The sequence below is a fragment of the Triticum aestivum genome, chromosome 5D (genome assembly GCF_018294505.1).
Source record: "Triticum aestivum cultivar Chinese Spring chromosome 5D, IWGSC CS RefSeq v2.1, whole genome shotgun sequence".
In the NCBI taxonomy this organism is placed as follows: domain Eukaryota; kingdom Viridiplantae; phylum Streptophyta; class Magnoliopsida; order Poales; family Poaceae; genus Triticum; species Triticum aestivum.
In genome coordinates, this window is record NC_057808.1 from 283,132,928 (window position 1) to 283,205,016 (window position 72,089).

A 72,089-nucleotide genomic window follows, 5' to 3' on the forward strand; every position below is an offset into this window, starting at 1 on the left:
ATGAGGATGGTGATGATGAAGGTGATGTTGATGAAGACGCTCACCGCGGCGATGATTCCCCCGATGGCATTCCAGTGCCACCAAGAGAGAGGGGGAGTGGTTCTCCCCTTTGTGCTTCCTCCTCCATGGCCTCCCCCTTAGATGCGGAAAGGTTCTTCCTCTGGTTCTTGGCCTCCATGGCGATGGTGACCCCTCCGGCTTCCTCCTCCATGGCCTCCGGTGATGTTGGCCCCCTCCGGCAGGATGCCAGAGAGGGGATTGATTGGTTTTTCGTGGCTACAGAGGCTTACTGAGGCGGAACTCCTGATCTAGGTTTCTTTTCAGGGGTTTCTGTATTTATAGGAACTTTTAGCGTTGGTTTCACGTCAAGGGGGTCCATGAGGCGCCGACAAGGTCGGAGCACCCTCCCGGGGGGGTAGGGCGCGCCCCCGACCTTTTGGAGGACTCGTGGCTCTTTTGGCCCAACTCTTTTGCTTCAGGGGCTTCTTCTGGTCCATAAAAATCACCGTAAATTTTCAGGTCATTTGGACTCCGTTTGATATTCCTTTTCTATAAAACTCAAAAACAAGGAAAAAACAGAAACTGGCACTGGGCTCTAGGTTAATAGGTTAGTCCCAAAAATCATATAAAATAGCATATAAATGCATATAAAACATCCAAGATAGATAATATAATAGCATGAATACTTCATAAATTATAGATACGTTGGAGACGTATCAGATTCCGCTTAGAATGAAGACTCAGTCTAGCCGCACCTGCCCACTATCTCCCCACAACTCCCACCTCCTCTAATCTTCAGGTAGCATGTACGGCTTGTATATATATGCATGTACTCTCTAATTCAGATGTACTGCAATCACAATCCCAAGTTATCGGGTATCTTGGAGACCACCATGGAGGCATGGACGACCTCGTTTCTAGCACATCCGACCTGCAGTCACCCTCCACGGCCAGCAGCCGACCACGGAGCACGCCATGACGATCCTCTCGATGGACATCACCAATCAGCAGGCCTACCTGGAGGGCTTCTTGATGTAGGGTGGAACCCTAGATGGAGATCTTTCATGAATTGGAGGGGAAATCCCCAAGAACACGAAGAACACAAGAGAGGGAAAACACTCAAATTGACTAGATCCAATCACACAAAGAGAGATACAATGATTCAAAGACAACAAAGGAAAGATACAAGGTACTAGTTCATCCCAATCCTATGAGGAATGAGGTCTTGAAGGGGGCCACCCATGAGGGGGTCTTGAGGTTGGTCACTCCAAGAGGAGGTCTTGATCTCCTAGTGGAGTGGATCCATGGAGCAAAGCTCACATATGTCTATCATATACTTTGCTATCCCCTCTAATGAGCTAGGGAGGTGTTTATATAGTCTAGGGACGAAGTTGGAGGGGGAGAGGGTTACAAGGGCAAAAGCCCCAACTTGCACGCAGGCAATCTGATGGGTCCGGGCACCCGGGGTAAAGGGGCCCGGGCACCCGGAGGTGGTGCGGTGGTAGGTGGCCGGGCACCCGGGCCGGTCAGGGAGCCTTGGTCGGGGCGCTGTAGAGGGCCGGGCACCCGGGGGTTGAGAGCCCGGGCACCCGGTGGGGGGGCTGGGCCGTGACCAAGAGGAGGCCGGGCACCCGGAGTGGGGCTGGCAGGGGCCGGGCACCCGGGGGTGGCGACCCGGGCACCCGGGGTGGGCAGTTCTAGCGGGCAGGGCCGGGCACCCGGGGTGGCCAGGGCCTTGGCCAACCGGCGGCAGGTGGCCGGGCACCCGGGAGTGTTGGTGCCCGGGCACCCGGGAGGGTCCGAGGCCTCCGTAGCCTCGCGCTCTTCTCCCTCTCCATGGTTGCTTGTGTCTCCGTTCTCGCCACTTCACGGTCTTCTTGTTGATACCTACGAGTGCGTAGAGTTTCCATATGAGGTAGAATCTGACTCGTGTGTGAAACCGAATGAAACTCGAAGAGGAAAGAGTTCACCTTGGTTTCGATGATGCGTGCGCGAGCTCTTGTCGTAAGTCCTCTCCGTGCTTGCAGAGGCGGTGTCACGTCCATGGTGATGGTCGAAGGATGCTCCGCATCATCTCCCCCCCTTGGGAGAGATCCGTCCGCGGATCGTGATCTTCATCACCATGGCAAAGAGAGGGCGTCGCCGTGTAGAAGTGGATGTCCACCAAGTACTTGTCATGTGGAAGCTCGAAATGGGCACTCTCCGATGTCGCACCGTCTTGTGAGTCCTTCAAAAGCAGCAAGTACAACAAACACTTGGAAAAACAAATGTGGTTAGCGTTAGAGCAAAACCAAGCATTCGAGAGGTGATTAACCCAACAAGTGTTGTCCTCAAGCATAGCATATGGTTTGACAAAGAAGAGTGGCATGGCATTTAAGCATCTAAATTGAGCACATGGAAAAGTATCATGGAAACAATCATGCAAAGGTGAGGAAAAGGTGCTAATATGTTGGACATGAGAATAAGCATCTACCTCAAGCCCATAGCAAGCATGCATAAGACTCTTGATGAACGGTCTATGGTAGGCATAAGAGTCATCCACAACACCAAGAGAAATGAAATGTCTAAACACATGGGGCAAGTGCAAGACAATCCAAGCATAATGTGCATATGGTGTGGTGAAGAAAGTGAGGCACTCAACACAAATGATATAGCAATTTTGCAACATGTGCGAGGCAATCAAGTCATGAGAGCAAATAGTAGGCATAGGCATATGTGAAGTAATGACATTGTTGCAACCAAACATGTGATAGTAGCAAGTAATCCAAGAATTGGATGCAGCATGAGAAAGCATAGCAATCAAGTCGTGCAAACTAGTGGAGCGAAGATGCAACACATTAGAGGAAATCATGGCAATCATGTCATGTGAGCAAATAATAGATATAGGAAATGCACATGACATATCGCGAGCACGAGCACAATGCAAGATCATAGTATCATCGTAGGAATGTGGCATAGAAGGAACATGGCAATAACAAGCAATATCTCCACCAAGCTTGCAAATGCACATACAAGTAGTAGAATCAATCATCATATGTAATGCAAAGCATGGGTCACAAATGCATGGCAAAGGCATAGGAATGAGCATATCATGCAAAGTGAACATGGGTACCTACACAAAAGAGACACAAACCAAAGAAATTCTGTTCGTGGTAAATGTACACATCATCCATCATGATGTGTATGTGCATGTGTGAGTTAGCACAAGATAAGCATCGGTCAAAGAAATTTGATGCATGGTATAAGAACATGTCATCCATCATGAAAGAATAGTTGTTATGTATGACACGACGGGGACACAAATTGAGAATGCAAGTATATGGCACATCACTAGCATGTTTATTCATGGGGAGCATATGGTGCACACAAGTAGTGGGATCATGCAATGGATAGGATGAATCAAAATCTCCTATATGTGGAAACTATGGGGGCCTCCTCATGAGCAATAGTGGAAACATCATATGGAGAATATGAACAACATCCAAAACAATGCATATCCGAAGCTAGGTGGTCATGGCGTGGCATATGAGATAAATGATGCAAAGGGAGCATATGAATATCATCACAAGAGAAACAAAAGCCAATGACCATCATCTCGTCATCTATGCCATAAGTGCAAATGGGATTTATTTTAATGGGGCATGTATAGTTACTATGTTGAGATTGAAATGATGCAATATGGGAGATCTCACTCATAGCATAGGACAAGTTCAATGGATTGTCAAACATGATGTGACCAAAAGAATTTTCACATGATATCCTATGTAACATGGCATCACGACTAATAGACTCCACATGGCAATCATCAAACTCATCATAAATGGGTAAATCATCGCGTGGGGAAGTCGAACTAGCATGAAGCATGTCAATAGGTGGATCAACATCATGCAAGCAATCAATGTCGAGAATGTCCACTAGTGGGACTAGAGCATCACCTTCACCTATATTACCTTGTTCATTCCACTCAAGTGGTGTAGGTGAGGTGGCAAAGACCAAATGGTGGTCATCATCTTCATCTTGATGGAACCATGTGGGGGGTGCATCATATTCCACCATGGCCATCGTCTTGTCCATAGGAAGGACGAAGTCGTCGCGGATCGGCGCATCATCATGTATGGGACCTAGCACCAAATGATAAGACACAATATAGGTAGAGGTCAAGTTGTTAGAAATGCAAATGGCCTCACGTGCCCTATCAACTTCCTCACTCTCTCTATGTGGTGGTGGCTCACTCACTCCCTCAAGGTAGGTGCACTCAATGTCACATATGGTGGAGTCACTCATCTCACTCAAGTGGTGGGGGTTGTGACTCTCCTCACATGGGAATTGTGGCAACTCATCATATATGGGGCTAGTGGTGAAGTCACTCTCACTCTCCATATGGTGGCACAAGTCACTCAAGTCATCATACATCGCCGTGGTCGAAGGGAAAATCCCATGCTCAACCATCTCGTCGTCGTCGCCGTGGATGAAGGCCGAAGATGGCACATCATCGCTCTCCTCCATGACCGAAGGGAAAATCCCATGCTCGATCATCTCATCACCGTCGCCGTGGAGGAAGGCCGATGTAGGCGTACTCGTCGGAGGTAGGCGAAGATGCCATACGTCCAAAGGCGAAGATGCCCTGATGACACTTGGCGAAGATGCCGAAGTGGTCGTAGTAGTCGTAGCTTCATCTTGGTGGTGCTTGTCTCGCGGTCTTCTCTTGTGCTCATGATGTCTGGCCGTAGCTTGATGTAGAGCTTTTTGGGACTTGTAGGTGTACGCATCGCGAGCATCTTCATCTTGATGGTGTTGTAGTGCTTGAGCTCGATGACGTTCCGAAGATTGGCCACTTGAGCGTCGTCACCTTGAAGATGATGAAGGGGAAGAAGACTTGTAGTTGGCCACCATGTCTCGTACTTGATCCCTTTGTTCGGCCAACTTGGTGTCGAGGTAGTCCCTTATCCTTGCTTTGTTTTGGCGAATGTCGATGGCGAGTCGCTCAATGCCTTGCATTGCTCGTTGTAGTCCGAAGATGGACGTTTTGGTGATGTAGTTGTTCGCGTTGTCGTTGTCGTGGAAGACCGGAGATGAAATTCCTTGCCTATCCATCACAAGACTCGAGCGAATGTGAGTGGAAGAAATGAAAGAGCTAGACCAATGTACCTTATCCAATGTTGAAGATGGATCAATGATCCCTCAATAATGTAACAAGGAAATAGCACAATTGGTACTGAATCTTGTCAATTCTCACACCTACACAAGTAAGGCTTATGGTGGAGCTCGGTGAGGATAGTGGCACAAAAATTTGATGCAAAATGTTAGCAAGAGTCAATAATGTTGGAAAAGATTCACAAATTCGCAAGTGAAACAAGTAGACCAATAGCAATATGTGGCACACGGAAACACGCACACGGATAGATAAATGGGGTCGTGCAACCAAGGAATGAGCACAACATGTGGAATCCACGGAAAACGCTCGTGTTGCACAACTCAAGAGAGACGCTAGCACGATTGCTCAATAGGCGGATATGACACTTGTGCACAACCTAGAAGATGCAAAATGTATCAACTTTCTATCCCAAGTATGCTATGTGTATGATGTTCTGGTGTTTCGCACACGATGATCCAAGATGATCAATATGGTAGTATGATATGCAATGTGGCGATGCTATGGCTCTTGCTTACAAGCTCTTTGCCCTCTTTTCCTTTTTGCTTAAAAGCTTATTCTTTCTCTCTCTTTTTTGATATGTCCACTATGCGAAATGCACAAACCAAGATAGCAATTTTGTATATGCGGGAACAATCTTGTGACACAAGTGATGATATTATGATACCAATATGATACCAATATGGTATGTATGCAATGGAAGGTACGGATCACTAATGTGCACAAGTAACGTTGCCGACAATACTCAAATGGCTAGTCTCGATAGGCAAGTGACGCAAAATGGGCTAAGGGGTTAACAATGTAAAGGCAAGAATGTACAATGATGGGATACCACGATACCAAGATGATATAGAGGTTACCGTTCTTGCTTACGGTTAGGGTGTCAAAATGGTGAAGTGGTCGATGTCGAAGACGACCTCGTGGCGATGATGAGTGGCGGTGTTCTTGATGTAGATACCAAGATGATGTAGACCCATCCCTAAGTAGCCGAAACACCTTAGGAAACGGTAAAAACCGCAAACTCAAAATCTCCAAAGACAAATGTCAAATGGTGGTAGCGGAATGCGTTGGTGGTTCCGGAGTTAGCAATGCGGAAGTGGTGGTGGTGGTTGATGACTAAGCGACCGTCCCTAAGTAGCCGAAACACCTTAGGAGACTCAAGTCACCCCTCAAGTAACCACAAATGCTATATGGATCAAAATGGGTTAGGTTGCGGAAAGCTATGGTGGTTTTGCGGATGATATGGTGGATGGCCTAGGCAAAGATACCAAAATGCCGAAATTTTGATGGATTCAAATGATGTTGGAACCTATCTAGATGGATGGGGGATGTCAATAGCTACTCAACGAGCTAAAGAACGTCAAAATCGGACTCCGGGAGCGCAAGTTATGGCCGAAATGGTGAATGTTGGTGGGCTGATTCGGTGAGGTGCGGGTGCCCGGGGTTTGGGGGTGCGGGTGCCCGGGGTTTGGGGTGCGGGCACCCGGGGTGGTGAGCGGGGGTGGGCGGGGGGGGGGGGGGGGTCCGGGTGCCCGGGGATTGAGGTCCGGGTGCCCGGTGGTGTCGGATTTGGGCGGAAATTCATGGGAAAGTGGAAGAAATTGGTGGATTTCGTGGAGGAAAAGGTGGAGATGGATGGGGGGAAGGCTAGATCCACTTGAAACCAAGCAAATCCATGGATCAAATCCAACAAAACCTCATCAAACCAACAAATCACAAAAAAATTGAGGCTATTTTTGGTGGGGAATTTTCGAATTTGGGGAAGAACACAACAAAATTAGGCTAGAGAACAAGAAGGGGGGCTCCAATTTCATGAGAAACCATGGCTCATGATACCAAGATGATGTAGGGTGGAACCCTAGATGGAGATCTTTCACGAATTGGAGGGGAAATCCCCAAGAACACGAAGAACACAAGAGAGGGAAAACACTCAAATTGACTAGATCCAATCACACATATGCTAGACCCAATCACACAAAGAGAGATACAATGATTCAAAGACAACAAAGGAAAGATACAAGGTACTAGTTCATCCCAATCCTATGAGGAATGATGTCTTGAAGGGGGCCACCCATGAGGGGGTCTTGAGGTTGGTCACTCCAAGAGGAGGTCTTGACCTCCTAGTGGAGTGGATCCATGGAGAAAAGCTCGCATATGTCTATCATATACTTTGCTATCCCCTCTAATGAGCTAGGGGAGGTGTTTATATAGTCTAGGGACGAAGTTTGAGGGGGAGAGGGTTACAAGGCAAAAGCCCCAACTTGCACGCAGGCAATCTGATGGGTCCGGGCACCCGGGGTAAAGGGGCCCGGGCACCCGGAGGTGGTGCGGTGGTAGGTGGCCGGGCACCCGGGCCGGTCAGGGAGCCTTGGCCGGGGCGCTGTAGAGGGCCGGGCACCCGGTGGGGGGGCTGGGCCGCGCCAAAGAGGAGGCCGGGCACCCAGAGTGGGGCTGGCAGGGGCCGGGCACCCGGGGGTGGCGACCCGGAACCCGGGGTGGGCAGTTCCAGCGCCCAGGCGGGCAGGGCCGGGCACCCGGGGTGGCCAGGGCCTTGGCCAACCGGCGGCAGGTGGCCGGGCACCCGGGGGTGTTGGTGTCCGGGCACCCGGGAGGGTCCGAGGCCTCCGTAGCCTCGCGCTCTTCTCCCTCTCCATGGTTGCTTGTGTCTCCGTTCTCGCCACTTCACGGTCTTCTTGTTGATACATACGAGTGCGTAGAGTTTCCATATGAGGTAGAATCTGACTCGTGTGTGAAACCGAATGAAACTCGAAGAGGAAAGAGTTCACCTTGGTTTCGATGATGCGTGCGCGAGCTCTCGTCATAGGTCCTCTCCGTGCTTGCGGAGGCGGTGTCACGTCCATGGTGATGGTCGAAGGATGCTCCGCATCACTTCTTGTACCAGATGGACGGTGAGGTGCGTCGCCGCCGGCCACTACATGGAGCCTAACATCTGCCACATCTCATGGATGGTCGGCAACTCGCTTGCTCTGGCCAAGAAGCTACCAGCTACGTACACCTTGCGGCGTGGTGCCAGGAGGAAGTAGCAGGGGGTGTGGCGGCGGAAGTTTGATCAACGGTGGTGGTAGGAACAAGTTGCAGCGACAGCATGATCGGCAACGGCGATGGGCTCACGCTGCGGCACCCACTCTATTCCTTTTTTTTCAGAAATCACCAAGCTTTATTCATCATAAACCATAGAAAGTGGGATACAAGTAGGGTTATGAGGTTGTCCAAACCAAACGTGGCGCCCTGGCCCTAGCGAAAGAGAGTGCTTGGCTAGCTTATGAGCTTCTACATTAACCTTACAACTTTCATAAGAAAAGCTACAATGAGATAATCTGGAATAAGCATTGATTTCACTAATAATTGCTCCATTGGCCCCCTCAGACCTGTTGTTTATATCTTCCACGACTTGCCTTGCGTCCGAGGCGATAATAACGGTTGGGAAACGTAGCATGCAATTTCAAAATTTTCCTACGCTCACGCAAGACCTATCTAGGAGATGCATAGCAACGAGAGGGGGAGAGTGTGTCTACGTACCCTCGTAGACCGAAAGCGAAAGCGTTTGACAACGTGGTTGATGTAGTCGAACTTCTTCTCGTTCCGACCGATCAAGCACCGAACGTACGACACCTTCGAGTTCTGCACATGTTCAGCTCGATGACGTCCCTCGAACTCTTGATCCAGCAAAGTGTCGAGGAAGAAGATGAGTTCCCTCAGCACGACGGCGTGGTGAAGTGATCCGCGCAGGGCTTCGCCTAAGCACTACGAAGATATGATCGGAGGCGTAAACTGTGGAGGGGGGCGCCGTACACGGCTACAATTGTTGGTGTGTTCTAGCGGTGCCCCCCGACACATATAGGTGGGAGAGGGAGGGGAGCAGCAAGGGGTGCCCCAAGTAGGAGGAATCCTACTTGGGGGCCTTGTCCAATTCGCTCCCCCCCTTACCATATCAACCGGAGGGGGAAGGAAAGAGGAGGGAGGAGGGAAGGAAGGGGGAGGCCGAATCCCTCCCCTTCCTTCTTTCTCCCCCTTTTTCCTTTCCCTCAAGTGTGGCCCATATGGGGGGCGCAGCAGCCCCTGCTGGCTGCTGCGTTTCCTGTCTTGGCCCATTAGGCCCATATAGTTTGCCGGGGGGTGCCCGGAACCCCTTCCGGTGACCCGATATGTACCCGGTACCCCCGAACACTTCCGGTGTCCGAATACTATCGTCCTATATATCAATCTTTACCTCTCGTCCATTTCGAGACTCCTTGTCATGTCCGTGATCTCATCCAGGACTCTGAACAACATTCGGTCACAAAATCACATAACTCATATAATATAAAATCATCATCGAACGTTAAGCGTGCGGACCCAACGGGTTCGAGAACTATGTAGACATGACCGAGACACCTCTCCGGTCAATAACCAATAGCGGAACCTGGATGCTCATATTGGCTCCTACATATTCTACGAAGATCTTTACCAGTCGAACCGTAATGACAACATACGTTATTCCCTTTGTCATCGGTATGTTACTTGCCCGAGATTCGATCGTCGGTATCTTCATACCTAGTTCAATCTCGTTACTGGCAAGTCTCTTTACTCGTTCCGTAATACATCATCCCGCAACTAACACATTAGTCACTTTGCTTGCAAGGCTTCTTATGATGTGTATTACCGAGAGGGCCCAGAGATACCTCTCCGATACTCGGAGTGACAAATCTTAATCTCGATTTATGCCAACCCAACAAACACCTTCGGAGATACCTGTAGAGCATCTTTATAATCACCCAGTTACGTTGTGACGTTTGATAGCACACAAGGTATTCCTTTGGTCCGGGAGTTGCATAATCTCATAGTCAAAGGAATATGTATATGACATGAAGAAAGCTATAGCAATAAAGCTGAACGATCAATATGCTAAGCTAACAGATGGGTCTTGTCCATCACATCATTCTCCTAATGATGTGATCCCGTTCATCAAATGACAACACATGTCTATGGTTAGGAAACTTAACCATCTTTGATTAGCGAGCTAGTCTAGTAGAGGCTTACTAGGGACACGGTGTTTTGTCTATGTATCCACACATGTATCAAGTTTTCGGTTAATACAATTCTAGCATGAATAATAAACATTTATCATGAATAAGGAAATATAAAACAATAACTTTATTATTGCCTCTAGGGCATATTTCCTTCAATAACATGTTGCAACTGAAGATCCTGCGCCAAAGCAAGGGCCTCTCTGCAATCAATAGTTTCCAAGGACACTGGGTCATCAATTCCTCCAATCACTAGTGAAGAGCTGCCGAGATAATTTCGTTGTCTGTCCCTACAGATCGCTGCCACAGCTCCTCCTCGCCCCCTTAGCACACCTGCATCAACATGTATCTTTGCGCAGCCATCCGGTGGCACCTTAGGGCGGTGCAAGTGAGGCCCATTAGAACCAGTAGCGCAAGCCTTCGGAGGTCCTTTTTTCTTTACCATATCTAACTCACCGATGAACCTAGCGACAAACGCATTTATGGAGTGGGGATTCTGGAAAACCCCTTCATGTATGGCTTTCCGTCTCGCCGACCGCAGTGCCCATAGGGTAACGGACAGTAGAACGAATTGGTCATGGGACAGTTCTTCCATGAGTGTGAACAACCATCATTTTGCACTAGATTCGTTGGTTCCTCCATGAGTGAGAACGAATTGATCATGCCCGCTCTATTCCTTAGTGCAGGAGAAACTATCAGAATTGGCTAGCTAATAGGACAGGGTGGACTCTCAATGGGCTAAGTGGGATAGCCCGATTAATATTTTTTCTATCCAATACCTCACTAGAGCGATTTAAGTGGGATGGGCTAATTAGTCCCACTTAAATCCACTCCCACCTGCAGCCTGAAATCCGGAGAAAAAGATATGAACATGAGATTAGCAGATTTTTTTTTTTTGAGAGAAGAGATTAGCAGAAGTTGAGAACCTGACAGGCAAAGAGAACACGGGGCAGGGAAAATCAAAAATGTTCCCCGGCGACGGGAATCGAAAGTGAGGTAACCTTACCGGCCCCGAAACGCTCGCCCCCACATGCCACCACGGCCCGCACTGCACGCGCCTCCTCCCTCCTCCCCCTCCTAACCCTAGAATCTTCCAGAATCAGCGGGAAGCAGGGAGGGCGAGGCGCGCGCCGCGCTTCCGGAAGCTTCTAGAAGCTCTAGGGGGGAAGGAGCCGAGATGGGGACGTCGGATCTGGACCGGCAGATCGAGCAGCTCAAGCGGTGCGAGCCGCTGGCGGAGGCGGAGGTCAAGGCGCTCTGCCTCAAGGCCATGGAGATCCTCGTCGAGGAGAGCAACGTCCAGCGCGTCGACGCCCCCGTCACGGTACGTGCTTGCGCGCAGCTCCCTCTCCTTATCGATTGGAAGCGGTCTGGGTGTGGTTCAATGGGGGAAATGGCGCTCTCTCGAAGCGAGTCGGCGTCGCTCCTCGAGGTCCCGGTGAAGATTGCGGGTGCTCAGGAGATGTACTGATGTGCGGGAAGGCTTCGATTCCGTTCGTTTGGGCAACCAAATTTCACTGCGTTCTGGTTGAGATTTACTAGTGTTTGCATTAGGGCTCTAGGGTTTCGTTGGTGAGGTGATGCTAGAATTCCTCTGTCATTATCTTCTGGAGATGGTCTGGGGAAAATATTTCTCATTCCTGTCATGTCTTTTTCAAGGAAAATGATGTAATGTGTATATTCATTGGTTGTGCTTTTGTCTGACTGATATATCTACACGTGTTCAAATAATTGTGATTTAAGAAACTAATATTTGCTTCTTGCATTCAGATATGTGGAGACATTCATGGACAGTTCTACGACATGAAAGAACTTTTCAAAGTTGGAGGTGACTGCCCAAAGACAAACTACCTGTTCCTTGGGGATTTTGTCGACCGAGGATTTTATTCTGTTGAAACATTTTTGCTTCTTTTGGCCTTAAAGGTATGCTGTTGATAAGTAACACTAATATGTTTTGTACGCATATCTATTAATGCTGTATTTTTTAATGTTTATTGATGCCTATGTTTCAAAAACGGTAATGGCCATTTCCTCAGTCAACTGACCCAGTAGTGACTCTGCCTACACTGACTTACCAGACTATTTTACTTGTACTGGGAAGGCCCTGCTCCTTATATACAGACTGGTATATGGTATAGTAGACCTGTTTGTACAGCAGTGGTCAAAGGCTGGCGCTCAGCTTGCGGCCCTGATGTGCACATGAAAGCCAATAGTGTGAAGCCTGTATGACACTAGACTGCGTAATAACGTGAACTAGTAGTTCAAATGAATGGTGTCTAATTACCTTTTTTTGTTGCTGGAATGGTCACACATGTGTATCTATAACTCTCAGTTTTGCAATAATTCCTAGCTAGAATTGGAAGCTATTTCTAACTTATTTTGATTGTGTCAACTTTGAAACCAAATGTAGCCTTTTATGAACATGGTCTGGTAAGACAAAATCAATACTACCTGCTGCCCCGTAAAATGCTCATAAGGAATCTGGCATCCAAGTTGTAGTCCAGGGAGAAGAAGAATAGGGTGATTGCAGAGACAGTAAGGAATTAAAGTGAACTGCTTAGTAGACAATTGAGGAGAATTAGGAAGTTGATTTTGAAGCTAGTTTGGAAGTATTGGAATTGGAGTCCAGAAAGGACACAACACATCCTCCATTTAAGGATGTATTGTCTCTATGACTTTTCTCTGTTTTAGAAAGAAGATTAATGATTTAGTTTTTTCTTATAGAAGTTCTTGCCTAGCTATTCCTCTCCTTAAGATCTCATTCAATCCATGCCTTCTGGCCACCCCCTAGGTTCATATCATAGTGACCGAAATGATTGAATGGACTAGAACTATAGCAAGTCTTGTAGAAGGAGCTGCTTTCTTCCCGCGCCTCTCATGAAAAGGTGCAATGTGGGAAGTGTGGCATGAAACAGGGTTCTGCATGTCGACAGAAATGTAATCTGGTCTGGCATGCTCGCACTTAAGGAAAGTGCTAGGTGTTAATTGTGCGTTTTGCCACCGCCTTGCGCTTTTCTTACCAAAGCGCACGCTTAAGCGCAATTATGCGCACATTAAGCGCTAGGCATTTTGCTATCGCCTAGGGCCTAGGCGCACCTTTTTGAACTATGGGTATGCTACATCTCAAGTTATCAGCCAAATGACCCTGGAGATTCTTAGGTATATACACATACTCTTGTCATGTATTGATGATGTATAGCTTCAGAGAGTAAGGGTGTGTTTGGTCTGCGCCCAATTTTGCCCTACCAAAAATTTGGCAAGTCAAAATTTTGGTCAAGGTTTTGCTTGCCCCTGATTCTAGTAAACACTGGCTAAAAAATGAACCAGAGTAGGTAAACGGGTATTAGCTTGCCAAAAAATTGGCAACTGTCCAAATAAAGACCAAACTTTTGGTCATAGCCAAAAAATTGGTAAGGTATATTACCAAACAGAATCTAAATTCTGATGCCTAACTTACTTCAAAGAGTAACTGTTGTTTGGCTGCTAAGTGCCTGACCTGTTTCATAACTGAGGATGCCATATAAGATATGCTGTAAAAAGGCCACCTAAAGTCAGCATAACTCTGCACCTCACTGAATGGCTGAAAGATTTATCTTATGGCTGTTGTAAAATACGGGAATTCTGCATGCTTGCTTTGATTTTTTGGAGAGGCCTTATGCTCATTTATGATTTATCTTGGTTCCTCACATTCAAATTCCCTAATCCAAATTCAGTAGTTAAACACTTCGAGTTGTTCGATTTCAAGTTACATTCTGTGCCATTTAATTTCCTGTCCTAACCTTTACTATCAAATTGTCTCCAGGTTAGGTACCCAGATCGTATAACTTTAATACGAGGAAATCATGAGAGCAGGCAGATCACACAAGTGAGAGACCTTTTCCAAGTTGGATATTCTGTATTGATGTTACGGTAGCTGCCATTTATTCTTCGAACTCGTGCATCGCTGCAGGTTTATGGCTTCTATGATGAGTGTCTTCGTAAATATGGCTCGGTGAATGTCTGGAGATATTGCACAGAAATATTTGACTATTTAAGGTAATATTTCAATGTTGCTTTTATATTGCATGTGGTAATGCTATGAGGCTGCTATGTGCTTCTTTGAATTAAAATCATAATCTACAAGAGCTGACATGTTTGTTATTTTCAGTTTGTCTGCACTTATTGAGAACAAAATCTTCAGTGTCCATGGAGGCCTTTCCCCTTCTATTACGACACTGGATCAGGTATATAATTCTCCAGTGTTATATTTTGTAGGTCATGCATTCGATTTCTATTATTTTATTATCATGTGCCCCCAACAGATCAGAGTAATAGATCGCAAGCAAGAAGTGCCTCATGATGGTGCCATGTGTGACCTTCTTTGGTCTGATCCAGAGGATGCTGTAGACGGCTGGGGATTAAGTCCTCGAGGTGCAGGGTTCCTCTTTGGTGGAAACGTTGTCTCTTCATTTAACCACTCAAACAACATAGATTATATTTGCCGTGCTCATCAACTAGTCATGGAAGGATTCAAGTGGATGTTCAATAACAAGATTGTTACTGTATGGTCTGCTCCTAACTATTGCTACAGGTACTTGAAAATCCAGCTTCTGTCATAATGTTCCTTTTGAAGTATAATGATGAATTCTGTAGAGTTTAGCTGTTGACAGTATTGAATATGATTGTGTCTGGAAAATAAGAGAATGAAAGTGGGTGTGGGGTTTATATCAAAGGCATAAAAGATTGCTGACATAACATGTTCTATATTGTCCCACCTGTTCAAAGCTTTTGATTTTCTGTTGCCGTGATGCCGCTTTGTATAAATTATGTTCAGGCTACTGCGTACCCTACAGTTTGAGTACATGTGAATATGGGATGAAACTTAGAATTTGATATTTTTTAACTCGTACCATTTGCAGAGGTTTAGCAATTGTACTGCAATTATTTTAGTTGCTATATAAGAAAACTTACTGCAATTGTTTGGATTTTGAGAGTTATGTAAGACTTAAGAGGAATATGTTACACAGTCTGAATTTTTCTGGCGGCCTTTTTATTAGCGTGCTGTGATCTCTGATCGGTATGCTGTATTTGTTATAGTACCTAATAAAATGCTTACCTCTTTCGAAATTATCTGACTTGCAGGTGTGGCAATGTTGCTGCAATCCTAGAGCTTGATGAGAACTTGAATAAGCAGTTCCGTGTATTTGAAGCTGCTCCACATGTTCGTGCTCATGACTTGTACCATTACCTTTGTAATGTGTTGCACGCACCTGGCATCTAATTTGTCTGCCTACCTCTGTAGGAATCAAGAGGTGTTCCTGCCAAGAGGCCTGCCCCAGATTACTTTCTTTGAGACTGCACACATGGCATGTGACACGCTGTCTTTTCATGCCCTTGAGCACCAGCGGGCCGATAGGGGGTATTGAAGGCGTGCCATGTTGGCAGATGGGCGCGTGCTTTGCAAGAGATTAGCCAGGAGGTGCTTTCGGGATGTATAAATCGATTGTTCTGTGTCCGTCCAGGTCTATTGTTTGTAACAAAGTTGATGTCGGTATCCACTTCTCCCCAAAATAGCTCCAATTTGAGCTTTGAGAAAATGCCTCCGAGAAGGGAGTGGTGTAGATGAAGCCACTCTGGGCCCATGATGTAAAATTTTGATGCCAGTCCCTTCCTCCCCTGGGAATCCGTACATTTTCTAGAATGTAGAATGGTATGCAAATGTGTGCCTTGAGTTTACCTTTTAGTTGCATTGCAGGCAGCTGTAGGAAATCTTGTAGTTTTGATGTTTTGCATGGAAGTATTCTGAGGAAGCACACATCAGTATTGCTGCCGGTACATTGGAACCGGAACGTGTTGCCGTTTTATGATTGCTACGGAAGTTTCTTCTAGTAGTCGAGATTGGTTCTTCTGCGTTCCCAACCTGTTGTGGTTTTGCTCAGGCACTCCTCGCCGTCCCAGGTGCACCTCGCCGCCCCATCTTCTCGTCCAGATCATTTGCAACTGATTCAAACAATCGACTGATCAACCAGCAAAGGAGTAGTAGACCAACCAGCAAACACTACAGCAAAGGAGGAGCAGATCAACTAGCAAACTGAGGGAGTGCAGCAGAGGAGGAGCAGATCATCCGCAAATCAATGTCTACTACATCAATATCTGTTCATATCAGCAGAGCAAAAGGAGTGCTGCTGATCAATATCAGTTCAATTGATCATCTGCTGCAACAAATCAACTATCATCTACTCCCTCCGTTCCAAAATATAAGTCTTTTTAGATATTTCAAATGGACTACAACATACGGATGTATGTAGACATATTTTAGAGTGTAAATTCACTCATTTTGCTTCGTATGTAGTCACCTATTGGAATCTCTAGAAAGACTTATATTTTGGAACGGAGGAAGTACAACAAATCAGCAAATTCTTTTTTTGAGTGTAGAGGAGTACAACTGATCCAAACCGAGGGTTATACTGAGTAGTAGCAGCAGGACAACACCATCAAGAAATACAATACTCGTTTTAATTTACTCCAACAGATCAAGAGGAGCAGAGAAAAGTATACGTGGAGTACTTGGAGTAGATGATCACAATAGAGTTTACCTGAGCTGATCACAGGTTCAGTATCAGCAGCAGCAGCTAAGCCTGCGCACTTGGTTAATATCAGCAAGTATCAGCCGTCGGAGTTAAATCCGGCACATCCCCACTGATAGGGTATCCTAGCTAGGCAACTTGGCACGATGGTAACAGGAGGCAAGGTTTACCTAGGTTCGGACTCCCAAAGAGGAAATAATACCCTACATCTTGTTTTTGAGTGTGTACAGAGTACATGTCAAGTATCAAGGGATTGAATATGATCTATGTCGGTGGAGGTAGAATCCTCCACGGCTCTAGTATCTTCGGACTGTACTCCAAGTCTTCCGGAATCTTCATATAAACCGTCATTGCCCGAAGTGGCCCAAGACGGAACCAACATTAGGGGTCCTTAGCTCGGCCCACCAGGCCGGAAACTGGCAGGGTGTGAGGCCCCTTAGCTGGGACACCGTCAGTAGCCCCTGAACCGCTCTTCAAGCTTGGCTGCACCTCGGTAGCCCCGACGTGCATGTACTCTTCGGTCACTGGGCTTGAAACAAGTTCAAATGAAGCATCCCCTAAACACTGTCATCCTGCACCTGACCTCCCGTCGAACTGCCTCCGAGGTGACGTAGACCACCTTGGTCTTTGAAATTCTGGAGGTGGTCAACCTGCGCACAAGAAAAGTTTTCCCGCGCAGCTAGTCGGGCGGGGAGCCAAGTTCCCGCGTTGTGTAATCAAAGGTCACCCGGCTAGCTCTAACAAGCCAGACCGGTCTCATCAGGAGGCCCCACAAGACCGCATGTCATCCCTAACCTGACGGTCAAGGTGGCACGAGGGAGTGGGCTAGGGGCCCACTCACGTCACGTCCCATCGTGCGCTCTGACCCCCTCCCCCAAATTAATGTCATCATGGGGTGATACGAAGAGATTATGTGCCACGCGGTAGAGATAGCCTGCCGCCATTTCATTCCCTCAACCCCTATATAAGGATGGAGATAGAGCAGGGGAGAACTTTACACCTTTCTCCTCACCTACCTTCTTCTTCCTCACGCCCAAGCACTTTCCCCTGCACACCGTAGAGCTCCACCACCGCAAGAACTATGGACGGAAATCGTCGCCTACGGAAGGCCAACCAGACGGTGAACACCAGCAAGGCCTCCGTCGTGGAGCCGACAAAGGAGAAGGTTGCTTCCCTGGTCAAAGAGAAGCAAAGCACCATGGCGCGCACACAACTGGATCGGCTCTCCGAGGTAGGATGCATGCCCGCGCCAAAGGTGCCCTTTGCCCATGCTCTGCTCATCTTCAAGGATGGCGAGGCTTGGTCCGAAACGGCGCCCAAGCCCAATCTATAGGACAATGAACAAGTATGCTTCGTCCCTTTCTTGCTGCAAGGGTTAGGGTTTCCCATCCATCCCTTCTTTAGGGGTCTCCTCCTTTTTTACTGTCTGCAACTTCACCACCTCCCTCGAATCTCGATTCTCCACATAGCGTGCTTCATCATGATATGTGAAGCTTTTCTCTACTGCGAGCCATACCTCGGCTTCCGGAAAAAAATCCGCATCAAGCTACAAACAAACGTCAGCGAGACGTGCGAACGCGGTGGTGCCGCCATCATAAGGGTCGATTGCTCCAAGTACTATCCCAGGGAATTCATGGGGACGATCAAAAGGTGGTACAAGGAGTGATTCTACATCCCGGATGTAGAGCTGCTAGACCCATCTCGCGCTAGCATTGTCACACCATTCACCCTGACCCGTCGAGTAGGCGCACTCTGGACCCCAGGGAACAATCCAAAGGAGTTTGCGACAGTCCAAAATCTATCGCGCAAGATAGTTGAGCTGCACGACAAGGGGCCGACACTTGAGAAGGCCATGCACGTGGCCCTCAGTGCAGGAATCTAGCCACTGCAAGCTCGGGCCCACCCAATATCGCGAGAATCACCCAACCTGGGTCTTCGAGGTAAATTCTTCGAGGCGAAGTCCATGCAGGAGATGTCCCTCATGTTCAAAAGGCAAGGTAACAGACTTCCCCAACGACGTGTCCGGCGCTAGCTTCAACGCCCAAGTGCGAACAATCGAGGTAAGCACTTGCTCCTATTGCTTTAGTCTTTGTCAATTTCTGCAAACTTGACTTGACTCTTCTCTTGTTGCAACAGCCATGGTGCACATAGGCAGCCGACCTCCGTTCGCTGTCCCCACAACCCGATGCCCTCCCAACAATAAGGACTGGACTGGCTTGGGCCATGGGCACCACCAAAACCCGATGTGTCAAATGCAGCACGGAGCCCGTGATGGAACTCGACGGTCACGCCGATGAAGTCATGGAGGAGTCTAGAAGTGAGACCAACAAGGTAGAGCTGAGCGGCTACGAGCTCCACAAGCGATCTACGGATGCGGGGACCTCGGCCGCAGGCGTCGCCAGGGAAGACCCGCCCAAGGACTTAGGGTGGGAAAAGCGTCAGAAGGTGCGCCAAGACAGGCGACCGGTTCGGCCGCCCTGTCTTCCTCCCAGGAAGCAACCCCGCCAACCAAGGCTGGCAAACTACTTGCGGACATCCAAAAACCTCAGAACAAGCCGACAACCACCTTGTAAGTAACTCTCAATAACTCCTCAAATAATTGCACATAAAACTCTTTAGGGTGAACTTGACTTTGGTTGTCCGATGGACCTCGCGCAAGTTTTCCACCATGCTGCCCGCTGCCCCGACGACACCTCCTAAGAGCCTCACACAACAATTATTGAAGATCGATTCGAAGGTGTGGAGCTTGAAGATTGACGGAATCATCACGGGCGCCTCACTATCGATCGGAAGATCGTCTCCCACTGAGAGAATAACCGGCACTAGTGAGACATCAAAGCGTCAAACTTGAGTTTTATCTTGGATGGGTTGTGGTATCGCTGCCCTCCTAAGAGCAACTCCAACAACTCCCTTAAAAAACTTCCCATAAAACTGATTTTTTGGGATGACCATTAAATACAGGGAAAGTTGTCCGAGAGCTACTTTTGTCAGTTCCCGTAAACTTATGCCCCTAGATAATGGCCTAGGACCCGCCAGTCAATCACACATGTGACGATCGTCGGCGTGGGGCGGCGCAAGGCGGTGCGGTGGCCGTCGGCGTGAGGCGGTGTAGTGGCCCAACTTCCCGTAAACAATGGTTATTTTAGAGATAGGGGAGTTGTCGGGGTTGTGATTACTTCCTTTGATGACCTGAAAATAGACCAAAACGGATTCTCGCCTTTTTTCTCAGAGTCGAGCCTGAGTTATTGAACCCATGGGAGAATGATCCTCTTGAAGCTAGGGTTTCAAGCAAGCTTTTGTTAAAGAGACAATTCTAACTTTTGACCGGATCAAAATCAAACAAAGATATGATCTTAATTTGTGCGCTGAAAGTCACCCATCAAGATGTGTTTGTTAAGAACCAAAGTGGGGTATGTGTCCAAATTACGTCTTGACCGGCACGTCCCGCATCAAGAGTCGGTTTTCCAGCCAAAGGCCCTATCCGTCTTGTGTGGTTGCCTCGATAATTAAGATTGCAATAATTAGACAAAAACATTGGGTGTTTAATTACTGCACCTCTTGAACCCCCATGGATAGGATCCGTGTTAGTGTACTAAATTTTTTCTGTCACAAGTGTTCAGAATAGCACTTCATGTTCTCCTTGCCCTTAGCCTCCTTGTGTCTCGTTCCTCATGATCCTGGGTACCTACAGAGATGAGGACGCGAAAGAGACAAGAGACATCTATAGAACAATTTTATTTCACACATATGGGATGTTAATTCAAAGCACCTTCATTGACCCCTTCAACAAGTACATCAGGTTGCAAGGCCCTTGCCTCAACCCATACCTTACCGAACTACTCACAGATGAAGAACTCATCATAGAACACATCATGAAGGTAGATTGATTGATAACATGTCTTACAATGGATGTCGTGTGTGATACACGATTACAAGTATGATCTAGTGGAGGAAGAACTACGCTAGAGATGGAGATGGTGGCTATGGAGATGGGAAATGGCGGCGGCTCGGGTTGGTGAAGATGACTCTGTTCTGCCTCCGTTCACGGCTCTTCTGTTAACATTTTGGCCTCGACCCCTTTATAAAAGTTGTTCAGGTGGACGAGGAGACTCGGTTTCCCTGCCATACGAGCGGTTGCGATCGTATGGTACACCGTATTTTGCTCTGGTTTAGCTGGTGCGCCTCCTCTTGATTTCTTCTATCTCCTCCTTTACTCCTTCTCAACGTTCTCACTTAATTTCGTCCATACTTAGCCCATTTCCCGTCGATACATAATAAAGAGAGGATTTGTTCTGCATCCAATAGTCATTAGTGGCAATATTGGAGCGAATATCTTGGTTTTAATGAACTATATCGTTTTAAACTAAGGGTAGAGAAGTGTAAAAATAACACTCATCAGGTTGCCCTAACCATTCAATCATTGGTTGGTTATCTTTATTCATGTATTAATCAAACATCCAGTTCCGCAGATTACTTATTCCTGTGAATCAAACATCCAATTATGCAGTGCGTTTTCATAATTCTATGTTTTGCACATGTGGTTCTTATCATATTTCTACATTTTTATTCATGCTTATTTAAGGGGAAACACTCAGCATCAACCGGCTCAAAAGAGACACCGCGTCCACCGTGTCCCTATGGACCGACACACGTCTTCACCTTTCCTGATTCCCGAAACAACACCCCAACAGCAACATCGTCCCCTTGATTCTTCTCTTCCTCTCGCGTCTCTCCTCCCCTCTGCAAATTAGATGAGGCGCCGACAGTCGGCCGCCCCGCCACACACATTGGTGTTGCACACCTATTTCCCCTTGCATCTAGATCGGGATCGCCGACTGACGTCGGCGGTTATGCACGACATTCGTGTGGCCCGGTCGTAGCTTGAGTGGCGCACAACGTCTTTGTTGGCATTGTCGACGCCTAGGGAGCCCTTCCTGCTGATTTGGCAACCTGTGTGCAAGCACCACCCATTGATGGCAAGAAGGGGCCGCCCCAAGCTTGAGCTTGTCCATGGCCATGGTAGCTGGAGGATAATTTATTTGCAACAAGGGTGTTGTTGGTTTTTTGTTTTTGCAACGGTGTTGCTAAAGACAGACGGTGCACAATGACGATAGCTTAGACAAGCTTTTGCAAAATCATCTATATTACAAAAAAATCTGCAATAAGACCTATGTTATATAAAAAAAATCTACAACAAGATTTGTGTTTTTTTAGGATAACAAGATTTGTGTTGTCATGATGAAGACGTGCTCGCCCGCTTGATGTGTCAGATTTTCCTAGTCGATCTTTTTAAAAAGACCAGCCGGCGAATTCGTAGCACGCTGGTTTGTTAAAACAACAAATCATAAGATGCCCTAAACTAGCATTGTCTATACCCCTATATAGTGTGCGAATAATTTTGAAAGCTGGTCGTTGGATAAAGCCAATCCAACGGTACAGAGATGGCAAATTCGAGCACTACTGGCCGTTGGATATCATCTACATTCCACTAGATTCTGCCACATGTACAATCTAGAAGACTCCATGGTTGAACTTAAGCATAATGCACGAACCTAAAAAACAAGCACTTCTCCTTTGTTCTCTAGAATCTTCCATATATTAATTTCTCAAACTTTTTTTAAATGAATTTTCACTTTTTGTTTTTACTTTATGCTTTACAATGCACAATTCCATGAATCTTAAAATAGATTATTTTTATAAAACTAATTGATTTTGGATGAGATGAACTATAAGAATTAAACGAACATCTACATTATGCATATATGACTTAAAGCTTACATGCTATAGTGTGGTATTTTTTCATAATTTGGTTACCAAATCTCGTGCGTGCGATCCACGTGTACACTCCTTAGAAGAGAGGGAGAAGAAACAAAATACTAGCCTCTGCAAACTTCGAGAGTTCGCATCGTCCACAAAGGTGGAAGGAACACCGAAGCCCTCCCCTGCACCCTACTCCCTACCCACCTCGCCGGAGGAGAACCGAAGCCGCCGCTGCCGCCGCCCGCCCCCGTGAAATGGACACGGTGGGCGCCCGGCTGAGCCGCTCCTCCACGCGCTATGGCCCCGTCGGCAGCAGCAACGCCTCCTTCAGTGGGCCCGTCAGGAAGTGGCGCAAGGCGTGGGCCCCTCTCGCCGGCGGCGGCGCGGGGTCCGCCTCCGCCGGTATGGGTCCCATTGGGTGCCCAAGGGGTAACAAGGTGGTGCTGCTCAAGTGGGCACCGGTGAGCGGTGCCGGCGACGGTAACGGCAAGGAGGTCGCCGCGGCGGCCACCAGACGGCGATACGTTCCGGTGAGGCTTCTTGGCTTCAAAGATTAGGTCTTGCGATTGTTCAGTTGCTTTATTGCGCTCTGGTGGGTTCGATCTGCTTCGGAGGTCGGACATTTGGCCGTTCTTGCCTTCTTGGCTTCTCCCGGGTCATAGTTTTAGGCACAATGTAGGAGGGGATAGGAGACCACACGGGTTCTTCTTGGATGATTTTGGCGCTAGCGTCAGCAACTAGGGTCTGGACGCCGGAAATGTAGGATTTGGGGGTTGGCCTTCTACTTCAGCTTGGGTTGTGCTAGGGTTTTGTAGCGTAATCAGTGTATGGTGGGAATTTCAGACTCAGTTGATGAGGGTAGTAGGCTATTTCCGGGCAAAAATGGGCAATAGCAGGCCTTGCAATTCTTCAGTACAACTCGTTCAAGGCGAGCGTGCTGGTTCAACAATTGTGGAGATTTCTGAGTGATTGTTTGGGCGGTTGTGCCTCTGCTTCTGCCTCAAGGCTCAAGATTTAGCCTTGTGGTTAGAATTTGACTATTGGTGACACTCCTAAATTAGTCAATTTAGTGGTTGCACTGATGGTTAAAAACCGAATATGGGGTCATTGATTGATTACCTAGTGTTCTTTATTGTCATTCGTCACCTGTATTCAGATATGCTTTTGAAATAAAGTCCATCTGAATCCTGAACTATTGTGCTTGGTCTGATTTGAGCCCTAAAGGGTTAAACTATGATACCGTACCATCTATATTAAACCCTGAACTTTCAAAAACCATCTATTTTAAACTCTGAATTTCTTAACATTTCCTACTTCTACAAAAGAAGAACAATTTCTGTGAAGACCCTGAAATGCACAACCATTATCCAAAACCGAGGTAGGTTTCAAGTGAATGGTTTTAGAAAGTTCAGGGTTTAATATGGACAGTTTCATAATTCAGGGTTTAACACCAAGTCTAGGGTTTAAAATGGACTTGTATGTTTACAATTGTTGTGTACATATATGATAGCCTCTTGTGGATGCAACTATTTCTTGCATAGGTCTTGGTGCTCTTTTACTTTGTTCCTACAGTCGACAGTGATGTTGAGCTTCAGGTTTGCTTTACAGAGAGACTTAGAACTGGTGGATGCAATCAATTTGTGTAGAAGTATGTGTGCACCGAAAATATTGCCAGTAGTGACTGTCTATTTGAATCTAGTTACGGCACTTCTAACAATGTAACTTCCAGTTCGAGGATAAGGCTAATGATACAGATTCGTCATCTGATGGTAAACAAATGGTATAAGGAAATTTCACCCGACAGAGCCAAAATAATGGAGAAGTTCAGTTTCATGTATTTTGGATTTGCTGGGCTTTCATTTGGGAAATGGATATAGCTGAATAAACAGAATTGATACATCAAGTACAAGTAGTAGTTTTTCAATCATTTTATTTGTAAAGTTCAGCGATATGTTTGCGTTCATTTGTTGCATCTATTGTGCTAAGCTCATTTTCCCTTGTGCCAAGTAACTGGGAAAGGACCCCATTAATTTTTTTATACTCCTGGTTGTCAGTACAACATTTTCCTTGCCAGAGAGATAACACAGCATTCTGCATATCACAGTGATAAAACTTATACGTGTCTCTGTACCCTCTTTCAGGTTTCGGGTGTGCCACAGAACCCTACCAGAAAAGGCGGCAGCACCGAGCTGAACTTGAACCTTGGTTTGGAGGACCCGGATGATGACAGCGACGCTGATTTGAGCCCAGACGAACAGCGTGACATGGGCAGCACCCCGCGTTCGGAGAACCGACTGAAGAGGAAAGTGTTTTAACCGTCGACCTTATACTAGTAGAACCTAAGCAGCAGCAGCTCCATGTTCCACATGAGTTATGCACCATCTTTGCGATGCGAGGTCCCTGGAGTAGCCTTATAATTATTAGTATGTAGCTTGTATCTGCTGTGCTTCCGTGTTTCAGTAGATGAATTGATGTTGTTTCATGCCAATTGGGAGGCTTATTGCCTTGTTATTGTTGTATTAATGTCATGAACTTGTGAGGAAACTGGTAGTGTACTGTGTACCAGCACGTTGTTCTATGGAATCCTTTTCAGTCGTGAGAGGTGATCGGCGCCCTCAATGTCCATCGTTCGTGGATGCTAGAACACGGAACGGGACCCACAGTTTCCTTTTTTCCTTTCTCTTTTATTGAGAGCAACCTACATTTCTTTTGAAAGCAACAGATTTTATTCCTCAGATAATAGACCATATTGTTTACAGTATAGTGAGAAATAAAATCAGGGATTATCCCAAAACATAGAAGATTTTTCACTAAATGTGTTCTTCGCTAGGTTGTGAGCCACTTCATTTGCTTCATGGCGACACTGTATATGGGGCACTCACAAAGTCCAGCCCTAAATGTTTGCATTCAAGTACCGTTGCAACATCTGAGCCCACATACGTTTCTGGTTGTTGCACTGCTTCCACCACAAAGCTACAATGTGACTCAATGATCACTTTATTACATCTGATCCTCCATGCTAGATATAAACCATTCCGGATCGCTGAGCCCACATACGTTTCTGGTTGCTGCGCTGCTTCCACCACAAAACTACAATCCGACTCAATGATCATTTTGTTACATCCGATCCTCCCTGCTAGATATAATCCATCCCGGATCATTGTCATCTCTGCTGAGTCAACGCTGGTCACATGAGGAACGAATCATGTTGCCTCAACAATGAAGTTCCCTCTTCCATCACGGGCAATAGAGCCTGTTGTACCCGAGAGTTTCAACTCGGAAAGCAACATCAACATTGATTTTGACCACATCCCTAGTCGGCCTCTTCCACATATGAGCATGGCTTCTTGTAGGATGATCCGTCATATTATTTCGAGTATAATTTGTTGTTAGAACTTTTATTGAAATCACGGCTCTTTCGGGGTTCTGAATTGGCCCGCCTTTGGTATGTTGGCGACGTTGCCGCCATAGGTACCAGGCTGCTACCATCATATGTTCTACGGTCGGCAGTCCATCCGTGACTGAGTTTATCCTGCTCGGGATCTCAACAGTAATAGAGCCTGACCGGTCCTGCCTTACCGCTTCTGCGACAATGCTCTGCACCCATAAAGTTGTCCAAACTTCCTTTGCCCTCTTACATGTAAAGAGACAATGTTGGATGTCTTCAACTCCAGTCGCACAGAACAGGCATTAAGGGACCAGTGGTATGTGTCTATTTGCAAGAATTCCATAGCAAGGAAGTGATCCATTTAGGGCCTTCCACGCAAAAAGTTTGATCTTACCTGGGATTTTGAGGTTCCAAATTTCCTTCCAAATTGTATTAGTGTTTATGTTTCCTTGTCCATCTGTTCAAACAAGGCATTGGCCAAACTGGTGTTCAAACTCTCTGTGGTAGGCCGATCGGACCGAGAAGGACCCCGGCCGCATATAATTCCAAGCTATAAAATCTTCCACAAGCTGAACATTTAAAGGGATTTGGAGGATCCTATAAGCATCCACCGGAGAAAAAACATCTCTAATCAACACTTCATCCCACGTGCCATTGTGTGAATCTATGAGTTCCTCCACATATCTGAGCATAGTTGCACCTCTACGGGTAATTACCTTCTGTGAAGGGCTTGATGGAATTTATGGGTTTTGCCTAATATCAATTTGTGCTCCCAATCCCACACGCCAGATACAACCCCATTGAAAAGTTTGGATGCCCACAACAATGCTTTGCCAAGTGTATGAAGAACCCTTCTTTGGTCCAGCCTTAAAAATGTTACCATCTGGATAATATTTGGCACTTAAAACACATGCACATAAGGAGTCCGGATTCTGGATTAGTTGCCAACACTGTTTTGCTAACATAGCAAGGTTAAAAACTGTGACGGTCTCTAAAACCCAAGCCCCCTTTCTTATTCGGTACACACAATTTCAACCATGCAAGCCAATGCATCTTCTCCTCCTCATTATCACCCCACCAAAATCCAGCCATCCCATCAGTGATTGTTTTGCAGATTCCTTTGGGCAGTTTAAATACTGACATTGCATACGAAGGTATTGCTTGAGCTATTGATTTCAGCAAAATTTCCCTACCCTACAATGAGAGAATTTTCTCCTTCCATCCTTTGAGGCGCTGGCATACACGGTTAATAAGTTGTTGGAGACAATCGCTTCTATCCACCCCTACCATAGTATGGAGCCCCCAAATATTTGTCTAACAGGGCTTCCGTGACAATATGTAGTTCCCCACACACCTCCTCCCGTACACCAACCGGAGTATTAGGACGCAAGAAAATTTTGGAATTCGCATTACTCACCATCAGTCCTGAGCTACTACAATAAGTGTCCAAGATCCTCTTCAAGGTGTTTGCACATTGCATGTTTGCCTTCATAGGAATTAGGGAGTCATCTGCAAAGAGGAGATGTGAAATAGTAGGCGCACTCCTGCAAACTTTAATACCTTCAAGGTTCCCAATCTCCTCCTCATGAGCAAGCTGTGACGCCCCCGATTCAATCGTACACTAATCATGCACGCAAACGTGTACGATCAAGATCAGGGACTCACAGGAAGATATCACAACACAACTCTAAAACATAAAATAAGTCATACAAGCATCATAATACAAGCCAGGGGCCTCGAGGCTCGAATACAAGTGCTCGATCATAGACGAGTCAGCGGAAGCAACAATATCTGAGTACAGACATAAGTTAAACAAGTTTGCCTTAAGAAGGCTAGCACAAACTGGGATACATATTGAAAGAGGCGCAGGCCTCCTGCCTGGGATCCTCCTAAACTACTCCTGGTCGTCGTCAGCGGCCTGCACGTAGTAGTAGGCACCTCCGGTGTAGTAGGAGTCGTCATCGACGATGGCGTCTGGCTCCTGGGCTCCAGCATCTGGTTGCGACAACCAGGTAGAAGGGAAAGGGGGAAAAGAGGGAGAAAAGCAACCGTGAGTACTCATCCAAAGTACTCGCAAGCAAGGATCTACACTACATATGCATGGGTATATGTGTAAAGGGGCCATATCGATGGACTGAACTGCAGAATGCCAGAATAAGAGGGGGATAGCTAGTCCTGTCGAAGACTACAATTCTGGCAGCCTCCATCTTGCAGCATGTAGAAGAGAGTAGAAGGTAAGTTCACCAAGTAGCATCGTATAGCATAATCCTACCCGGCGATCCCCTCCTCGTCGCCCTGTTAGAGAGCGATCACCGGGTTGTATCTAACACTTGGAAGGGTGTGTTTTATTAAGTATCCGGTTCTAGTTGTCATAAGGTCAAGGTACAACTCCGGGTCGTCCTTTTATCGAGGGACACGGCTATTCGAATAGATAAACTTCCCTGCAGGGGTGCACCACATAACCCAACACGCTCGATCCCATTGGGCCGGACACACTTTCCTGGGTCATGCCCGGCCTCGGAAGATCAACACGTCGCAGCCCTACCTAGGCACAATAGAGAGGTCAGCACGCCGGTCTAAATCCTATGGCGCAGGGGTCTGGGCCCATCGCCCATTGCACACCTGCACGTTGCGAGGGCGGCCGGAAGCAAAACTAGCCCCCTTAATACAAGAGCAGGCTTACTTTCCAATCCGGCACGCGCCGCTCAGTCGCTGACGTCACGAAGGCTTCGGCTGATACCACGACGTCGAGTGCCCATAACTGTTCCCGCGTAGTTGGTTAGTGCGTATAGGCCAGTGGCCAGACTCAGATCAAATACCAAGATCTCGTTAAGCGTGTTAAGTATCCGCGGATGCCGACCAGGGTCAGGCCCACCTCTCTCCTAGGTGGTCTCAACCTGCCCTGTCGCTCCGCCACAAAGTAACAGTCGGGGGCCTTCGGGAACCCAGGCCCACCTCTACCGGGATGGAGCCACCCGCCTCTTCAGCCCCCATCTCCGAACAGTATCATAAGTAATGTAACAGTATAAAGTATATAGCATATGCCCGTGATCACCTCCCGAAGTGATCACGGCCCAGTAGTATAGCATGGCAGACGGACTAGGGATGGCGGGCCACTAATGGAATACTAGCATCCTATACTAAGCATTTAGGATTGCAGGTAAGGATAACAATTGTAGCAACAATGACAGGCTATGCAACATAATAGGATTAACCGAAAGCAGTAACATGCTACACTACTCTAATGCAAGCAGTAGAGAGAAGAATACGCGATATCTGGTGATCAAGGGGGGGGGGGGGGCTTGCCTGGTTGCTCTGGCAAGAAGGAGGGGTCGTCAACACCATAGTCGAACTGGGGGTCGCCGGCAGTCTCGGGGTCTACCGGAAAGAAGTAACGAAGGGGGAACACAATAAATAACAGAGCAATCAAAGCATCACAAAGCGTAACATGGCAATACGCGGTGCAAGGTGTGCCCTAACGTAGTGCTACACGTTGTAGATGGAGGGGGAACATCCGAGGATGATTTCCCAACGTTAGACGGATTCCGGACAGACGAAAGAGAGGGGACGGTTCCATGTTCAGCATGCTAGGGACATGTGATAGATGAACGGACCGCGTATTCGGATTCGTTGGATTTTTCTGAGCAACTTTCATGTATAAAACATTTTCATCCGAGTTATAGATTATTTTATATTAATTTCTAAAGATTTTAAACATTTCTGGAATTTATTTATTTATTTCAAATCAGCATTATCCAGAACAGTGTCTGGTGCCGTCAGCATGACATAGAGGTGACGTCAGCGGTCAACAGTTCGCTGACCAGTGTCAAAACTGACCCGTGGGTCCAGTGGGACCCACATGTCATTGACAGTGGTTTAATTAGCTGAGTTAGTTTAATCTAATTAATCTAATTAGTGGGGTGGCCTACTGGTCAGTGGGTAATTAGTGTTTCAACTAATTAATTTAATTAATTATCAGATTTAGTTATTTATGAAAAATCATTTTAACAGGCGGGACCCACATGTCATAGACAGGGCCCGCCCAGTCATGATAGTTGACTTAGTTAACTGGTCAACAGGGGGCCCAGGCCCACTGGTCAGTGACCCAGCGGGGTGGCCCCAGGTGGCCACGTCGGCGTGGCGGCGGTTCTATGCCGGAGCCGGGCGGGATTCGTCCCCCCAGCGTCCATCTGACGCGCGGAAGGGCGCGTTCGAAAGGGGGCGACGAGCCACGTCTAGGGATGGCCGCGGCAGCAGCTGGAGAGGCGGGGAAGGGCGCCGGTGACTAGCTGCAGCGGCGGCGCCTTCGGCCGTTCGACGGGGTCAATGTCGCAGCGCACGGCAAGACATTTAAGGGCGCGTGCGGCTTCATCGCGAGGCCCTGAGTGCGACGGGAGGCTTGGTTGAGCTCGACGACGTCGGTAGCGATGACGAGGGGCTCCGCGGCGGGGCCAAGCTTCGACAGCAGCGGCGAGCGAGCTACGGGGGAAGCGTTGCCGGAGAGGGAAGGGAAGGCGCGGGGCTCACCTAGCAGGCGCACGGAGGCCCGTCGATGGCTTAGAAGCTGTAGAACGGCGGCGGACCGGGCGGAGCTCACGGCGGCCGACGGAGACGAAGACGAAGGGGTTGTCGTGGTTGTAGCTCCACGACCCCGATCCAGTGGCGAGGTAGAAGAAAGCGTGGCTGGCGGAGCTCCTGGGCATTCTCCGATGGTGCCGAGAGGCCGGTGGCCGCGCCTACGGCGGCGGTATGGCGATGGCAGCGCGGACGAGCTCGGGCGTGTGGAAGAGGGGCGAAGAGAGGGGGGATCTGGAGGGCAGCTAGGGTTCAACCAGGGCATGGGTGCCCTTGTAGGTCGACGGGGGCGGCCGCGGGATGGCCGACGCGTGGCCATCCGCGCCATGGACGCGGGTGCGGCGTCCACCGCGACGGTGAATAGGGGGAGGAAGGGGATGGCCCGGGGTTGGGCCGGCACTGTGCACTAGGCCTAGTGCACAATGTCCCCTTTTCCTTTTCTTTAACCTTTTCATTTTCTTTTTGTTTGTTTTATTTCTTTTCTATTTCTTTTAGTTGCTGTTTATTCTAGTGTTAACCATATACCAAAGTGGCACCTAAATGGATGTCACCAATTATGCCACTGCCACATTTATTTTTCTACCCAAAGAAAAATAGTTTTGTAATTAATTATTATTTAAAAGTATTTAAATAATAGTTTTTGCTACTGTCTTATTCATCTTAGAGTATTTAAGCATCCTATAAAAGTGTTGTTTCTCCACCATAATTACCTATGGAATATTTGGTTCTCTCCGAACATTTTAGTTTTAATATTTAAAAACTTTTCTTGTTTGCTTGATTTTGAATTTGAATTTTGAAACGGTTTTGAATCATCGCGAGGTTAACAACAGTAACCGTGGTGACGTGGCATCATTAGCATGGGATTATTGTAGCTTAATTACCCGGGCGTCACACAATCATACTAGATAGACCTTCCAAACATAGCAAAAAGAGGTAGGGGAAAGATGGTCCCCCGCCTGAGCCCCTTGGTGGGTGTAAACTCATCTGTATAGTCATTAAAACGGATCCTGTAACTAATAGAAGATACACACTCCATTATTAGCTGGACCCACTGTTCATGAAATCCCATCTTTAACATCACCCTCTTTCAAAAAGCTCCATTCAACTCTATCATATGCTTTATTCATATCTAGCTTAACTGCACAATAACCAGAAGACCCATGCGTTTTCCTTTTTATAGTGCGAAAGCATTCATACGCCACCAGCAGTTTATCAGTGATCAACCTTCCTGGTACAAAGACACTCTGCATAGGAGAAATAATCTCTGGGAGAATTCTCTTGAGTCTGTTAGCAATCATCTTCGAGATAATTTTATAAACCACATTACATGGACTAATAGGTCTGTATTGTGCTATTACCTCTGGAGTATCCACCTTGGGGATTGATAACCCACAAGTATATGGGATCATGAAAGTATTCGAGGGTAGTATTTGACCCAATTTATTGATTCGACATAAGGGAGCCAAAGAATATTTATAAGCCTTAGTAGTGGAGTTGTCAATTTAACCACACCTGGAAAGTTGTTTCTCTGCAACAAAGTATTTAGTAGCACAGTAGTTTGATAGTCTTGATAGTAGCAGCAACAGTAACAGTTTTGTAGTGATTGTAACAACAACAGCAACAATAGTAACTTGGCAAAGACAATATGAGCAAAGCATAGTCATTGGATCAACGATGGATATTTGTGTGGATGACATTCACCATGTAACAGTCACAACCTAGAGCGATATACAATAGCTCCAATTCATTAATGCAATGTAGGCATGTATTCGGCATATAGTCATACATGCTTATAATAAGAATTTGCATGGCATCTTTTGTCCTACCCTCCCGTGGCTACGGGGTCCATAAAGAAATCTAAGGGATATTAAAGGCCTCCTTTTAATAGAGAACCAGAACAAAGCATTAACACATAGTGAATACATGAACTCCTCAAATTACAGTTATCTCGGGAGAGTATCCCAATTATGTCACCTTGGGGTCTATGATTCATAACAACAACAAGTGCATATAACTAGCAGATAGGATCAACATCTCAAATATATTCATGAAAACATAGAGGGTTCAGATCTGAAATCATGGCACTCGGGCCCTAGTGACAAGCATTAAGCATAGCAAAGTCATAGCAACATCAATCTCAGAAGATAGTGGATACTAGGGATCAAGCCCTAACAAATTGACTTGATTACATGACAAATCTCATCCAACTCCATCACCGTCCAGCAATCCTATGAAGGAATTACTCACTCCCGGTGGTGAATGATGGCTCTATATTTTACGCATTTTTAGAACTTATATGTTGCATGCTCTGTTCATATATCATGTCTCGTTGAACCAAATATATGTACATTATGCATGGTTACCAATTTTGCAATTATCATTGTGAGCATTGCACATTTGTGTATTTATTTGGTTTTTATTAGTTTTCCTTTTTTTCTTGTGTATATAGGTGTATTGGAGCAACCTAGGACCAAGCACGATGAAAGGAGCAATGATGGTTTCAATACGGAGTCAACCAGGGGTCGGACTTAGCCATTTTGAAGGCCGGAAAAGTCATTTTTTTCAAAGTGCTCCAAATGAAGATCTAAGACTAGAAATGGACCAGCGTCGTTCATACAAATCCAATGAGCCCAAGAACGTCAAAATCCGAGTTCGTATGAAGAATTGCTGGTCATTTTACCGAAGAGAGATTGCACAAAAAGACAGTACGAAAGACGGTGTTCCAAACTACCGCGTGCGATCGTTTTAGCTGTCTTGTGACATGCAGATAGCTCCAAAAGTTTCCCTTCTAGATGGGATTCTTCACCGATTTCGTTCCCAATTGTTCCCACGGGATCCTCGGGTCATAATGAAGGGATTGGCAGAAGATAAGTTTCATCTTGAGCCCTTGGATGACCACATCAACAGAGGAGATACCGGGAGGCCTTCATATAAGCACCATCAACCCTAGCCGCCTCCTACTCACATTCATTCATCCACGCAGTCATCATCCATCTCAATTGTTGCTCCAAGACCACCTCCATAGAGAAGAGAAGGGCCAAGCCAAGAGGAAGAAGAAGGGGTGCCTCCACCACGTGCACCGGCCTTCACCGTCGGCGCGCCATCATCATCACTGGCGCCGCCATGCCCTTGTCCTCCATCAGCTTCATGCCGGCTTGTAACTTGCTCTATCCCTCTATGATGTTTGAGTAGTTGTGTTAGTTATTGAGGAATTGGATGAACCCTTGCATGGTTAGTACTTTGTTGAATAAAGTGATCCAATATTCTCTTTATATGTATTGCGTTGATTGTCTCATGGTGTTGTGAAGGGCGCCCACACAGCATTAGCAACTTATGGACTTGAGGCGATTTATGTTGGTGAGAAGGATAGTTGTGGAGGGTAGGTGGTGATAGTCCTATTCTCGCTTGGTCCCCGATCATTGCTATAGGGATTAGTGGAGAACCCTAGAACTTCAGGCCGTGACCACGGGGAGTTCACTCCCCTTAATCATCATTGTGATAACCGGCATGGGGAAGCACGGTGGTGGCACAAGTGTACGCGATAACCTTAGCAGGGATGCGTACTTCATTTGGCTCCGCCCACGCGGGATCATATACAAATGGCTTAGTGATACAATTAGAGAGCTGTGTTTATCATGTGTTATCAGCATCATACTTGTGGTGATGACTCTGATTCCCTCGAGAGCGTTTACTACTCAAGCACCGTTTCACATAGTTTAGTCTCTTTACTTTTCTATCTTTTATTTCTTGTTTTTAGTTTAGATAAACGCTACCTTTTATTTGTCTTCCTAGCAACTTACTAAAATAAGTGATAGCGTAGTTGCAGCATTTGTAATTCCTTCCTGTTTGCTCCCTGTGGGTTCAACACTTCACTTATCACGAAAGTGCTACAACAGCCTTGTGCACTTGCAGGTCATAAGTGAGAATCATGGAATTGTTCATGAAGAAGGGTTGATGATGACGACGGCGATGAATGGCCCTCTCCGGAGCCCCGAACGGACTCTAGATCAGCCCTCCCGATGAAGAACAGGAGGCAGCAGCTTCGTATAGTAAAACGCGATGAAACTTTCTCTCTTTTTTTTCTTGATACGAAACTTCTAAGACCGGAGGTAGGGAAAATGGAGGCTTGAGGGGCCCAGAAGCTCAGGTGGCGCGCCCTAGGGGGGCACCACCTGAGCTTGTGGCTTTGGGGTGCCCCCCTCCCCTAGATCTCTTCTCCGATATTTTTTATTTATTTCACAAAAAATCTCCGTTAAATTTAAGCCAATTCCGAGAACTTTCATTTCTGCACAAAAATAACACCAAGGTAGTTCTGCTGAAAACAACGTCAATTCGGGTTAGTTCCATTCAAATCATCCAAATTAGAGTCCAACAAAAGAGTAAAAGTGTTTGGAGAAGTAGACACGTTTGAGACGTATCAAGGATCAAAACAATGTTTGTTGAATTTCACCCCGTAGGTATCTTCATTGTATTTATAGCCTCCAAAACCTCTTTTGTAAGCTCATCCCCCATGATATGCCAAAATATTTTAAAAAGATTCCATGTAGACCATCCAGTCCTGGTGCCTTCATATCACCAATCTGAAAAAGAGCCTTTCGCACATCTTCTCGGGTATATGAAGAAATGAGATAATCATTCATATTATTTGTTACAAGGGATTTCACAGAAGATAACAAGTATCGATCCCTCTTGAGCTAGACGAAAAGAGATTACGAAAGTAATCACTGACTAGGGGTCTAAGATTGTCATTACCTTCCACTAGAGTAACCTACATTATTGTTTAGGAGTTGAGAGTAACCTACATGATTCAAGGTAGGGGCAGCGCATCCGGTCGAACGAAGTCCATCCAACAGTGTCCTTCATAATTTTCCTACTTGTTCGTCCTCGTCCCTTTGCCAAATTTATTTATTTTTGAACACGGTACAATTGTAGAATCCCACATACACTCACCTCTATGAACGCATGAACGCACACCCTACCCCTATACGTCCATTTTGCATCATGTTTACCTACTGTTATTTATGATGTTTTAATGCTTTTTGGAGTAATTCTAATGCCTTTTCTCTCATAATACGCAAGGTACACACAAAGAGGGAGAATTCCGGCAGCTAGAAATTTGGACCTGGAAAAGCTACGTCAGGCCACCTATTCTGCACAACTCCAAATGGGCTGAAACTTCACGAGGAATTTTTATGGAATAAGTAAGAAATACTGGAGCAAATAACCACCGGAGGGGGGCCACCTGGTGAGCACAAGACACCAGGGCGCGCGTGGCCCCCCAGGCGCGCCCTGGTGGGTTGTGCTCAGCCCAGCCCACCTCCGGTGCCCATCTTCTAGTATATAAGTCATTTTGACCTAGAAAAATTAAGCGGAGGACTTTCGGGACGGAGCGCCGCTGTCTCGAGGCGGAACTTGGGCAGGAGCACTTTTGCCCTCTGGCGGAGTGATTCCGCCGGGGGGAATTCCCTCCCCGACGATGACATGTACCTAGGGTAGGGCCTTAGGCCTGACCTAGACACCCTACACAAGGACACTGCCCTAGAGTCAAAGACTTACAAAGTATAACAGAAGATACCGACCGAAACGCTCCTGAAGCGCAATCCACTCGACGGAAGATTCCACTCGGATATCCCAATTCCACTCGACCATGCAAAAGACTCACTCGGAGTACAGAAGGCCTAAAGTCACCCAGGATGGCAACGGTCAGGCATTCACTCCGTCGTCATAAAGATCATTAGTAGCAGGTGTTACCAGTAACGTTCTAGTCATAACTCACGTTGAACCCGGTGTAATTGAGGGTTGCGAGCGGCCTGGTGCACTCTATATAAGCCACCCCCTCCTCTGGCACAAGGGTTCACACCCCCTATAATTTCACACATATCCAGTCGACAAGCCTCCCCTGCACCGATACGTAGGGTTATTACCTCCTCCGAGAGGGGCCTGAACTCGTAAAACTGTGTGTACAACCTCGCCGTAGCTAGGACACTGCCTCCTCCTACGTACCCTCTACTCTTACTGTCCGACTCACTCCCACAACAGTTGGTGCCCACCGTGGGGCAGGCGTCTGAGTGACTTCCGGTGAGGTCGAATTTTGTTCTCCGTCAACATGGTTTCCGGTGGTGGTTTGGCTTTGGGCTGCGAGATCCGTCTCGGCGCACTCGTCTTCATCACCGATGACTCCGCCTGGCTCCAAGAAGCCCCCCTCAACGTCGAGGCCCTTCCCGTTTGCGGGGCGGCGCACTTCCGCGCGAGTGCCTGCGGCGTACTTCTGCGGCAGCCGTCGACCCAATATTGATCGGCTCCCATGGTGTCCTCGCTCCCCGCCGGCCGCCATCACAAGCGATCTGGTCGTTCGCGGCTCCAGCGGTGGGTGAAGCATGTGGTGGCTCGCCAGTCGACCACCCCTCAAGTCGCGGCAATCGAGCTCGAGGAATCTCTCTATGGATCATTCGACCTGCCGATTGGTCACTCAGACACTCTTTCCGAGTGCGAGAGCAACGACCCTGCGGCGGAAGTCCTCATTGTCAACTCCCAGCGCAGTCCGCCCGGATTTCGTCGTGGCAGCGGCGACCTGTCGCGTGATCATGACAAATACTATCCGCAAGCCCTCACTGCGGAGCAGAGGGAAGAGCTGCATCGCCTCAACGTCTAGGCGCTCCAGACTCCCATCATTGGGGAGACCTCCGAGGCTCGGGCTTTGGAGGCTGCGTGCTTGACCACCTTGGCTGAGCGTACACGTCTGGAGAATCTTCAACAAGCACTCAACGAGCGTGCTCGCCAATAGATTCCAGGTTCCAGTCGACGGCCATGACAGCTGTTTCCGACTGAACCTCGGGAAGATTATCATGTATATCATACCCCGATCCAGAATGTTGTAGCAGCTGCACGTATAGCAGATTCAATTCAGCCACCATGTTCAGAGCCTGGTAGAGGTTTGCAGCAAATTCAAGCACTACTCAGGGCGACCGGGGAGCAGAACTCGACAGTTTCCCAGTTGCGCAACAGGGTCCACAACAGGTCTGTGGTGGCGGACACAGTTCAGTCAGCACATAGTCCAAGATCGCCTCCGCGGCGCGATGACCGTGGTTACCGCTGTTGGGGAACGTAGTATTTCAAAAAAATTCCTACGATCACGCAAGATCTATCTAGGAGAAGCATAGCAATGAGCGGGGAGAGTGTGTCCACGTACCCTCGTAGATCGAAAGTGGAAGCGTTTAGTAACGCGGTTGATGTAGTTGAACGTCTTCGCAATCCAACCGATCCAAGTACCGAATGCACGACACCTCCATGATCTGCACACGTTCAGCTCGGTGACGTCCCTCGAACTCTTGATCCAGTTGAGGCCGAGGGAGAGTTTCGTCAGCACGACAGCATGGTGACGGTGATGATGAAGTTACCGGCGCAGGGCTTCGCCTAAGCACTACGACGATATGATCGAGGTGTGTTTCTGTGGAGGGGGGCACCGCACACGACTAAAAGATCAACTTGTGTGTTCTAGGGTTTCCCCTCCCCACATATATAAAGGAGGGAGGGAGGAGGTCGGCCGGCCCTAGGGGACGCGCCCAAGGAGGGGAGTCCTACTAGGACTCCAAGTCCTAGTAGGATTCCACCAAGAGGGAGAGAGGGGGAAGGAAGAAGAGGGAGAGGGAGTAGGAAAGGGGGCGCCGTCCCTTCCCTTGTCCAATTCGGACTCCAAGGGGGGGGGGCTGCCCTAGTTTCCCTCCTCTCTCTCCAATAGGGCCCATGATGGCCCATTAGTTCCCCCGGGGGGTTCCGGTAACCCCTCCGGCACTCCGGTTTTACCCGAAACTATCCGGAACACTTCCGGTGTCTGAATAACATGGCCCAATATATCAATCTTTATGTCTCGACCATTTCGAGACTCCTCGTCATGTCCGTGATCTCATCCGGGACTCCGAACAACCTTCAGTCATCAAATCACATAAACTCATAATACAACTCATCATCGAACTTTAAGCGTGCGGACCCTACGGGTTCGAGAACTATGTAGACATGACCAAGATACATCTTCGATCAATAACCAATAGTGGAACCTGGATGCTCATATTGGCTCGCACATATTCTACGAAGATCTTTATCGGTCAAACCGCATAACAACATACGCTGTTCCCTTTGTCATCGGTATGTTACTTGCCCGAGATTCGATCGTCGGTATCATCATACCTAGTTCAATCTCATTACCGGCAAGTCTCTTTACTCGTTCCGTAATGCATCATCCCGCAACTAACTCATTAGTCAAATTGCTTGCAAGGCAGTGATGAGCATTACCGAATTACCGAGAGGGCCCAGAGATACCTCTTCAAAACACAGACTGACAAATCCTAATCTCGATCTATGCCAACTCAACAAGCACCATCGAAGACACCTGTAGAGCATCTTTATAATCACCCATTTACGTTGTGACATTTGGTAGCACACAAGGTGTTCCTCTGGTATTCGGGAGTTGCATAATCTCATAGTCAGAGGAACATGTATAAGTCATGATGAAAGCAATAGCAATAAAACTAAATGATCATTAATGCTAAGCTAACGGATGGGTCTTGTCCATCACATCATTCTCTAATGATGTGATCCCGTCCATCAAATGAAAACACATGTCTATGGTCAGGAAACTTAACCAGCTTTGATTAACGAGCTAGTCTAGTAGAGGCATACTAGGGACACTTTGTTTTGTCTATGTATTCACACATGTATTAAGTTTCCGGTTAATACAATTCTAGCATGGATAATAAACATTTATCATGATATAAGTAAATATAAATAACAACTTTATTATTGCCTCTAGGGCATATTTCCTTCAGTCTCCCACTTGCACTAGAGTCAATAATCTAGTTCACATCGCCATGTGATTTAACACCAATAGTTCACATCTTTATGTGATTAACACCCATAGTTTACATCGCCATGTGACCAACACTCAAAAGGTTTACTAGAGTCAATAATCTAGTTCACATTGCTATGTGATTAACACCCAAGAGTAATGAGGTATGATCATGTTTTGCCTGTAAGAGAAATTTTAGTCTACGGGTCTGCAACATTCAGATCCGTATGTATTTTGCAAATTTCTATGTCTACTATACTCTGCACAGAGCTACTCTAGCTAATTGCTCCCACTTTCAATATGTATCTAGATCGAGACTTAGAGTTATCCAGATCGGTGTCAAAGCTTGCATCGACGTAACTCTTTACGATGAACTCTTTGTCACCTCCATAACCGAGAAACTTTTCCTTATTCCACTAAGGATAATTTTGACCGCTGTCGAGTGATCCACTCCTGGATCACTATTGTACCCTCTTGCCAAACTCATGGTGAGGTACACAATAGGTCTGGTACACAGCATAGCATACATTATAGAACCTATGACTGAGGCATAGGGAATGACTTTTCATTCTCTTTCTATTTTCTGCCGTGGTCGGGTTTTGAGTCTTTACTCAACTTCACACCTTGCCACATAGGCAAGAACTCCTTCTTTGACTGTTCCATTTTGAACTACTTCAAAAACTTGTCAAGGTATGTATTAATTGAAAAAATTTATCAAGCGTCTTGATCTATCTCTATAGATCTTGATGCTCAATATGTAAGCAACTTCACTGAGGTCTTTCTTTGAGAAACTCCTTGCAAACACTCCTTTATGCTTTCCAGAAAATTCTACATTATTTCCGATCAACAATATGTCATTCACATATACTTATCAGAAATGTTGTAGTGCTCCCACTCACTTTCTTGTAAATACAGGCTTCACCGCAAGTCTCACTACAAAAAAAAGACACTTCCGTGATGATATGGGTTTGTCACAGTAGGTCACGTTTTCTGTCATACATGTACATCCATGATGATTTTATAACAGAATCAAGATAGTCATATCTGTGCTGTCGTAGAAGTGTTCCATGACATTACCAAAATTATCATCACGGAAGTGTCCACTTCCATGACGATAAATCACGCATCATAGAAGTGTTTTCGTCAAGGGTGACCGACACGTGGCATCCACCATAACAGGTCACTGTTAAGCTATCGGGTTCGGTTTTGGATGCGATAACCCGTTAACAGCCTGTACCAATGGGGATTTTCCATGTGTGAAATTCTCATTGGCCAGAGGAAACACGTGTTGGCTCACCATTGGGACAGATGTCATCCACTCATTGGACAGGAGGCGCCTATGATACGTCGACACATGGCACGGCCCAACAGAGGCCCATTCCGGTGAAAAGGCCGGCCCGTTTGACTTGGTCAAAAGGTAACGGGCCGGCCCACGGAAAGCCTGTTAACGACCTGTTCGTATATCGCCCATTTACGACCCGCTAACTCCCGGCCCGTTACGGCCTATCGGAATTAAGCCCAGTAGCTTCATCTGGGCCGTCCAATATGATTCCAGCCCATTGTTACTTCCGGCCCATGTATGGCCCATGATGTCTTTCGGCCCATATGAGGCCCATCGTACTCTGGGCCCAATAAAGGCCCGAGATGAAACTGGCCCATAATGAACAGTGTATCGCTTTATACCCATTAACAACCCATTATTCCGTCGGCCTTTTCCAGCCAGTGTTAACTTTTGGCCTTCTAAGGGTCCATTTATTCTTGGGCTCATTTCTAGAATTCGGTTAGTTACGGTCCGTCACTGGCCTGGTCCGTTTGTGGGTCAAATTCAGCCCGTGGTTACATTCGGCCCGTTTGTGGCCCATCAACCCGTTGGGCTGTTTTCATAGCGTTATCAAATACGGTCTATTAATGTCCTGTTATGGTCCACGAATAGTATGACCCATGTTTGGCGAAATGATTATACGCCCCGTAGAAGGCCCATGGATCCTACGGCCCGTAGAAGACCAATGGACCCTACGGCCCGCAGAAGGCCCAAGGATCAGAGGCCCGTAGAAAGTCCATGGATCCTACGGCCCGTAGAAGGCCCATGGATCCTACGGCCCGTAGAAGGCCCATGGATCCTACGGCCCGCAGGAGGCCCATGGTTACAATAGTCCGTGTGTTGCCATGATTATTGTGGCCTAGTTACCAAAAATAGGTTATTGTGGCCACTAGAAAAACGCAGAAAAAGAACTGCAGTGACTACAAGCAAACAACTAAACAAGACAATAAGGAAATAAATAAGCAAGCAACTAACGCTAGCCTATTACAGCTATTACACATATTACATCCACTGGGCATCAAAGTTCGCCACCAGTGCAAATATGGGGAACAAAGCAGCATACTACATACACTGGCCGTCAAAACTGGTGTAGCGACCAGACCTCAAACAGTCTGATCTCTGTGCATCAGTGTCATCCCTAGATCGGTAATGCTGACACGCACAGTACTTGAAGGATTTATAACAGAGTAGCAATCACACACTTATTACATCAAATGTCTCAAAAGAGAACTTATTACAAATAATATGGCTTAAGGCCATCTAAATACGATAACAGCGGAAGGCTTGGAAGATAAAGTGAGTCCATCAACTCCAACGGCATCACTGAGTGAAAGACCACGACCTAAGGCACCTTACTCGTCGTCTGAAAAGTCTGCAACATGATACGTTGCAGCCCGAAAACGGGTCAGCACATGGGATATGCTGGCAATATAACACCAAAGAGTAATGAATAGAATAAGGCTATCACTACATGCATATATGGCTGGTGGAGGCTGTATGGTTAATATGTTTTGCGAAAAGCCAATTTTTCCCTACAACAAAGGAATAAATTTTATTTAACTATCATGGTGGTTGTTAAACATTGAGAATGGTAAACCCCATCTCCATCCAATTAAAAGTAATTAATAACCCAATCAAATTTTATAATTAAGTGATGAGATCCACATGATAATCCAAGAACCAGATACTAAAGATGTCCATAACCGGGGACACGGCTAACCATGATTAGTTTGTACACTCTGCAGAGGTTTGCGCACTTTTCCCCACAAGACTCGATCTCCTCCGTTGGATTTCTTGCACTACATGGTGTTTGAGAAATGGATGACCGAGACACAGTCTTTCAGAAGCGTTAACTCTTTACTCTGGGTAGACAGTACCACCTACATCCCCTACATCTGCTAGCCTACCACTAAAAGAGGTCACACAACATACTCAATTATGCCAGAGCCCATAATGGCTTGTGGCTGCACACAGAAGTTTCTAGCATGAATAATCTCATGATCCCTTTGAGCCTGGGTGGCAGTCCATAGGAGAACCACACGGTACCCCGGGATTTCCAAAAAAAATACAGGCAATCACTGGGTTCCCCAGGTGCCTCAATCCACCCAGATGTGTTTTAAAGTTGCCACCTTAAGTTAACCAATAATTAACAATACTCACATCTGTCATGAATACTCTCAAACCCAAACCACGTCTATGAGCATAGCATAGCAATATAAGCAATGTAGAAGTAACTCCCATAGGTTTGATAATAAACAGGTGAATAGGTACTACCTCATCTACTTCCCAAACCCACAAATTAAATTAGACCCCTAACCATGCAATTGTTTGTGGATTGATCTAATGCAATAAAACGGGGTAGTAAAGAGGTACGATCAAAGTGTTACTTGCCTTGCTAATGATCCGTGAAACCTAGAGACTCGTAGTAGCACGCTTCGGACTCCGGGTACTCTATCGCAAACAAACAAACATACAATAAGCAATCAAGCAACAATGCACGGGTAAAACTCAAATAAGAGATCTAACCAGAAAGTTCAACTTAAGAACTCCGGTTTGCAAAAAGAATCAAATCAAACAAAACAACGAAACTCAAACTGCGAAAGAAACAAGCTTCGTTTGCTAATCTAGACTAAAGTCAATTTTTATAGTGGCAAAAACTTGTTTAAGTAGGTTAAACAGAAAGAGGGTTTCAAGACGAAACTCTAGGCGCTTGAATCGCCTGATTCCGATAAACGAGCGAAAAGTTAAACTAAAACGAAAATCGGATCAGAAATCGCGATCGAAAATAATCGCGGAAAAATCTGAGAAAAAGAAAAACTGACGAACAGACTAACGAACGAACGTTCGTTATCTGCGGCTAACGGGCGAAAACCGTTCGTCAAAACGAACGTACGGACGAACCTCCGCTAAATAACTAAACCGAAAAAACCGAACCGAAACTAAAAAAATCGGATCTAGGGTTTAAAAAATGATCGATTTTCTTGCGAAAACCGAGGCGGCGGCGGCGGCGAGGCGGCGTGCAGCGGCGGCAGGTTCGGGACGGGCGGCGGGGCGGTGGCGTGCAGCAACGGCGTCGCGGGCGGCGGCGTGGCGAGGCGGCGGCGGCGGCGGATCGGGGCGGCGGCGTGCAGCAACGGCGTCGCGGGCGGGGCTAGGGTGTGCGCGTGGGCTGCGGCGGCGGCTGGGCCTCGCGGCTTATAAAGCCCCTCCCCCGGGCGGAGTCCCGGGCGGATACGGCCCAAGGTCGGTTTTCCTTTTTTTTTAAATTATTTTACGCAGAAAAACGAATAAAAGAAATACTAAACGGACTCCAAAAATCCTGGAATAAATTTTCCCCGTCCTCTAAAAATTTACCGGACAAGGTGAACATTTATTTGAGACTCTAATGCAATTTTTAAAAACGCATATTTTCCTAATTCAAATAAAATAGCGATAAAACTCCGAATAAAAATCTTATTTGATTTTAATATTAAATCTCCAATATTTATTTATTTTGAGGAAGTCATTTTATCCTCTCTCTTTTTATTTTTATAAAAGAAATATTCGAAGAGGAAATAATTAAAATCAAACGATCCTCTTTTCAAAATTTGAGAAAAACTCAAATATGAAAATAACGGAATTCCCAACTCTCTCCGTGGGTCCTTGAGTTGCGTAGAATTTCTAGGATCAAGCCAAAATGCAATAAAATATGATATGCAATGATGATCTAATGTATAACATTCCAAATTGAAAATTTGGGATGTTACAATTGGCCACCAGTGCAAATAAACGCGGGAGAAAAACAAGAGCATAACTGAAACAACTCCAGAAGAGCTCAAGAAACATTATTCTGGGTATCCACCATGCTGGCAATAAGCTTAGCAAGCTTATTAGCTTTGTCCAGTTTGGTGCTAAAATCCTCCAACACTTGCTGTTGCACCAGAAAGTATGCATCTGAATGCTCCAGGGACTTCCATAGTCCTTTCGCTTCTTGTCGCAGCATAGCTGATCGATGTCTTTCAGCTTGTAGTTGAGACTCAAGAAACCGAACTGATTCAGACAGTGAGTTTGAATAACTTGTGCAAGAGGTAGTGGCCAGTAACTCGAACACTAAACCAAGACAAGACTTTGGGGTTGTCTCACTGTCTTCAAGATAGTCTTGCTTAGCTGTTTTATCAGCTTTGTTGGAGACCAACAAGGATATCTCACTATCCTGAACCTTATCTGCATTACTTCCTTTACCATTGCTTAATAAGGCACTCTTCCCCAATATTCTGTCAGCATTCTAAAAGAAGAAACAAGCAGACACATAACAGGTTTAGCATGTACCAGTATATGAAACTCATTTTGGTAAACCAGTTCATTAGTAAGGTGGACAGGATTAAACTACCAAGTCTTCTATTGCCAAATACTAGTACATTACAAAAGCATCAAACAAACATATATCTGTGTCCTATGGTCACTGCATTGTCTTGCCAAATCAAAATAGAGACACGGTTCAAATCATATCAATTCAAAACAAAGCAGCAGTGAAATAATACAAAGCGTGGGAAACTACACGGCACAACAAGATTTCAGATGAGCGTGAACAAACCTGCTGTGCCATTGGAGTTTTGATTGGATCCTTCAATTTAAAAATAAGTTTGTATGAGTAAATACAGTGATACAAGAGCAAAGCAGTATGCACGATAGCAATGGAATCTTAAATTAGAACAGTTGTTCTTCAGGTTTAAGCACTTGTTCTACATGAACAGAGTACAGTAAGACACAAGAATAAAATACTTAAAAAATGAGCTCATAGACCTTACCACATTCTTGGTTCGGGACCAGTACAAAATAAGGCGTTCCCAGTCATCGTCCAGTAAATGTGTCTCAGGAGAACTAAGGGAATTTGATGAGTTTCTTTGCCAGTGAAGTACGCTTTCTTCAGGTAATTCCAATACTGCCACCAAGCATTCTTGAAGATAGCAGAGGTGTTAGCAGAGGTTACCTCATCCCAAGTTTCCAAATCGGTCCTTCTCTATAGAGAAAAATGGGAAAATTTTCTGTATTATAACCATCATGGAGGTAGAATGTATGGGACAAAGCAAAGTAATTGCCATGAATAACATTACTTACACATAACTCCTGGACAAACACCTGCAACTGGCATTTTCCTTCATCTTCAGTATAATATTTCCAAGATGGGAAGATACGCACATAGGATTTAACAACATCACATGCAATAGATGCTAAACTACGACTGGCTGGTGCTACCTCTTGAGCATGCGTTGGTTTCCCCTTGAAGAGGAAAGGGTGATGCAACAAAGTAGTGTAAGTATTTCCCTCAGTTTTTGAGAACCAAGGTATCAATCCAGTAGGAGACTGCACGCAAATCCCTCGTACCTGCACAAGCAAATAAGAACCTTGCAACCAACACGATAAAGGGGTTGTCAATCCCTTCACGGCCACTTGCAAAAGTGAGATCTGATAGAGATAGTAAGATAAATATTTTTGGTATTTTTATGGTATAGATTGAAAAGTAAAGATTGCAAAATAAAATAAATCGGAAACTTATATGATGGAAGATAGACCCGAGGGCCATAGGTTTCACTAGTGGCTTCTCTCAAGATAGCAAATTCTACGGTGGGTAAACAAATTACTGTCGAGCAATTGATAGAAAAGTGCATAGTTATGATAATATCTAGGCATGATCATGTATATAGGCATCACGTCCGCGACAAGTAGACCGAAACGATTCTGCATCTATTACTATTACTCCACACATCGACCGCTATCCACCATGCATCTAGAGTATTAAGTTCATAAGAACAGAGTAACACATTAGGCAAGATGACATGATGTAGAGGGATAAACTCAAGCAATATGATATAAACCCCATCTTTTTATACTCGATGGCAACAATACAATATGTGCCTTGCTGCCCCTGCTGTCACTTGGAAAGTACACCGCAAGATTGAACCCAAAGCTAAGCACTTCTCCCATTGCAAGAAAGATCAATCTAGTAGGCCAAACCAAACTGATAATTCGAACAGACTTGCAAAGATATCAAATCATACATATAAGAATTCAGAGAAGAATCAAATATTGTTCATAGATAATCTTGATCATAAACCCACAATTCATCGGATCTTGACAAACACATCGCAAAAAGTATTATATCGAATAGATCTCCAAGAGAATCAAGGAGAACTTTGTATTGAGATCCAAAGAGAGAGAAGAAGCCATCTAGCTAATAACTATGGACCCAAAGGTCTGTGATAAACTACTCACACATCATCGGAGAGGCTATGGTGTTGATGTAGAAGCCCTCCGTGATCGATTCCCCCTCCGGCGGAGCGCCGGAAAAGGCCCCAAGATGGGATCTCACGGGTACAGAAGGTTGCGGTGGTGGAAAAAGTGTTTCGTGGTGCTCCTGGATGTTTCTAGGGTATAAGAGTATATATAGGCAAAGGAAGTAGGTTGGTGGAGCCACGAGGGGCCCACGAGGGTGGGGGCACGCCTACCCCCTGGGCGCGCCTCCCTACCTCGTGGACGCCTCGTTGCTTCCTTGATGTCCACTCCAAGTCTCATGGATTGCGTTTGTTCCAAAAACGATCCTCGCGAAGGTTTCATTCCGTTTGGAGTCCGTTTGATATTCCTTTTCAGCGAAACACTGAAATAGGCAAAAAACAGTAATTCGCACTGGGCCTCCGGTTAGCAGGCTAGTCCCAAAAATAATATAAAATTGTATAATAAAGCCCATTAAACATCCAAAACAGATAATATAATAGCATGGAACAATAAAAAATTATAGATACGTTGGAGACGTATCAAGCATCCCCAAGCTTAATTCCTGCTCGTCCTCGAGTAGGTAAATGATGAAACGGAATTTTTGATGTGGAATGCTACCTAGCATAATTCTCAATGTAATTTTCTTTATTGTGGCATGAATGTTCAGATCCGACAGATTCAAGACAAAAGTTTAATATTGACATAAAAATATTAATACTTCAAGCATACTAATAAATCAATCATGTCTTCTCAAAATAACATGGCCAAAGAAAGTTACCCCTGCAAAATCATGTAGTCTGGCTATGCTCTATCTTCATCACACAAAATATTGAAATCATGCACAACCCCGATGACAAGCCAAGCAATTGTTTCATACTTTTGATGTTCTAAAACTTTTTCAATCTTCACGCAATACATGAGTGTGAGCCATGGACATAGCACTATATGTGGAATAGAAGGGTGGTTGTGGAGAAGACAAAAAAGGAGAAGATAGTCTCACATCAACTAGGCGTATCAACGGGTTATGGAGATGCCCATCAATAGATATCAATGTGAGTGAGTAGGGATTGCCATGCAACAGATGCACTAGAGCTATAAGTGTATGAAAGCTCAACAAAAGAAACTAAGTGGGTGTGCATCCAACTCGCTTGCTCACGAAGACCTAGGGCATTTTGAGGAAGCCCATCATTGGAATATACAAGCCAAGTTCTATAATGTAAAATTCCCACTAGTATATGAAAGTGACAACATAGGAGACTCTCTATCATGAAGATCATGGTGCTACTTTGAAGCACAAGTGTGGTATAAGGATAGTAACATTGCCCCTTCTCTCTTTTTCTCTCATTTTTTTGGTTTTGTTTGGGCCTTTCTCCCTTTTTATGGCCTATTTTATTTCCTTTTTTTAATTTTTAGTCCGGAGTCTCATTGCGACTTGTGGGGGAATCATAGTCTCCATCATCCTTTCCTCACTTGGGACAATGCTCTAATAATGATGATCATCACACTTTTATTTACTTACAACTCAAAAATTACAACTCAATACTTAGAACAAAATATGACTCTATGTGAATGCCTCCGGCGGTGTACCGGGATATGCAATGAATCAAGAGTGACATGTATGAAATAATTATAAAGGTGGCTTTGCCACAAATACGATGTCAACTACATGATCATGCAAAGCAGTATGACAATGATGGAGCGTGTCATAATAAACGGAACGGTGGAAAGTTGCATGGCAATATATCTCGGAATGGCTATGGAAATGCCATAATAGGTAGGTATGGTGGCTGTTTTTAGGAAGGTATATGGTGGGTGTATGATACCGGCGAAAGTTGCGCGGTATTATAGTGGCTAGCAATGTTGGGAGGGTGAGAGTGCGTATAATCCATGGACTCAACATTAGTCATAAAGAACTCACATACTTATTGCAAAAATCTATTAGTTATGAAAACGAAGTACTACGCGCATGCTCCTAGGGGGATAGATTGGTAGGAAAAGACCATCGCTCGACCCCGACCGCCACTCATAAGGAAGACAATCAATAAATAAATCATGCTCCGACTTCATCACATAACGGTTCACCATGCGTGCATGCTACGGGAATCAAAAACTTTAACACAAGTATTTCTCAAATTCACAACTACTCAACTAGCATGACTCTAATATCACCATCTTCATATCTCAAAACAATCACAAAGAATCAAACTTCTCATCGTATTCAATGCACTTTATATGATAGCTTTTATTATACCTATCTTGGATGTTCATCACTTTAGGACTAAAACTTTAACCAAAGCAAATTATCATGCTGTTCTAAAAGACTCTCAAAATAATGTAAGTGAAGCATGAGAGATCAATAATTTCTATAAAATAAACCACCACCATGCTCTAAAAAGATAGAAGCGAAGCACTAGAGCAAAATTATCTAGCTCAAAATATATAAGTGAAGCACATAGAGTATTCTAATAAATTCTGATTCATGTGTGTCTCTCCAAAAGGTGTGTACAGCAAGGATGATTGTGGTAAACTAAAAAGCAAAGACTCAAATCATACAAGACGCTCCAAGCAAAACACATATCATGTGGCGAATAAAAATATAGCATCAAGTAAAGTTACCGATAGACGAAGACGAAAGAGGGGATGCCTTCCGGGGCATCCCCAAGCTTAGGATTTTGGTTATCCTTGAATTTTACCTTGGGGTGCCTTGGGCATCCCCAAGCTTAGGCTCTTGCCACTCCTTGTTCCTTAATCCATCAAATCTTTACCCAAAAACTTGAAAACTTCACAACACAAAACTCAACAGAAAATCTCATGAGCTCCGTTAGCGAAATAAAACAAACCACCTCTTTAAGGTAATGTAATGAACTAATTATTTATTTATATTGGTGTTAAACCTACTGTATTCCAAATTTTCTATGGTTCATACCCCCCGATACTAGCCATAGGTTCATCAAAATAAGCAAACAACACACGAAAAAACAGAATCTGTCAAAAACAGAACAGTCTGTAGTAATCTGTATCAAACGCAAACTTTATGTAACTCAAAAATTCTTCCAAAATAGGAAGACCTAAATAAATTTTTTATTGATCTAATTCAATTGGAATCAGTATTTTATCACTTTCTGGTGATTTTTAACAATTTCTTTCGTGGGCAGAAAGTTTCTGACTTTTTCAGCAAGATCAAATAATTATCACCCAAGAAGATCCTATAGGTTTTACTTGGCGCAAACACTAATTAAAACATAAAAACACATCTAACCAGAGGCTATATGAAATATTTATTACTAAACAGGAACAAAAAGCAAGGAACAAAAATAAAATTGGGTTGCCTCCCAACAAGCGCTATTGTTTAACGCCCCTAGCTAGGCATTGAGATTTCAATGATGCTCACACGAAACATAATAATTGAAACACAAAGAGAGCATCATGAAACATGTGACAAACACATCTAAGTCTAACATACTTCCTATGCATAGGCATATTATAGGCAAATAAATTATCAAGACAAGCAAAAACTAGCATATGCAAGGAAGAAGAGAGAAACAATAGCAATCTCAACATAACGAGAGGTAATTTAGTAACATGAAAATTTCCACAATCATATTTTCCTCTCTCATAATAATTACATGTAGGATCATAAGCAAATTCAACAATATAGCTATCACAAAACATATTGTTAACACGATCCACATGCATGCGAAGTTGACACTCTTCCAAAATAGTGGGATTATCATTAACTAAAGTCATGACCTCTCCAAACCCACTTTTATCAAAGATACCATAAGATTGAACATTCTCCAAATATGTGGGATCTAAAGTTGACACTCTTCCAAACCCACTTTCAATATTATTGCAAACACTATTATCAATCTGATATTCATCATGGGGCTTAAATAAATTTTCAAGATCATAAGAAGAATCACCCAATCATGATCATTGCAACAAGTAGTAGACATAGCAAAACTAGCATCCCCAAGCTTAGGGTTTTGCATATTATTAGCACAATTTACATCAAGAGAATTTATAGTAAAATCATTGAAATCATGCTTTTTATTCAAGGAGCTATCGTGAATCTCTTCATACATTTTTTCATCACAATTTTTAGATTCACGAATTTCAAGCAAAACCTCATAAAGATAATCTAGTGCACTCAAATCACTAGAAATTGGTTCATCATAATTGGATATCTTAAAAAGATTAGCAAGGGGATGAGGATCCATAAACTTTTAGCAAGCGAAGATGCAAGCAAAAAGAAGGCACATGGTAACGCAAGATCGAAGAGAAGGAGGGCGAAGAAAAGGCAAAGGTGAAGTGGGGGAGAGGAAAACGAGAGGCAAATGGCAAATAATGTAATGCGAGGGATAAGAGTTTATGATGGGTACTTGGTATGTCTTGACTTGAGCGTAGATCTCCCCGGCAACGGCGCCAGAAATGGCTAGTTGCCAGGAGATCAAATCTTGACTTGACTTGGTGCAAATCTCCCCGACAACGGTGCTAGAAATACTTATTGCTACCTCTTGAGCATGCATTGGTTTTCCCTTGAAGAGGAAAGGGTGATGCAGCAAAGTAGCATAAGTATTTCCCTCAGTTTTTGAGAACCAAGGTATCAATCCAGTAGGAGACTGCACGCAAATCCCTCGTACCTGCACAGGCAAATAAGAACCTTGCAACCAACACGATAATGGGGTTGTCAATCCCTTCACGGCCACTTGCAAAAGTGAGATCTGATAGAGATAATAAGATAAATATTTTTGGTATTTTTATGGTATAGATTGAAAAGTAAAGATTGCAAAATAAAATAGATCAGAAACTTATATGATGGAAGATAGACCCGGGGGCCATAGGTTTCACTAGTGGCTTCTCTCAAGATAGCAAATTCTACGGTGGGTGAACAAATTACTGTCGAGCAATTGATAGAAAAGTGCGTAGTTATGAGAATATGTAGGCATGATCATGTATATAGGCATCACGTCCGCGACAAGTAGATCGAAACGATTCTGCATCTACTACTATTACTCCACACATCGACCGCTATCCAGCATGCATCTAGAGTATTAAGTTCATAAGAACAGAGTAACGCATTAGGCAAGATGACATGATGTAGAGGGATAAACTCAAGCAATATGATATAAGACCCATCTTTTTATCCTCGATGGCAACAATACAATACGTGCCTTGCTACCCCTGCTGTCTCTGGGAAAGGACACCGCAAGATTGAACCCAAAGCTAAGCACTTCTCCCATTGCAAGAAAGATCAATCTAGTAGGCCAAACCAAACTGATAATTCAAAGAGACTTGCAAAGATATCAAATCATACATATAATAATTCAGAGAAGAATCAAATATTGTTCATAGATAATCTTGATCATAAACCCACAATTCATCGGATCTCAACAAACACACTCAAAAAGTATTACATCGAATAGATCTCCAAGAGAATCGAGGAGAACTTTGTATTGAGATCCAAAGAGAGAGAAGAAGCCATCTAGCTAATAACCATGGACCCGAAGGTCTGTGATAAACTACTCACACATCATCGTAGAGGCTATGGTGTTGATGTAGAAGCCCTCCGTGATCGATTCCCCCTCCGGCGGAGCGCCAGAAAAGGCCCCAAGATGGGATCTCACGGGTACAGAAGGTTGCGGCGGTGGAAAAAGTGTTTCGTGGTGCTCCTGGATGTTTTCAGGGTATAAGAGTATATATAGGCGAAGGAAGTAGGTCGGTGGAGCCACGAGGGGCCCATGAGGGTGGGGGGCGCGCCTACCCCCTGGACACGCCTCCCTACCTCGTGGCCGCCTCGTTGCTTCCTTGACGTCCACTCCAAGTCTCCTGGATTGCGTTTGTTCCAAAAATGATCATCGCGAAGGTTTCATTCCGTTTGGACTCCGTTTGATATTCCTTTTCTGCGAAACACTGAAATAGGAAAAAAACAACAATTTGCACTGGGCCTCCGGTTAGTAGGTTAGTCCCAAAAATAATATAAAAGTGTATAATAAAGCCCATTAAACATCCAAAACATATAATATAATAGCATGGAACAATAAAAAATTATAGATACGTTGGAGACGTATCAGCTGGTTGTGCTTCCTCCACAGGAATAGGCGTAATAACTGGTGGAGTTGGGGTTCGCCGTGGTAGTACTGGCCCTTTGGGCACTGGAGCTTCCTTACTAACTGCTCTTGTTTGGGAGCTCTGTGATGGAGATGGTGCTGTGTCAACAGGAACTGGGTTACTATCTGCTAGGGTTAGATTGGGTGAAGCTGGTTCTCTGACCATCGCAGTAGGGGTACAATCTGCGAGAGTCTGGGTTATGTGTGGTAGGGTTGGTTCTCATGCATGTACAACCGGGGTGCTATCTCCACCAAGAGGTAGCACTATTTTGTTTGAAGATCGTGTTTTTACTCCGCTAGATACTGGCATCACCCGCTCCAATTCAAATGGCTGATAAATAGGAAACATAGTTGAATGTACATACATTGTATGAGAGACAGATGCAATAGATAGTGTGGAAAAAAGAGGGCATGAAATAGTTGACATGTATATTGTTTAACTAAAACGGATAGCATGACATAATTTCACATATATGATGTCTATCTAAACTGGATAGCATAGCATAATATAATTCAAAGATATGATGAATAACTAAACAGGATCGCATGACATAATTCACATACATGTTATCTAAGTAATCAGGATCGCATGATTTAATTCACATATGTGATTTATATGCTAAACAGAGGGCATTCGATATGATGTCTGAACTAAGAACATGGTGTTGAATATTGTGTATATGATGTCTAAACTATGCAATGCAAGACACCATATGCATGATATGAGCAGTATAACCATGCCAAGTTAGAGCATACACCTCAGTGGGGGAATAGGACTGGTCATCTGTTTCTGAATCCATCTCTGAGGAGCTATCGGGACCCAACAAGAGATCTGCTTCGACAGGTAGCACTGTCTGCTCTAAAGGCCTTGTTTTCACTCCAGATTTTTCCCATCTCCCACCCAAATGGCTGATTCACGGGAAGAGTAGTTTAATGTACAAACATTGTCGACAAATGGAAATATAATGAAGAAAAGGATGGGCAAGATATCATTCAAATATATGATGCCTGGTTAAACAGGATGGCATTGCACATTTCACATATATTATGGCTGGCTAAAAGACATGAGACTGCATAATTCCCATATATGATATAGAAGCTAAACAAGTGGCATTACAGAACATGTCTAAACTAAGCAGATGACATATATGATGTCAAAAGTAGGCACTGCAAGGCAACATATGCATGATATGACTAACATCATCATGCCAAAGTAGAGCAAACACCTTGGGGGGTAAATAGGAGTAGTCAGCTGCGTCTGAATCCTCCTCAGAACAGATATCTTCCTCTGGATTACAATCTGGAGAGGGGAGGGGGAGGGTTTGCCATTGAACCCACCATGGAGTGATGTCTGCATGACATTGTATTGCCACGCAAAACTCTTCTTTTTTTCTCTACATGTTCAACATGACTGTGTACAATATCTGACATGCATACGAAAAAAATATGGTGAGATTATGTAAGGCGAGCTTGCACAACTCTAGAGTGATGGTAACAACTAGTGGATGGATCCAAAAATAATGATAGCAGACTGATGATTGCTTTAATTTAATAAAAAGACAGATGATGATTGCTTTACTATTTGTTTCCCACCCAAGATGAACAACATAGGCATACCCTAGGTGAACCAAATATTAGACAGAGATACTATTCATTGCTGCCTCGATATGTGCCCCACAACTAATTTAGAACTCAAGTTTGAACATTAATTTGGACCTGACTTGGAGTCTAAGAGGTGAACAGGACGATAAAGTAGCAGGTAATTTTAAGCAATGCATAACATAAGCATAAACAAAAGAGTGTGACCTCTCTTGTGGACCCGTGTACTCCTCAGGTTCATCTGCTGAGTCGATGATGGTGATGCCGTTGCGGTGGGTGCCGGCGGCAGGGAAGGAGATCTGAGGCGGCGAAAGACGGTCACGAGTCGTGATGTCTGGTTTGGTGGATGCTTCTGTCGATGGAGCAGCTCAGGTGAGGTGGACGACGTCGCGGCAGGAGCAGGAGAAACCACACAAAGTTTCCTTCGACACCTACCTATAACTGAAGTAATTCTGTAAGGGCTCATTTGGCTTGCATGATTCTAAAAACACAGGGATAGGAAAAACACCGAATAGGATAGGAATGCACATGGTAAACAGAGCATTTCTAAACACAGGATTTCTGTCAACATGGGTGTTTAGTTCACAAGAATTGGAAGAGCAGAGGAATGCAAAGAAACATGGCCAAAATAAAGTGAAACCATATGAAAGCGTGTACAGCTAGAATGTTATTCTGCCACTAATGCACTTGGTCTTGTTTTCATGCATAGGATTTTGAAAAGTAGGTTCCAGGTGGATGTTTTGCTTCATTCCTTTCAACAAAATGCATGAATAATTGAATAGTAGAGTGCCATAGGAAAATTTCCTATTGCTATGTTTTTCCATTGAACCAAAATAGCCCTAATGGATCGACATGAATGTAGAGTAATAAGTGATGCAACAAGTGTACAACCTATTTGCCGTAGCCGTGTCGACCTCAGCATCATTGGGTTGGTCGCTGAAGAAGTTGAAGCAGAGGTGGCTATCGGAGGTGTGGAGGAAGATCTGAGGAATCTGTAGACGGCATACAGGGCACTGCTCTGTTGTGATGGATCGTTTTGTTGTTGGAGCAGCTCTGGTGAGCCGTAAGACGTCAAGGCTGAAGCAGCACAAGACATACATCGTTAATCTCAAGTGGGATTCTAATAGCACCTCCAATTGATGATGTAAAATGCATTACCAAAAAGTGATAGATGTAAATTTACATCACCAAAAACCACCTGACTACAACAGATGAGGTAAAAACTGTTGACTCTGAACTTAACTCTCGAAACTGAAATTTACTGTGGAATCTGAATGTTACTGTCGAAACTGAACGCAATGGTAGCAGAGAGGCACTTGACATGTAGTTTAGGGAGGGCCTGCAGTTCATCTTCAACCTGCACCCCCCTGAGCCGCCAGCCACCACCGGCCTCGCCGCCGGCCCCCGCGCCACCTCACCGCCCCGAAACAACTCCCCACCGCCGGTCCGCCGCCGCCCCGGCCAGCCCTCTAGCGCCCCCCATGTCGAGCTTTTTCTCCGGCGATCCCCACGCCACCACCCGACCACCACGCCCCCACCGCCGACGACCACTGCCCCCCACCCTGAGCCCTAAGATAGATAGTGGGGTACCTCTCCGGCGAGCCCCCTCCCCGCTCCGGGTGGTTCTTCCTTAACTTCGGCGAGCCCCCCCACCCCCTGAAAATCGACTGACCCAAAAGTCGATTTAGTCAACTGAAGTGTAGCTAAATCGGAGCAGAGCAGCAGCACGGGCGAGGGGGAGAGCAGCAGCAGTAGCAGCGCAAGCGAGAGCCGGAGCAGCAGCAGCAGCAGCGCGAGCGAGCGAGCGAGAGCCGGAGCAGCATCAACAGATCCGGCTGGTATGGACGCCGCCGTCGGAGGGGCCTCACACTGGGGGAGAGCTGCTGTGGAGATGTCGCCCGTGGCGCCGGTTTTGAGGTAGCCGCTCCATGGGGGTGCGGGATGGAGCACCGTCGGCGCCGGGAGGTCGAGTTAAGGAGAAGGTGCGATGCGATGAGTGTACAACCTGTTTGGTGGCGCCGAGTAGGCCTCGGCTTCATCCGAGGAGTCGGTGAGGATGTTGCGGTTCCGGTGGAGCAGGTTAAGGCGGCGCTGGGGGGATGGAGCAGCCGCAGTAGACGAGGCGATCGTCGGAGCAGCTCCTTGGAGGTGGAGTACGGGGCGGCTGAACCGGTGGGACGACGAGATGGACGACGGATCCTCATCTGGGGAGGTGGATGAGGGACGTTGACCTGTTGCGGTGGACGACGTCATCGGGGAAGAGGCTCCAGCTGGGCAGCGGTGAGGTGGCAGACGGAGGAGGGTGGGGTTTCGCGGCTGGAGCGGAGAGGTTATGGCGGCCAGATTTCGAATGGCGAAAAGGAGGCGATGGGAGGGGGGAACCATGACTTAGGGACGCGCTTGTCCAACATGTAGGGTGTGTTACAAAAGTACCCCCACCGATTTGAACTAGCGGCCCTTTCGGCTCAGGGTTAGAAGGGGGATTTCGCGTGTCGGGATTTGGCAGCTGGAGGGAGTTTTCGCACGCGTTGTAATTTTGGGATAGCAAGGCGCGGGTTGTGAAGGCGCTAGTTTTGGGAGCACGATATCTGAATTTTCGGGATATAACAAGGCGCGGGTTGAATTTTAGGGACAAACCTAACATGTAATATACGTACCAAATCAATTCGCACTTCCCTCAACAAAAAAACAAAAAAAAATAAAACTATTCACACCACACAAAGAGAGAGTCTTGTCCCGTTTTACTATACAAATGCTATTCAAAGCTACTCATACCAACATGTTATGTCCAATTAAATTTTTTTGTTGGCTGTATAATGCATGTAACCTACTCATACCAATATTTTAGTGCATTCCAAATGTCTATACTACCGCTGTAATTCGAACTAAATTTGAATTCGTTTATCTATTTCAATAAGAATCTACAATCATGACTGTTGCCAACTTCAACCATCATTCGTGTATTACCTTAACAACACACCACATGATTACTATAGACATAGATATGAACTATGTGTACTATATGAACTCAAATTCAATTTTTTGAATACACTTGATGTTGATCCAAATAATAATATATTTGATGTACTAACTATATATTCATAATCTAAACCATGTTCCATACGTACATCGTGTTTATCACACAAAGTATAGTGTCCCGCCCCCTACATTATGACAAGTATTTAGCCTTGAGCTGCAAAAGCCACACATTAGCCTAAATTATAATCAATGTTCTATATATTATATGTAGTACTAGCAATATGCCCATGCGTTCCACGAAACATCAACATGATCAAGGCGAGGCCTTATTTGCAAATATGGAGAGGGGTGTGGGTATCTTTTTTCAAAATTGCCATAGTTTCCTTCCTATCCGTCAGATATAAATCGGATGGCCTATATTGCAGGATGGCAGGCACACCATCATCAACAACTCTGTTTTTATAAGAGTAGAGATAAATATATTATATGTAGTATAACATGTTCATAACCACACCATGTGTATCACCGTTATATATATTCACGCATGCGTCGGTTTAAAACACTATGATAAATTCTTCAAATATCTAAATTCACTTTTTATAATGAATTATGATCTCTATTCGTCTTTTACACCCACATAATCCTCTTATCTTTGTAGCTAGCACTAACTTTCTCTCGTGCATGCACATGCCCGCATCCCTCTCACCCTCCCTCAGCATTCTCTAGCTCCATCAGACAAATTATTCTTTTCACTTTAGGTCGTTCACCCACGGTGTGTGTAGGCCACCCAGCTCCTTCTTTACGGCACACATCAATCGATATGCCTCTCTAGCCAGGTGTGCCTACCACAAACACAAGCTTCCCCTCTTCTCTCCTCACCATCCATGCCTCAGTCCCACCACTCTTTTCATCGATCTCGTACTCGCACACTCCTTCCCCCTTGATATAGTATGCCTCTCGCACCACCTCCTAGATGCATCCCTCTCTATCTATCCTTCTCCCTGGGCCTTATTTGCTTCTAACACATACATGCATGTATACCAATCGATCTCCCTACATATACCTAGGTCGACTTTAACTATTTTCCCCCCACCCATCGATCGACGTACCTCACAAGTTATGTCTCTCCTTTCTCTGACAAAGGACGATTGATCTTCCTATGTAGTTACGTCTGCCTACCACAGCCATATTGTCCCCCCTCATCATTCGTGCATGCCTCCTGACCCGTCTCTAGCACACACGTGCACAGACAGGCAGCCATCCCCTCTCTTATTGATATTGCAGGCGTGCCCTCCGTTTGTCTAGCAAGCCTCTCCCACCATGGGCGGATTCAGGCCCCAGTCAGAAGGGGCGGTGGCCTGGGGCGTAAGGCCCATCTCCTTTGTATATTTTAACACTGTAGCTACAATAAAACGCTACATTCAACTAAGCTGCCTGGGCCTTGGCCCAGTTCGTCTGGGGCCTGGCCCATTCCTAGGTCTGCTACTGTCTCCCACTATTTGTTAGAAGCAACTCCACTACCACCCCCTCCAACACTCTAGCTCTGTCTCTCTCCCAACCTTATTCCTCTCCTACACATATGCATGGATGCCGATCGATCTCCCTTAATACATAAGGTAGGCCTCTCTCCTCCTCCACACATATACCAGCCATTGTACCTCTATAATTAATTAGGCCTCCCCCACCACACACCGATAGTCGAGCGCTGTAGGTAGGTATCCATGCCACAGAGACAAACTGCACCTGTCCCCTCTCATGTTCCAGTAGGCTAGTCACTCAATATCTTTGACGTGGGCACACACAAATTCGATGGCACTCTTTATCGATCGCGCGCGCGCACACACACACACATCATCCCTCTCTTCGATTCTATGGATACCTCAAGCCGATGATACCTCCACTCTCTTCTCGTGGATCGCCCCTCTATATATATGATATATCCAGGACTCTATTTCACACACATTGCAGATGTTACATTTTTTGATTGACCCCCCAAAAACACTCATGAACCCACACACTATATCTCTCTACGTTTATATCTCTCTCACACAACCCCACGTAGGTGGTGTACGTACACGAAGAGAATAGGTGCACATACTCACGCTTCGTGCCCAGCCACACCCGCGCGGGTACACGGTGGATCTCATTTCTGTACGAAAATGGCAGCCCACGTGCTAATTTCAACGCGTGTAGCAGTTGTTTACCTACGGAGGTCGTGTACCACGCGTGCATGAAACAAAGTTTGACTTGATGCGTTGGCGCGTTATTTTTAAATAAAGTTATATTGCTCAATGGCACGTACACAAAATATAAAACGATTTTTATGGAGAAAAATGTAGTCCGCTCCACTATATACAACGGAGCCTGCCTGGGTTTGTCTCTCTTTAGAGTATCTCACACAAGGCGGCGGTGGCCTCTCTCTCTCCCACCGTTGGTCACTGATCCGGCCGCACCCCGTCCGCCGGCAAAAAGAGAGGATGTGCATCATTTCTCTGTTCGACGGCGCTGAGGCAGCACATCCCGATCTGCGGTACCCGCCGTTCTCTCTGACCAAGCTCCGGCATGGTAGGGCCTATGCCACCTGCTCGCTGCCGTAGTATGGGCAGACCCCGCCCGTCGCCGCTCACCTAGTTACATCCCGATGACCCCCAGGTATCCCCTCCGGCCTTGCCCCACTGCCCATCTTCCCACGTCGCTGCATGTGGAAAATGTTGCATGTGGATCTTCCATTGTTCTTTGCCCAAAACGTAGCTCGTCCGACGTACTTTCCATATTGCAATCTCGTCCTCACACCGTTTTAGACAAACACAACTGTGTTGTTATCTTCCCTTAGGACAAGGAATATGCTTCTTTTTTGTCGTTGTATGTGCCATCAACTGTTATTGGCCAGTAATTGTTTCCTTTATACCTATTTTTTGCAAACAGGGCTATCCATTTCACCTCGTTGCTATTGCGACCTTTTGGTGAACTGCACAAATCACTTTTTTCTTAAGAGTGTTTTGTGCAGTTGTACTAAAATGTCACACGGGCAACGTCTCTACATTTCAGTGCGACTGCACAAAGGGAGATTGGTTTTGCTCTATCCTCCTCATCCAACTCCGAGCCTAATATTCTCCAACTCTTCTCCAACTAGTTAGTCTTAAGAGAGACCGCAAAGGTGACCGGCTTCTATTTGTGTGTTTATTGTTTCATCAACAGTCCTCTTATTGTAATCACACTTAATATCTTTGGAACAGGGATGCTCAGCTCTATTTTAGTGGAACTGCACAAAATGATCGGAATGTTGCATGCTCCAGACAGCTACTTTTCCCCCCAACATGCCTTGTTGATTTAGGCAGAGCTATGGGGATGTTGCTGCCAATGAAAGCATGGATCAATTTTAATTTAACACATTCTCACAACTTTTTCTTTAGTTGTGATGTAAATATTAGCTCTGATATGCTAATCATTGAGATGCATTAGCAAGGAAGTTAGTTTCTTATTGTTTCCGAAAGAGCATCGATGGCAAGACACACAAAACAAAAGCTGAAAGCTCAGAGCATTGTACAATTTCATGTCACTGGAAAATTATTTGTATAGTACGTCAATTATGTAAACAAATGCTGTAAGCTTGATAGCATTGCCAGAAGCCTCTTCAGCATCCGGGTCCATGTGCCATGCATAAAATTATACTCCTCCGTTCCTAAATATCTGTCTTTTTACAAATTTCAAATGGGCCTATTTTAGAGTGTAGATTCACTCATTTTGCTTCGTATGTAGTCACTCGTTGAAATCTCTAGAAAGACAAATGCTCCGGAGTATATTTAAGAACCGAGGGAGTAGTGCACAATTGCATGGGAGACTCAGCCCGGTCGTTGCGCCGCATTAATAGTGAGTAATGGGCAGTCAAATCATAAGCCCCACCTTTCCCACTATAAGTTGCTCGGAAGAAGCAACCATCACTATACTCTTCTTTGAATCCGCTCATACTACTCCATCTGTCACTGTTTATAGAGCGCGCTTCAAAAATAAAATCTCTGGGACCAAGGCGACTAGCGATCGGCCTAAAAAATAGCATTGGTAGTTATAGCACGGTGTCTATTACTACAGAAAATAATGCGTACACACATGCATGTAGTGCTTCCACCCCAGGTACACACATGCATGCACTTACTCCACTCCCTAATTAATTGAGCATTAAACTAAACACGTCTAAAGTCTCTCTCATGGTGGAAATGCATTGAGAGAAATGCACCAGAATGAAGCGTGCCCTGTAAACTGTGACGGAGGGAGGAGTAGTATGAAGGTGCAAAACCAAGTACGCGTATGGCCAGTCGGTCAACGCACCTCCCCTTGGCATATCACTGACATGTGGGACCGGAGTGTGAGCAAACCGATCTCAATTGATGGCAAAATGGCCAGCCCGCCGTTCCTTGAGAGAGACAAGGAGCGAGAACACACAGACGGGCTCGCACGGAGGCCAAGATATATTCGAGCATGGTTGATCGATATCATCATTACATGTTCGATGTTTTTTAATACTATACTATTGGCTGCCGTTTTCCGCCCTTCTCCCAAATAAATGTGTACTCTATCAGAGATTAAAATAAAATAAGAGTACAGACGCTCCACCATGCAGTTCTAGTAGTAGTACTACTCGTACTACTAAACCTTGCGCTTGGCTCTTCGCCTCTTCGTGAAGTCGAACAATGATGGTACTCCGCATGTTGGGTACTACAGTGTATGCCTCTGGTAATCTGACACCGAATGAACTGATGCATGTCCACCGCCTGGGCGAGGATAGGTTGCATTAGTCAAAAGGCGTAAGCGATCTTCACCTTGTCCTGCAAGCTTCTCCTCGTTCCACGAGTTAACGGGACACACCAAAAAGTAGTGCTAGTCCATACTCCCTCCTTTCCGGTTAATATGGCTTAATCTATTTTGCGGGTAAATGAGAGAGCTTTATTCATATATAAGCATTCTTAGGACGATCAGCCAAGAGACTGGTCACTAGGAAGCGAGGTACCCCGCAAAAAAAGAAGAAGGAAGCGAGGTGTTTCATCAAGCCAGCTCTTGGCCACATTAAAAGTGCAGCAAGCATGGTTCGCACAAAGATGCGCTGCAAGGTTTGCTGACCTGTTTACATGCCGAATAACAAAAAAGAGGAAATATTACTGAGCGCTCCTATTTGTAACAGGATATGAGCCAGAATTAAGCGGGAATTGTGGCGAGTGTTCCATGCAATCAACTTCCATTATCACATGCGAGAACCCTCGAAGAGAACCAAATGTGTTAAGATTGCTTTATCACATTTTTAAAATATAATAAGAGTGCAGACACTTCTCCATCCGGTTCCTAGTAGTAAAGTACATACCTCTATAGTAGTAGTACTAGTACTAGTAAACTTTGCGCTTGGCTTCCTTCAAAAAAAACTTTGCGCTTGGTTGTTCGCCTCTTCGGGAAGTCGAACAATAATAGTACTAGTATAGTGTATGCTTCTGACAATCTGACACCGAATTAACTGTTGCACGTCCACCGCCTGGGCGAGGGAGAGCTTGCATTAGTCAAAAGTTTCTCCTTGTCCTGCGAGCCACCGTGCACAAGCTTCTCCCATCCTGCAAGCTTCTCCACGTTCGCAAGTTGACGAGACACAACAAAGTAATGCTAGTCCACACTGCCTCCTTTCCGGTTAATATGGCTTAATTTCAAACGAGATAAATACACTGCCTGTCACTATATATTTGTAAGAATACGGTCAGTGGACTTCATAATATGCTCATTGCGCTGAATATATACATTTTCCAGTGTTCATACTGTCACTAGCTCACCCTGGCTGAGTATGTGTGTGCATGCACGTGTAGGTTGAGCACTTGAGCGTGACCGTGTGTGTTCCGTCGTGTGCTCGGACATGCATGCATTAGGGCGTCGCGCGTGTTTTTGCGTCCATGTGTACGTGTGACTGTTGCATGGATGCACGAGGTTATAGTCCCTCACATTCACATGTTTACATGCATTCCTGATATTAATACGTTGGTAAAGACAATTTCTTGAGGAAAACGAGCCCATGAATTGAGTACAAAGGGGACTAATAAGCCAGGACGGAGGGAGTACCAGTAGTGAACCGGAAGGAGGGAGTAGGTACTAGTAGTATAGTACTACGTAACAACGTGCAGTAACAAAATTCCTCTATGCGCATCCTGTCTACGTTTCATGCAAGAAAATAGAGATAAGTACAAGTGAGACTCAGGAACGGTCATACACGTAGGGGGAGTACGTGTAGGGGCCACTAAGGAGCAGTCAAATCACACAGTAAGTTAGTCGGAAGATGCAACCATCATTTCACTCTTCAATGACACGTACGCAATATAAAATGGTTAATATGGAGAGAAAAAGAAAACCACCATATATACACTAGCAGGAGCCTAAGCTACAAGCCTGCTTGCTTGGGTTGCTCTCTTCACAAGCATATAACGATGGTGGCCACACCGCTGGTCACATATCCGGCCTGATCCCGCCGCTGGGGGAAGGGAACAATGTTCTGCGTAGACGCGGTCGACATTGGCGAGGGAGAAAACCCACAGTCGGTGCGTCCCAATCGGGGGTCCCCGCGGTATGGGCTGATGTTGCGTCCCAACCGCCCTTCTAGCTACAACCCGATGTCCCAGGTAGTACATCTTCCTTTTGGAGCCGGCTTGCTCCACTGCCGCAGCTCCCCACGTAGCTCCATCTCCATGTCGATCTTTCTCTACTTCTACCAGCTTCTATTTGTGATGAGTTTATGTCTCATGAACTAGTGCCAGTACTATTATTCTAATCACACTTCTTCAATATCTTTGCCATCAGGGATGCTCAGCTCGATTTTAGTGGAACTGCACAAAAGCATCGTATGATCTGAGGGTGCCAGCTGTCTTTCCTTCGACAGGTTCTACCTAGACAGGAAATTAAATCCTGTTTAGGGTTTAGGGTTTAAGTCGTAGTGACCCCATCAGTAGTTTTTCTTTTGTACACGCTCTCACAACTTTCGTCTTTAGTTGTGAAGTAAATATTGGCTATGATCTGTGAATCATTGAGATGCATAAGCATGCGTGTTATTTTTCCTTTGAATTTGATGGAATGTTGTAGCGGGGCAACCTTGGAGTAGGAATGAAAATAGAGTGAAAAGTTTCCATTTTTTTGGAGAAAAAATGGAAATGGAGAGAAATCAACGTTTCATTTCGTTGGATCGCGCCATCGAGCAAAACCAACGTTTAAATCATGTCTATCGCGTTCGTGTCTCACCCTCCTCCATGGCTCCACCCCACACGGTCGCTCGACATGCCACTCACCGCAAACCGAGTATACGATAACTTTCCCGCGTGCTTGTCGATGGATCGTGATACGTCCATTTTGCATCATGCTTTTATATCGATATTTATCGCATTATGGGCTGTTATTACACATTATGTCACAATACTTATGCCTATTCTCTCTTATTTTACAAGGTTTACATGAAGAGGGAGAATGCCGGCAGCTGGAATTCTGGACTGGAAAAGGAGCAAATATTAGAGACCTATTCTACACAACTCCAAAAGTCCTGAAACTCCACGGAAGTCATTTTTGGAATTAATAAAAACTACTGAGCGAAGAAAACAGCATAGGGGGCCCACACCCTGGCCACGAGGGTGGGGGGCGCACCCTACCCCCTAGGCGCGCCCCCTGCCTCGTGGGCCCCCTGGCAGGCCTCCGGTGCCCATCTTTGGCTATATGGTGTCTTCTACCCTGGAAAAAAGCATAAGAAACCTTGCGGGACGAAACACCGCCGCCACGAGGCGGAACCTTGGCGGAACCAATCTAGGGCTCCGGCGGAGCTGTTCTGCCGGGGAAACTTCCCTCCGGGAGGGGGAAATCATCACCATCGTCATCACCAACGATCCTCTCATCGGGAGGGGGTCAATCTTCATCAACATCTTCACCAGCACCATCTCATCTCAAACCCTAGTTCATCTCTTGTATCCAATCTTTGTATCCAAACCTCGGATTGGTACTTGTAGGTTGATAGTAGTGTTGATTACTCCTTGTAGTTGATGCTAGTTGGTTTACTTGGTGGAAGATTATATGTTCAGATCCATTATGCATATTAATACCCCTCTGATTATGAACATGAATATGCTTTGTGAGTAGTTACTTTGTTCCTGAGGACATGGGAGAAGTCTTGCTATAAGTAGTCATGTGAATTTGGTATTCGTTCGATAGTTTGATGAGATGTACGTTGTCTCTCCTCTAGTGGTGTCATGTGAACGTCGACTACATGACACTTCACCATTTTTTGGGCCTAGGGGAAGGCATTGGGAAGTTATAAGTAGATGATGGGTTGCTAGAGTGACATAAGCTTAAACCCTAGTTTATGCGTTGCTTCGTAAGGGGCTGATTTGGATCTATATGTTTCATGCTATGGTTAGGTTTACATTAATACTTCTTTTGTAGTTGAGGATGCTTGCAATAGGAGTTAATCATAAGTGGGATGCTTGTCCAAGTAAGGACATCACCCAAGCACCGGTCCACCCACATATCAAATTATCAAAGTACCGAACGCGAATCATATGAGCATGATGAAAACTAGCTTGACGATAATTCCCATGTGTCCTCGGGAGCGTTTTCCTTCATATAAGAAATTGTCCAGGCTTGTCCTTTGCTACAAAAAGGATTGGGCCATCTTGCTGCACTATATTTACACTTGTTACTTGTTACCCGTTACAAATTACCTTATCACAAAACTATCTGTTACTGATAATTTCAGTGCTTGCAGAGAATACCTTACTGAAAACCGCTTGTCATTTCCTTCTGCTCCTCGTTGGGTTCGACACTCTTAATTATCGAAAGGACTATGATAGATCCCCCATACTTGTGGGTCATCAAGACTCTTTTCTGGCATCGTTGTCGGGGAGTGAAGCGCCTTTGGTAAGTGGAATTTGGTAAGGAAAAATTTATATAGTGTGCTGAAATTTACTGTCACTTGTTACTATGGAAAGTAATCCTTTGAGGGGCTTGTTCGGGGTATCTTCACCCCGACCAGTAGAGCAAATAGTTGCTCCTCAACCTACTGAACCTACTGAAAATTTCTACTTTGAAATCCCTTCAGGTATGATAGAGAAACTGCTGGCTAATCCTTTCACAGGTGACGGAACATTGCATCCCGACTTACACCTAATCTATGTGGATGAAGTTTGTGGATTATTTAAGCTTGCAGGTATGCCCGATGATGTTATCAAGAAGAAGGTATTCCCTTTATCTTTGAAGGGAGAGGCATTGACATGGTATAGGCTATGTGATGATATGGGATCATGGAACTACAAACGATTGAATTGGAATTTCATCAGAAGTTTTATCCTATGCATCTCGTTCATCGTGATCGTAATTATATATATAATTTTTGGCCTCACGAAGGAGAAAGCATCGCTCAAGCTTGGGGGAGGCTTAATTCAATGTTATATTCATGCCTCAATCATGAGCTCTCAAGAGAAATAATTATTCAAAATTTTTATGCTCGGCTTTTGACAACAATCGCTCCATGCTCGATACTTCTTGTACTGGTTCTTTTATGATGAAGACTATTGAATTCAGATGGGATTTATTGGAAAGAATTAAACGCAACTCTGAAGATTGGGACCTGGACGAAGGTAAGAAGTCAGGTATGACACCTTAGTTTGACTGTGTTAAATCTTTTATGGATACCGATGTTTTCCGTGAATTTAGCACTAAATATGGACTTGACTCTGAGATAGTAGCTTCTTTCTGTGAATCATTTGCTACTCATGTTGATCTCCCTAGGGAGAAGTGGTTTAAATATAATCCTCACGTGGAAGTAAAAGTAGTTGCACCTATTAAAGTTGAAGAAAAGACTATCACTTATAATGATCCTATTGTTCCTACTGCTTATGTTGAGAAACCACCTTTCCCTGTTAGAATAAAGGATCATGCTAAAGCTTCAACTGTGGTAAAAAAAAGTAATATTAGGACACCCGAATCCCCTGAGCAAATTAAAGTTGAACCTAATATTGCTATGGTTAAAGATCTCTTGGCTGATAATATTGATGGGCATGTTATTTATTTCTGTGAGAAAACTGCTAGAATTGCTAAACCTGGTGCTAAAGATAAACACAGACCTGTTGTAGGCATGCATGTTATTTCTGTTAAAATAGGAGATCATTGTTATCATGGCTTATGTGATATGGGTGCTAGTGCTAGTGCAATACCTCATTCTTTATACAAAGAAATTATGCATGATATTGCGCCCGCTGAGTTAAAAGGTATTGATGTTACAATTAAGCTTGCCAATAGAGATACTATATCACCGATTGGGATTGTTAGAGATGTTGAAGTCTTGTGTGGGAAGGTTAAATATCCTGCTGATTTTCTTGTTCTTGGTTCCCCACAGGATAGCTTTTGTCCCATTATATTTGGTAGACCCTTCTTGAACACTGTTAATGCTAGGATAGACTGCGAAAAGGATACTATTACTATTGGTTTGGGAGATATGTCTCATGATTTTAATTTTGCTAAATTTCGTAGACAACCCCGTGATGAGGAATTGCCTAGTAAGGATGAAATTATTGGTCTTGCTTCTATTGTTGTGCCTCCTAATGATCCTTTAGAACAATGTTTGCTTGACCATGAAAATGATATGTTCATGAATGAAACAAGGGAAATAGATGAAGTATTCTTTAAATAGGGACCCATTCTGAAACACAACTTGCCTATTGAAATCCTTGGGGATCCTCCTCCACCCAAGGGTGATCCCGTGTTTGAGCTTAAACCATTACCCGATACTCTTAAATATGCTTATCTTGATGAAAAGAAGATATATCCTATTATTATTAGTGCTAACCTTTCAGAGAAGGAGGAAGAGAAATTATTGAAAATTGTGAAGAAGCACCGTGCTGCTATTGGATATACTCTTGATGATCTTAAGGGCATTAGTCCCACTCTATGTCAACACAAAATAAATTTGGAGAAAGACGCCAAACCAGTTATTGATCACCAACGACGGCTAAATCCTAAGATTAAAGAAGTGGTAAGAAAGGAAATATTAAAGCTCCTTGAGGCAGGTATAATTTATCCCATTGCTGATAGTCAGTGGGTAAGTCCTGTCCATTGTGTCCCTAAGAAGGGAGGTATTACTGTTGTTCCTAATGATAAAGATGAATTGACCCTGCAAAGAATTATTACAGGTTATAGGATGGTAATTGATTTCCGCAAATTAAATAAAGCTACTAAAAAAGATCATTACCCTTTGCCTTTTATTGATCAAATGCTAGAAATATTATCCAAACATACACATTTTTGCTTTCTAGATGGTTACTCTGGTTTCTCTCAAATACCTGTATCAGCTGAGGATCAAGAAAAGACCACTTTTACTTGCCCTTTCGGTACTTTTTCTTATAGACGTATGCCTTTTGGTTTGTGTAATGCACCTGCTACCTTTCAAAGATGCATGATGGCTATATTCTCTGACTTTTGTGAAAAGATTTGTGAGGTTTTCATGGATGATTTCTCCGTTTATCGATCCTCTTTTGATGATTGCTTGAGCAACCTTGATCGAGTTTTGCATAGATGTGAAGAAACTAATCTTATCTTGAATTGGGAGAAATGCCACTTTATGGTTAATGAAGGCATTGTATTGGGGCATAAAATTTCTGAAAGAGGTATTGAAGTTGATAAATCTAAAGTTGATGCTATTGAAAAGATGCCGTGTCCTAAGGACATCAAAGGTATAAGAAGTTTCCTTGGTCATGCCAGTTTTTATAGGAGGTTCATTAAGGACTTCTCAAAAATTTCTCGGCCTCTGACTAATCTATTACAAAAAGATATACCTTTTGTTTTTGATGATGATTGTGTAGAAGCATTTGAAATACTTAAGAAAGCTTTGATTTCTGCACCTATCGTTCAGCCACCTGATTGGAATTTACCCTTCGAAATTATGTGTGATGCTAGCGATTATGCTGTAGGTGCTGTTCTAGGACAAAGAGTTGATAAGAAGCTAAATGTTATCCAATATGCTAGTAAAACTCTAGATAGTGCCCAGAGAAACTATGCTACTACTGAAAAGGAATTTTTAGCAGTTGTATTTGCTTGTGATAAGTTCAGACCTTATATTCTTGATTCTAAAGTAACTATTCACACTGATCATGCTGCTATTAAATATTTAAATATCTTATGGAAAAGAAAGATGCTAAATCTAGACTAATTAGATGGGTTCTCCTACTGCAAGAATTTGATTTGCATATTATTGATAGAAAGGGAGATGAGAACCCCGTGGTAGACAACTTGTCTAGGTTAGAGAATATTCTTGATGACCCACTACCTATCGATGATAGCTTTCCTGATGAACAATTAGCTGTCATAAATGCTTCTCGTACTGCTCCATGGTATGCTGATTATGCTAATTACATTGTTGCTAAATTTATACCACCTAGTTCCACATACCAGCAAAAGAAAAAGTTTTTCTATGATTTGAGACATTACTTCTGGGATGACCCACATCTTTATAAAGAAGGAGTAGATGGTGTTATTAGGCGTTGTATACCTGAGCATGAACAGGAACAGATCCTACGCAAGTGTCACTCTGAGGCTTATGGAGGACACCACGCTGGAGATAGGACTGCACATCAGGTATTGCAATTCGGTTTTTATTGGCCTACTCTCTTCAAGGATGCCCATAAGTTTGTCTTATCTTGTGATGAATGTCAAAGAATTGGTAATATCAGTAGACGTCAAGAAATGCCTATGAATTATTCACTTGTTATTGAACCATTTGATGTTTGGGGCTTTGATTATATGGGACCGTTTCCTTCCTCTAACGAGTATACACATATCTTAGTTGCTGTTGATTACGTTACTAAGTGGGTAGAAGCTATTCCAACTAGTAGTGTTGATCATAGCACCTCTATTAAGATGCTTAAAGAAGTTATATTCCGAGGTTTGGAGTCCCTAGATATCTAATGACTGATGGTGGTTCACATTTTATTCATGGGCTTTTCGTAAAATGCTTGCTAAGTATGATGTTAATCATAGAATTGCATCTCCTTATCACCCACAGTCTAGTGGTCAAGTAGAATTGAGCAATAGAGAGCTTAAATTAATTTTGCAAAAGACTGTTAATAGATCTAGAAAGAATTGGTCCAAGAAACTTGATGATGCATTATGGGCTTATAGAACTGCATATAAAAATCCTATGGGTATGTCTTCGTATAAAATGGTTTATGGAAAAGCATGTCACTTACCTCTCGAACTAGAGCATAAGGCATATTGGGCTATTAAAGAGCTCAATTATGATTTCAAACTTGCCGGTGAGAAGAGGCTATTTGAAATTAGTTCACTAGATGAATGGAGAACCCAAGCTTATGAGAATGCCAAATTGTTTAAAGAAAAAGTTAAAAGATGGCATGACAAAAGGATACAAAAGCGTGAGTTTAATGTAGGTGATTATGTTTTTCTATACAACTATCGTTTAAGATTTTTTGCAGGAAAGCTTCTCTCTAAATGGGAAGGCCCTTACGTTATCGAGGAGGTCTATCGTTTCGGTGCCATAAAAATTAACAACTTCGAAGGCACAAATCCAAAGGTGGTGAACGGTCAAAGAATCAAACATTATATCTCAGGTAATACTATAAATGTTGAAACTAATGTTATTGAAACCGTAACCCCGGAGGAATACATAAGGGTGTCGGGGAAACGACACCTATGGGATCACAAGAATCCCTACTACGGTTACCGGGGCGCAGGGTTGCGAGAAGAGCAGGATTAGTAACCAGCACAAGGATCGTTTACCCAGGTTTGGGCCGCGAGGATGCGTAAAACCCTAGTCCTGCTTTGGTGGGTGTATTTCAGAGAGTTCTTGAGCTCTCGAACTAGCTGTGGTGAGTGCGTGGTTCCAAAGAGCCGAATCCCTCTCCAGTATGTCGTGGGCCACCTTTTATAGGCGAAAGGGGCTGCCACAGTGGCATATAGGAGGTGGAAAGGCGCACAGTGCTATGAGCTTATCGCTCGTATTACATGACAAGACGCATTTAATGCATAGCTTAGGTATCCCCTTGCTTTATCGGGGACGGAGGCGAGGCCCGTCCCGTCCGTCGCCGCTCCTCCTCGCTTCGACACTCGCCCTGGCCAGTGAGGCATGCGGTGCCATGTAGGCAGGCAGGCAGCTGAGGTCGCGTGGTGGTGGAGCCTTCATGAAGATCTGCATGCCGCCACGCAGGCGCTTGACGAGTTGGCCCGGGAGCTGCATGTTGCCACGCAGGTGCCTGCTCAGCTGGTTGAGCTGGCAGCTGCATGCGAGTGACGGTGGAAACTTGGTTGGCGCGGGCCTGGCGGTGGCCCTGCTGGCGTCCTTGGCAAGGGCCTTGCCGGGTGGCCCGGCAAGGGTCTTGCCGTGGCGCGCTGTCGTCCCCGGCAAGGACGTTGCCGGGGGTCTCGTAGCTTTCCTCGGCAAGGATCTTGCCGAGGATCGTCGTCTTCTAATCCTCATCTGATCTTGAATATGTCTTCACAAAGATCTTCATGC

The 72,089-nt window shown here is 45.1% G+C and overlaps 2 protein-coding genes across 3 annotated transcripts; both read left to right on the forward strand.

Moving 5' to 3' along the window:
• The first annotated feature begins 11,144 nt into the window (after positions 1-11,144).
• LOC123121040 (serine/threonine-protein phosphatase PP-X isozyme 2) lies at positions 11,145-15,993 on the forward strand. Of its 2 annotated transcripts, none has more exons than XM_044540980.1 (8): positions 11,145-11,503; positions 11,950-12,102; positions 13,982-14,044; positions 14,129-14,214; positions 14,327-14,402; positions 14,481-14,749; positions 15,301-15,396; positions 15,461-15,993. In XM_044540980.1, exons 1-8 carry the CDS (start codon positions 11,357-11,359, stop codon positions 15,582-15,584), a joined length of 1,014 nt encoding a protein of 337 aa, XP_044396915.1. In that variant the 5' UTR covers positions 11,145-11,356; the 3' UTR covers positions 15,585-15,993. The 2 variants fall into 2 exon arrangements, with proteins under 2 accessions (XP_044396915.1, XP_044396914.1); XM_044540979.1 differs by having other exon boundaries at positions 11,155-11,503; positions 15,301-15,379.
• Positions 15,994-22,619: 6,626 nt separating this feature from the next.
• LOC123121044 (uncharacterized) lies at positions 22,620-25,124 on the forward strand. The gene is made up of 2 exons (XM_044540982.1): positions 22,620-23,035; positions 24,647-25,124. Exons 1-2 carry the CDS (start codon positions 22,760-22,762, stop codon positions 24,818-24,820), a joined length of 450 nt encoding a protein of 149 aa, XP_044396917.1. The 5' UTR covers positions 22,620-22,759; the 3' UTR covers positions 24,821-25,124.
• Positions 25,125-72,089: the final 46,965 nt, after the last annotated feature.

Coding starts and splice junctions, on each gene's coding strand:
- LOC123121040 (XM_044540980.1), top strand. CDS start 11,357: ATGGGGACGTCGGATCTGGACCGGCAGATCGAGCAGCTCAAGCGGTGC. Junction 12,103..13,981: donor TGCTTCTTTTGGCCTTAAAG/GTATGCTGTTGA, acceptor AATTGTCTCCAG/GTTAGGTACCCAGATCGTAT. Junction 14,750..15,300: donor GCTCCTAACTATTGCTACAG/GTACTTGAAAAT, acceptor TCTGACTTGCAG/GTGTGGCAATGTTGCTGCAA.
- LOC123121044 (XM_044540982.1), top strand. CDS start 22,760: ATGGACACGGTGGGCGCCCGGCTGAGCCGCTCCTCCACGCGCTATGGC. Junction 23,036..24,646: donor CCAGACGGCGATACGTTCCG/GTGAGGCTTCTT, acceptor ACCCTCTTTCAG/GTTTCGGGTGTGCCACAGAA.